The 72,089-nt window shown below is 33.5% G+C and overlaps 8 protein-coding genes across 8 annotated transcripts; all 8 read left to right on the forward strand.

Annotated features, from left to right (window-relative positions):
- Positions 1-13,818: 13,818 nt before the first annotated feature.
- Positions 13,819-14,598, forward strand: LOC112099151. The gene has a single exon (XM_024186261.1). The coding sequence runs from the start codon at positions 13,819-13,821 to the stop codon at positions 14,596-14,598; it is 780 nt and encodes a 259-aa protein (XP_024042029.1).
- A 4,148-nt stretch (positions 14,599-18,746) lies between these two features.
- Positions 18,747-19,745, forward strand: LOC112099152 (protein FAR-RED IMPAIRED RESPONSE 1-like). The gene has a single exon (XM_024186262.1). The coding sequence runs from the start codon at positions 18,747-18,749 to the stop codon at positions 19,743-19,745; it is 999 nt and encodes a 332-aa protein (XP_024042030.1).
- Positions 19,746-25,403: 5,658 nt separating this feature from the next.
- LOC112099296 (heavy metal-associated isoprenylated plant protein 39-like) lies at positions 25,404-25,928 on the forward strand. The gene has a single exon (XM_024186647.1). The coding sequence runs from the start codon at positions 25,442-25,444 to the stop codon at positions 25,838-25,840; it is 399 nt and encodes a 132-aa protein (XP_024042415.1). The 5' UTR covers positions 25,404-25,441; the 3' UTR covers positions 25,841-25,928.
- A 639-nt stretch (positions 25,929-26,567) lies between these two features.
- LOC112099153 lies at positions 26,568-27,833 on the forward strand. Its single transcript, XM_024186263.1, has 4 exons — positions 26,568-26,768; positions 27,050-27,572; positions 27,661-27,740; positions 27,822-27,833. Exons 1-4 carry the CDS (start codon positions 26,688-26,690, stop codon positions 27,831-27,833), a joined length of 696 nt encoding a protein of 231 aa, XP_024042031.1. The 5' UTR covers positions 26,568-26,687.
- Positions 27,834-38,991: 11,158 nt separating this feature from the next.
- Positions 38,992-40,359, forward strand: LOC18045560 (RING-H2 finger protein ATL52). Its single transcript, XM_006437313.2, has one exon. It carries the CDS (start codon positions 39,192-39,194, stop codon positions 40,248-40,250), a length of 1,059 nt encoding a protein of 352 aa, XP_006437376.1. The 5' UTR covers positions 38,992-39,191; the 3' UTR covers positions 40,251-40,359.
- A 4,094-nt stretch (positions 40,360-44,453) lies between these two features.
- Positions 44,454-47,767, forward strand: LOC18045561 (non-specific phospholipase C4). Its single transcript, XM_006437314.2, has 4 exons — positions 44,454-45,198; positions 46,325-46,734; positions 46,912-47,082; positions 47,287-47,767. Exons 1-4 carry the CDS (start codon positions 44,528-44,530, stop codon positions 47,625-47,627), a joined length of 1,593 nt encoding a protein of 530 aa, XP_006437377.1. The 5' UTR covers positions 44,454-44,527; the 3' UTR covers positions 47,628-47,767.
- An 11,004-nt stretch (positions 47,768-58,771) lies between these two features.
- On the forward strand, positions 58,772-63,442 carry LOC18045562 (non-specific phospholipase C3). The gene is made up of 4 exons (XM_006437315.2): positions 58,772-59,521; positions 61,828-62,237; positions 62,574-62,744; positions 62,875-63,442. The coding sequence occupies exons 1-4, from the start codon at positions 58,890-58,892 to the stop codon at positions 63,222-63,224; spliced, it is 1,563 nt and encodes a 520-aa protein (XP_006437378.1). The 5' UTR covers positions 58,772-58,889; the 3' UTR covers positions 63,225-63,442.
- Positions 63,443-66,613: 3,171 nt separating this feature from the next.
- Positions 66,614-67,915, forward strand: LOC112099154. Its single transcript, XM_024186264.1, has 3 exons — positions 66,614-66,812; positions 66,894-67,382; positions 67,518-67,915. Exons 1-3 carry the CDS (start codon positions 66,614-66,616, stop codon positions 67,913-67,915), a joined length of 1,086 nt encoding a protein of 361 aa, XP_024042032.1.
- The last annotated feature ends 4,174 nt before the right edge of the window (positions 67,916-72,089 follow it).

Raw genomic sequence — 72,089 nt, forward strand, 5'->3', positions numbered from 1 at the left:
TTGTTTTAAATTTCTGCACAGGGCTGGTTTCCATGTTTGTGTTCCATTTAAACCACTCCGACTTCACTATATTTTGGCATTCCTCATAGGAGCTCCGCATATCCTCATAGTGAACTCTACGAAAACTTTTCCTCTCATAAACAAGGCTTCTCTTCATTTCTCTGACTTCCAGCATAATCGGGCAGTGATCCGACTCCTAATGGACCAAGTTTGTAGCCCAATCATCATGGAATTCGGCCCTTCATTCCTGGTTACAAAAGAATCTGTCTAGTTTTTCCTCTATAAGATTTGGTCCGAATTGACGATTAGACCAGGTGAAGGGATGCCCTGTACTTCCTAGGTCACTAAATTTGCACTCTCTTACAGCATCTCTAAAGTCAGCAATTGCATTGGCCTTTCTATCTATACCACCCGATTTCTCATTCACATGTAAAATCTCGTTAAAATCACCAAAACAAAGCCATGGGAGGGAGAATAAACCTGATAATCTTCTCAATAAAGTCCACGTGTGCTTTCTTTCACTTGCTTTTGGGTGCCCGTATACTCCTGTGCACCTCCAGAGCTTGTCGTTAGCTTTCTGGACTTGCATGTCAATGTGGTGTCGGCTGTAGGATGTGATTTGGACAGTTATCTCTGAGCTCCACATTATGGCAAGGCCACCACTCTTTCCAATTCTATCCACTGCAAAGTAATTGTCAAACATCAATCTTCTACACATGGTTTTAACCTGCCCCGTAGTTAATTTAGTTTCGCAAAGAAACAATAGTTGAGCCTTGTGCAGGTGGAGAATTTTTTCCAAAGCTTGGGGCGTTCGGGGATTCCCCAAACCCCGAACGTTCCAGTTTATTATCCTCATGGCTGTCGGCGGGGCGGGTTCCCAGCTTCCGCTGTTATACTTTCTATGCTTGTAGTATGGTCATCTTCTCCACTCTCTGTTGCCTCCCCCGCCTTCTTAGTGAATGGAGATTGTGAGAGCCTTAGCTTTGCCACTGGAGCATCGGTATGGCCAAGCATTTTCTGTTTTTTAAAATCTGGGCTTAATCTCTCTTGTGTTTCAATGGGCCGTTTGAGTGAAAATGGCCCATTCTTCTTATTTTCTTTCGTGTCTTGACTTCTGGCTTGTGATTTCCATCTTTTGAATTTTCCAAGTTTACCCTTCCCAGCCATATCTACTTCATTGGTTTTTGGTGGATGGGCCATGTCCTTTTTCGAGCCATCTAAGCCCATTGTGCCCATATTCTCATTTTCAATTACCATCTCATTTTCCCGCCCATCTTGGCTGTATGTTCCCGCTACAGTGCTCATTTTCCTAGGTAGCAGCTCCCTGCCAGCTATCTCTGCACCTTTGCTGCAGTCTGTACCCTTTTACAAATCAGTTTCACCCATCTTCATTAATGAACCCAGAGCCGACCCCTCCACTTGGCTTATTTCCATTGGCATTGTACTATGACCCGTTTGAAGTTGGGTTAGCCCATTTCCTCCATCCGCGCTTGGTTTCCCCTGACCCGTTTCCATTTGTTTCTGCACTGGCTGTTCTTGGTTTTCCAGTGTTACCGATGATGATTTCTGCCTTCCGATCCCGTGCTCATGATTTATTTTTTACTTGGAAAAGCACAGATACTTCTATCTTAGGATAATATTCTAATTTGTTAATTTTTGGTCATAAATTTTTTGTTGTTTTCATAGTCTGATGAACTCCTTTGCAGACCTGGATATGCAGAACGAGATTGACGCATACATCTCCAGAGGTCATGCCACATTTAGAGTTCTATTGCTGTTAGGTTTTGTTTATTTAGTAGTTGTTCCAAATATATAATATACATATTTATTTTGTTTATCACCATATTTTGGAAGAGTGGAAAGTGGGAACTTTCTCCTGCTAGTAACTCCAAAATAATAGTTTGGGTAACCTTGATTGATGCATGGTGAATTTGAACAAGTTAATGTCTGAGATGGAACTATTTTAAAGTTGTTAGCAGGGAGAGATAAACTAATGTTGACAGAGATAAGAAACAGACAAAGAGAGGAAAAGATAATTTTCCTATACCTAGAACCACAAAAAACTACAAGGATTTTATGGTACACGGCTCACTCTCATAAAGGCTTACCTCACAATGCAGTCAGCTGTTGCTCAACCACAGTTTGAAAAGTCCTCAAATATTTGTAATACCAACACTATCAACTCCATAATGCAGTAAACTGCTTCTCAACCACAGTTTGTGAAGTCCTCATATATTTATAATACCAAAACTGTTGTAGGTAAGAGCATGCAAAATTATTGTAGCTCGTAGGTTAGAGGAGAGAGAATTCTTCAACTAAAAATTCTCAATTTCGCAAATTGTTGAACTTAAGGTCAAGGATTCCTGGCAATATAACAGTGAAAGGGAAAAAGAAAATGGAAAAGAATTGCAAGTCATCTGTTCTAATTTATCATGACTATGACATTGCCTAAAATTTTCTTGTTCTGAGAGGAACAATCCTGGATGGCTTATTTACTCTTCTTCCCCCACGGGTTTTTATTTGTTACTCTTCCCAGATTGTTTGTTTGTGGAAAATGCCTCTTGGCTTTTCCACTGTGCAATATATTTTTGATCACATATATGCTTGTTCTAATAGCCATTGACATTCAATGCTTGTTAAAATGCTGTAAGTGAGGACTTTATAGTCCTTGTCTCATTGTTTGGGAATTGTGATGAATGCATGCTACTAATCAAATGAAAAATATGTTGACATTTAGAGATCCCACCCATAAATTCACAAAATGTAATGCAAAAATGTCAAAGAGTATACTTGTTTCGTTATTCAAAGTTTTGCTTCAACTTTAACAGCTAGGTTCATCAGAGAATTAGGAGCCAACAACTCTTATCTTGAGACAGTTGATTTACCAAATAAAGATCAGTAGCACAGAAGCTGTAATTGAAGAGGAAATTTCAAAGGAGTTGTCGGTATGCTACTTAAATTTGATACAGTCTGTGAACAGCAAAAAAAATTATTTTCATTTTGAGTGCAATGTTTATATCATAACTCAAGTCAGACCACTTGTTGAACAAGAACTGCCTGACAAGCATATTGTAATCATTGCATTCAAAGAATTCATCATTAATGTGAAGTAATGAACTCAGTAAATTAGTTAATAACCTTTAATCAATAACTTTTCCGCATAGGAATCAGTACTGTATTGATATCATTGTCCAGTTTTTAAACACAAAAGATACTAGATATCGTTACTTGATGGTTGCTCTTTGACAAATTCTATACTGGCAACAGATCTTGAAAGATGTGCATGGTTTGAAGAAGATGATTAACCATGAGGTTCCGGAATAGACTTTTTTTTTCTCAGTTGGAAATATGTGGAAACCTGGGAGATTATTCAGTCAGGATTGTGAGCATATTATTAAGGATATGACAGCTGTAGATGTGATATGACAGATGTAGTGTACACTATAGAATAGGAAATTATAATATGTAATTATTTGGTTTACTTTTGTGTGTCTTGTATTTTACCTATTTATATAGGTATTATGTACACTAAGAAAAGTAGTATATAATGAATTTAATTCTTTAATTGCCTTTCCTCTGCTTTATGGTGTATATATATATATATATATATATATATATATATATATATATATATATATATATAGATGAAAGGGAATTATTATTGGTCCACCATGTCAGAAACTACATCTGCATCTACTTCTTTCAGAACTGCCCCATTGACGACTACAGAAACCCATGTCCCTACTTCTGATTCTCACTCTGTCCAAATCATTAATATCAAACTGAATGGTGATAATTTCCTACGTTGGTCCCAAATTGTCCGGATGTATATTCGGGGACGAGGAAAGATGGGATATTTGACTGGAGATAAGAAGAAACCAGTAAAAGAAGACCCATCTTATGCAACTTAGGATGCTGAAAACTCTATGGTGATGACATGGCTAGTAAATTCCATAGAGGAAGATATCAGCTCCAATTATATGTGTTACCTAACAGCCAAAGAACTCTGGGATAATGTAAACCAGATGTATTCAGATTTGGGAAATTAGTCCTAAAATGAATTGACAATAAAGCTTGGTGAACTTCGCCAAAGAGAGGACAATGTCACCAAGCATTTCAATTCTCTAAAGAGGTTATGGTAAGATTTAGATATGTTTAATGACTATGAATGGAAATCAACAGCGAACTACAATCACAACAAAATGATGGTAGAAGATTATCGTATTTACAAATTCTTAGCTGGATTAAATGTAGATTTTGATGAGGTTAGGGGGAGGATTCTTGGTCGCCAACCTTTACCCGCTATTGGTGAGGTCTTTATGGAAGTAAGAAGGGAGAAAAGTCGTATGAATGTGATGCTTGGAAAGAAATGGGTTGTTGCCCCTGTTGAAAATTTAGTCATGGTTGCATCAGATGCAACTACAAATAAGGTTTTTAATCAGCAAAGGCAGAATGAAAATCCTCGGATATGGTGTGCTTTTTGTAATAAACCACGCCATACTCGAGACAACAACTGGAAGATCTATGGGAAAACTACTAATTGGAAGAGCATCAAGCTGAGTGACAAACCAAATCAAGCAACCTCTTATGCAAATGAAGTTAAGAAGAGTCCATTCAGCAAGGAGCAAATGAACTATCTTCTTAAACTGCTAAAGTCCAACTCTTTATCTAGTACTCCTTGTAGTGCTTTTGCACAAACATATAGCAATCCTAATGCTCTATCTTGTAGTCTAAATCTTGCTCCTTGGATCATTGATTTAGGAGCATCTGATCACATGACTTCCTTTTCTAGTTTATTCAGTAATTATTCACATTATTATAAAAATGAAAGAGTAAGGATTCCTAATGGTAGTCCTTCACCTATTGTAGGAAAATGTCAGATAGAAATTTCTAATCAAATAACTCTTCAATCTATCCTCCATGTTCCAAAATTAGCTTGCAATTTGTTATTTGTCAATAAAATTTCTAAAGACTCTAACTGTTGTGTCGTCTTTCTTGACTCTCATTGTGAATTTCAGGACCGGAACTTAAGGAAGATGATTAGCAGTGCTAAAATGGTCCATAGTCTTTATTATTTTGTTAGCAATCCTTTCGAGAATAAAATTGCTCAAGGCTATGGTGGTAGTGTTAGTTTAATTTCTACTCGTGAAAAAATAATGCTTTGGCCTCTTAGACCAGGACATTCTAGTTTTCTTTATTTAAAACATTTATTTCCTGAACTGATTAAAAATTTGGATTGTTATTTTCTTAAGTGTGACAATTGCTATTTATCTAAAAGCCATAGAGCTACTTATTTGACAAAACCATATTGTGCCTCCAAACTATTCTATTTTATTCATAGCGATGTGTGGGGTCCCTCTAGGATCACTACTATGATTGCAAAAAAATAGTTCATTACTTTCATAAATGATCATCACACACGATTTTGTTGGGTGTATTCAATGAATGACAAATCTGAAGTAAAAAATATGCTTTAAGTTTTTTACAAAATGGTCGAAAACCAATTTTAATAAAAAATTTGTTTGTTTCATTCTAGTAACGGGAAAGAGTATTTTAATGAACATTAGGGAATTTTTTTTGAAGAAAAAAGCACTTTACATTAATCTACCTGTCATGATACTCCTCAACAAAATGGCATTGCCAAAAGAAAAAACAAGCATTTACTTGAAGTGGCTCGAGCCATAATGTTTTCAATGCATATTCCAAAATATATTATGGGGAGATGCAATTTTGACAGTATCTTATTTAATAAACAGAATGCCTACTTGCGTTTTACAATATGTTGCTCTATTAGATTATTTCAAAAAAAAAATCCTACATGCAGAATTAATTCAGATTTGCCATTAAAAATTTTTTGTTGCATTGTCTATGTTCATATACCTAGCAAATTTTGATCCAAGAGCTGAAAAATGTGTTTTTATTGGTTATGCACCAAACAAAAGGGGATACAAGTGTTATAATCCTCAAACACAAAAAAAGTTTGTAAGCACGGATGTCTTTTTTTTAGAAAATTAATCAACCTTATTTTTCCAAAAATTGTCTTCAGGGGGAGATAGAGAGAAATGAAGAAAATTTTTGGGAGACAACTTTGGATCCCCTACCAAAACCTATTCTCTTATCTCCTTTTGTAGATGTTGAAAAATAGACACAATAACATGATCAAAATGTGAGAACGAAAGAAATCCTAGCCAAACTTTACCAAACATAGTCAATTCACAAACAGGGGGAGACACACTACAGAAGAACAAAAATGCTCCTGCATCTAAGTATTTGGTTTATGCTCAAAAGAGGACTAGGTAGAAGAATAAAGACCAGCCAGCCATTTTACCACAAACTCAATCAGAATCTTTGGAAAAATGTCCAAGTGATTCAAGTAATTTTAATTTTAGTCATGTTCCTTCTAATCTTAATCTTATTTATGTTCTTCCTTCATCTTTATCCCCTTTAATTATTGAACCAAAAGATCATGATATCCCTATAGCCATTAGGAAAGGAGTTCAAAAGTGTACCCAATATCCCATTGCAAAATATTTATCCTATGATAGACTGTCTAATAGTTATAGAGCATTTACTTCTAATGTGTCTAACTTGTTTGTTCTAAGAACTATCAAGAAAGCCCTTGATGATCCGAGTTGGAAGTTAGCAGTTATGGAAGAAATAAATGCTTTGGAAAAGAATGGTACTTGGGAGTTGGTGAGCTAACCGAAGGACAAAAAAACTGTAGGGTGCAAATGCGTGTTTACTGTAAAATGTAAAGCTGATGGCAGTGTTAAGAGGAACAAGCCAATACTCGTAGCAAAAGGGTTTACACAAACCCTTGGGATTGACTATCAAGAAAAATTTGCTCTTGTTGCGAAGATGAATTCTATCCGAGTACTTTTATCATTAACTGTAAATTATGATTGGCCCTTACATCAATTAAATATAAAAAATGCTTTCTTGAATGGAGATCTTGAAGAAGTGTATATGAGCCTCCCTCTAGGATTTGAGAAGAAATTTGGTGAAGGAAAAGTCTGCAAACTAAAAAAAAGTCTTTGTACAGCCTTAAACAGTCGCCAAGGGCATGGTTTGAACGTTTTGGGAAAGTTGTACAAGGTCATGGCTATTGTCAAAGTCAAGCAAACCCTACTATGTTTTATAAACATTCGAGGGAATGAAAAGCAGTTATCTTGATTGTTTATGTGGATGACATAATTTTAATAGGTGATGATAAATGCGAGTTGGAGAAATTAAAGAAGGAACTTGCTAGGGATTTTGAGATAAAAGACCTTGAAGCTTTGAAATATTTTCTCGGCATGGAGATTGCAAGGTCCAAGGAGGGTATATTTGTTCCTCAACGCAAATACACTATTAACTTACTTAGTGAGAAAAGTTTGCTTGGATGTAGAGTAGCTAAAACCCCAACAGATCCCATTTTAAAACTCTAACATGCTAAAGTTAAGAAAGTGGGGAACATAGAATAGTTTCAAAGACTTGTTGGAAGGCTAATCTATTTATCCCATACGTGGCATGATATGGCATTTGCAATGAGTAGAGTGAGCCAATTCATGCATTCACCAGAACAAGAACATTTTGAAACTGCGTTCAGAATCCTAAGATATCTAAAAGGAAATCCTGGTAAAGGTCTATTGTTTAAAAAACAGGGATATCTTCAAGTGGAAGTCTACACGGATGCAAACTGGGCTGGGAGCATTACTGATTGAAAATCCACCTCTGGTTATTGTACGTTTGTTAGTGGGAACTTGGTTACTTGGAGTAGTATAAAACAGAATGTAGTGGCAAGAAGTAGTGCTAAGGCTGAATTCAAGTCAGTTGGTCATGGAATTTGTGAAGTGTTGTAGATTAAGAGGTTACTAGAAGACTTAAAAATTCAAAGTACTTTACCAATGAAAGTGCACTGTGACAACAAGGCAACAATTGCAATTGCTCATAATCCAATTCTTCACAATAGGACTAAACACGTGGAAGTTGACAAACACTTTATCAAAGAGAAGATTGAAAAAGGTGTGATATCCATGTCTTATATACCCACTGTAGAGCAAATTGCAGATGTTCTCACAAAGGGTCTGTACAAATGGCAGTTCGATTACTTAATTAGCAAGCTAACTATGGAAGATTTATTCTAGCTTGAAGGGGAGAGTTGGAAATCTGAGAGATTATTCAGTCAGGATTGTGAGCATATTATTAGGGATATGACAGCCGTAGATGTGATATGATAGATGTAGTGTACACCATAAAATAGGAAAGTACAATATGTAATTATTTAGTATCCTTTTGTGTGTCTTATATTTCACCTATTTATATAGGTATCATGTATATTAAGAAAATTAGTAGAGAATGAATTCAATTCTTTAATTCCATTTCCTCTTCTTTAAAATATGATATATTTTCATGAACTTGTAGAAGGATAACACAAAAAGAGGGGGGAAAAAAGGGTTTGATTTTTCTATACTATACAGTAAAAAGTTTCATCACTTACATGTAAACATTTCATATGATTTTTTTATCTTATTGATATTGCAGATCAAAGTTCCTTTTGGGCTCTCAACGCAATTTGTTTTAACATGCTCCGATGGTTCTTCACATCCTTTCAGTACATACGATGTTCGGTAATATACATTACTTTAAACAATTGAATTTTGAATTGACTTCGATACCCTTGATTTTTCCTTTCCCCGAATAAATCATCGTTGCTTTACTTCATCATCCATTGTTTTTATTCATGGTTTGCTTATCTAGGAAAAAGGTTACAAATAGTCAAAAGAAAACATACAGGACCTGTTGTCGATTGGCATTTGGCAGTAAACAAGCAGGGTTCAAACTCAAAGTATACTTACATACATTATATGATTTTCGAATTTGTTCCTGCTATTGATCAGATGCATAAATTCATTTTCTGTTTAGTTCTATTTTCTTTTGCCCTACCAAGCTTCAACTTTCTTTCCTCTTTCTCTACATCATTCTTCTATAAAATTTTCTTTGCAGAATTATGGGGATACAGTACTTTGGTGCATTGATTAATCTTCTAGTTTCTTACTTGAGGCACTTGATAGATATATTTTTTTCTTTTCAATTTTGTAGAATGCGTGATACTCTTGTGCTGACAATGAGAATGTTCCAAAGCCAGGTATAGTTTTGTTTCTTTTTTTCGCCCCTTATTTGTTGGTTGAATCGATATGCGTATGCTGTCTGTTTATTCTGACCACTATACCAAACTGGTATGTTTCTGAAGCAGGCGTTGGATGACAAAAGAAAAGAAGCATAGGGACGCTTTTCCTTCATTCAGAGTACAGATTTTAAGAGTCACTATTTTTTTTTTTTTTTGGGTACAATGGGGCTCTTTAGAGTCACTATTCATTCATGGTAGAATCTAAAAACTGAAGATAATAGAATAGCTTCAAGGCTTTGTACCATAGTTTAAATTTGATAAGGGCATATCCTATGACTTTCTACATTTCATTCATTCATTGTAATATTACTAAATCACAAATATTCTTAGTTAGTAGATAGCACATGAATGATCAAAACACTGTTGTTAAATTCTACGTGTATTGTCGCATGAAGAAATGATCAATAAATTTTACTTTTAGTATTGTATTTCACATTTATCACTTATACAGTTTTTTTTTAATAAGATTTACCGATAGATTATCAAATTATTTAAGACTCAAATACAGATATCACAGTTAGGAATGTCAAATAAATCCAGATCTGGAAGTAGAAGATGGGGATCTGCACGAATCCGGATCCGGATGCAAGTGCATCCAAAAAACCGGATATCCAGATCCAGATAAATTTTATTTTAAATTAAAAAATATATTAAAAATAAAATTTATTTTTGGATTTATTATGTTGTTGTACATTATTCATGTTGAATTATTAATGGTTGGATTATCATTGAATTTTATTTGATATTATTAGGTAAATTATTGAATTTTATTTTAAATAAAAAATTAAATTTTATTTGTGGATTTATGATGTTGTTGTAACTTATTCATGTTGAATTATTAATTGTTGGATTATGATTGAATTTTATTTGATATTATGAGGTAAATTATTGAATTTTATTTTAAATTAAAAATATACATAAAAATGAAAAATTAAATTTTATTTGTAGATTTATGAGATTATTTGTATGTTATTCATGTTGAATTATTCATTGTTAAATTATGATTGGATTTTATTTGATATTATTAGGTAGATTATTGAATTTTTAAATTATATATTAAATTATTAAATTTTAATTTTTGCGGATCCGGATATCTAGAATATCCGCCCACATCCGTTGCGGATATTACCCGCATCCAGATCCGTATTTTTTTTTACGGATCCATATGTGGATCCGAATTTTGCCAACCCTAATCACAGTCAAGATTCCTGACATTATTCTAAACTAAAACCATCAATAATATGAATTACTCAAAACTAATCATAATGATACCAAGATTTCAAGTATATAAAGGCCTTACAATAGGCATCTATGATTGACAATAATAATGAGTTGTATAAGCCAATTTCTCCAAAGGAGTCATCTAAAGTTGGGGTTTTTAATTAAATACCCTTTGATAGTTTCAAAATTATTTAAATACCCCCTCCCTTTTTTGTTTTCATGGATACCCTAACAAATGTAAGTAAAGTCAGAAATACCCTTAATGAATGCATCAAATTCACTCAATGAATTGTGTTCATATTTCTTTCCTCATTTCTTTCACCCAAATCTATTTTTGCTGCCGATTCTTTCAAAATCTCTTAGAATCTCTCAAAATCTCTCATGACTTCTTACACAAATACAGTTATGTATTCATTTCTTTAACACCCACTCTTTCTTTAAAGGTGCATTGCTTATTAAACAACCCAATAAGGTATGTTAATGTTGTTGGGTTTTAAATTTTTAAATTTTTAGGAAAATTTAGAAATTTTCCTCACATTACAATGTTTTATTTTTACCATTTTTTCTTATATGTAGAAATATATGCAATGTAGGTTGTTTAATTATTTTTTTCAGCAATATAACTTATTTATGGCGAAAATGTTTCGCGTCGTGCATTCTTTTGATACCATGTACGTCATATAGTTAGTCATGTAGGTCGTGTAAGTAATATAGTCGTGTAAGTAATATAGTCGTGTAAGTCGTGTAGGTCATGTAAGAAATATAGTCATGTAAGTCGTGTAAATCGTGTAAGTAATATAGTCGTGTAGGTCGTGTAATTACTTGTATATGAAATTTGATATTATTATTTTTATTGTATCATCAGATATGGTTTTGGTACGTGTGCCTATTCCCTTCAATGGTGAATGGATTGAGCAAAATGACGAGTATAAGTTCAAAGGTTCCAAGGCTAAAAGGATAATGATACCACGATCGACAATATATGCCGAATTGGTGGAGAAGATAACTGAAGTTATTGATATTGATACTTCAGAATTCAAAATCACAATGAAGTTCAAACTTAAGACATCTAATCCTATGCCACCAGCTACAATTCAAACCAATGATGATGTGGAATTTTTCTTAGAGGAAGTAGCTAGTGGAATGGAGTTTAGAAACCAGCTCTGCATTACTTTTGAACGTAGATCAATTTCGACAGTTCCGGTGGATAGACAACTTTCACCTCGTCTTTCATGGGAAGAGAGTCATGCTTTTTCCAGCTACGTGCCTCCATCATTTTCTATTCTCAGTTCGAACAATTTTACTGTTGGAGATGAATCACCAATTGAGTGTTTGCCTACTACACAACCGATTGACGAACAAGAAGCAGTTAATGAATTTGTAACTGAAGTTGTGTCGGTGTATAAATACTAATGCTATTGGTGTCAATGTGCAAATGTACACAACAAGTAATAAAGTGATGAGTATTCAAGATCGTCTCCACAAGGATTGATATTATTAGACTTGCTACAACAATCTTAACAGTGCAGATTTTGTGTTTAAATTAAGATAAACAATTGATGAAACTAATTTACTAATTAAAATAAAAACACAATAAATAAAATGCAACAAAGTAGATTATCACGCCAAGCTCAAGGATAAAACTAATGTGAATATATAGTAGTTGAGTGAATAAACTCTTCTAATGGTCTTGACTATTTTCTAATGGTTGGCTCGGTTGCTGCAGTATTTGCTACAGCACTGGGCAGAATCCTTATGTATCCTCAGCCGTCGCATGTTGGATATCTTATATCTATATGCAACCTAATAGTGATCAGTTGCTATGCCAACATAAGATATAGCATTACACGCTTAGGTTTTATTTACTCTATAAGGTGAATCCTTATGTCTAGTTCATCACTAATCTTAAATCAAGCATGGCCCTTTTGGGACTCAAGTAAAACTCAATCCGGGAAACTCAATTTAAGACCAAGTATTGCTCTGATATGTTCTACTAAGATAGGCCATTTTGCGGCTCTCTCCTAACTTGTATCATTAAATGGGTGATCAACCGAAATAATGAATAAAAATAAATACTATCAAAACAAACTGCTACAGCAAAACTGCAACAAATATATTCAGTCAATAAACCATCAAGATTGTTTATCACTCAACCACAAATAAATTTAGTTCATGATTTGCAAAAGAAAAATAAAGAACAAAGTTTCAGCCATGAAACAAATCCCCATAAATAAATAGAAACGAGAAAGCAAGAGAAGAATAAGAATGATTGAGCTCCCAATTGATTTCTGCAAATTCTCATCTTGTGCAACCCTTAATTTTTCTCTTGAATCTTGTTTTTCTTTTGTTTCTTTGTGTTTTTCTCCTTGGGTGACGGCCCTCCCCATTCCTTATGATGTGTGCTTATTTTATAGTTGAAAATTAGGGTATACGGAAGCTTAGGGCGCGCATAAGTCAGATTAGGAAACTGCAGATCGCAATTTTGCAAGTATCCTGCGTGAAATTTTCTCTGTCGTTACTCCAGGATTGCTACAGCAATGGTTGCTATAGCAACGGCTACAGCAACTGCACTGTTCCAGATTTGTTTTAATTCTTTTGTAGCTAAGTTCTTCCTCATTTTTGCAAGCCTATTGCATCAACATTCCTTCCATGAATTATAAGCTTCTGGAAATCTACAATTATGCACACAATTTGAGCACAAATTACTTTAAATCGAGCAAAAATTATTAAGACTGACTAAAATGATTATTTATGCAAAATGTAATAAAAATACAATAGAAATACATCATTTACTCTCTAAGTAATATTGATTTAAGTCTAAAAGTGCCATGATAACTCTCATTTCATAGAGTTATCAAGTTGATTGTTTGGATGAGCCACCATTAGCTGTTGATTTAGCATTAGAAGACAATACTCCAGCTACTATAAGTTCAAGAACCTCAAACAATGGACATGTGGCCAGAATAAATTTACTTGCTAGTAGCAGTAATTTATTATCAACAGAAGTTAGTGGTGATACTGATGTGTCGATGGTGAAAGAGGTGTTTGAGTCAAATGAGGCATTGCAAGAAAAGCTTAAAGCACTAGCTGTGAAAAAAATGTTCCAATTTAAAACCCCAAAGTCAGACAAGGACTTACTTGTGGTTGTTTGTGTGAATGACAACTGCAAATGGCGCCTTCGTGCAAGTAGGCTTAAAGGTTGCAACATGTTTGAAATTAGAAAGTATTACAATGTTCATACTTGCTCCCTTGATTCATAGGAAAAAGACAACCGTCAAGCTTCATCCAAGTTAGTTGGGCAAAATTTTCGGCACAAGTTTGATGGTGCTTCATCTACTTATAAGCTAGCTGATATTAGGCAAGATTTTCAAAATGAGTTTGGTTATTAAATAAGTTATCACAAGGCGTGGAGAGTAAGGGAGTTTGCAATGGAGATGGTTAGGGGCACTCCGGCAGATTCATACCATTTATTACCCTTGTACATGGCAATGGTTGAAAAAAAAAATCTTGGAAGTCGAACATTCATTGAAAAAGACAGTGCGAACAACTTCAAGTACTGTTTCATGGCCATTGGAAGTTCTTTGAGAGGATTCACTTCATGTATTAGGCATGTTATTGCAGTTGATGGTACATTCATGAAGGGCAAGTATAAAGGAACATTATTCATTGCAACATCTCTTGATGGCAACAATCAACTTTACCATGTTGCATTTGGTGTAGGTGGTAGTGAGAATGACGCTTCATGGGAATGGTTTTTTATGAAGTTAAAAGAGTCCATTGGTGATGTTCCTAATTTAGTATTCATTTCTGACTGTCATGGAAGTATTAAGAAAGCAGTTGATAAAGTATTTCCTAGTGCAGGGTATGACATATGTACGCATCATCTAAAACGAAATGTAAATGCTCATTTTAAAGAAGTCGATGTGGGTGCTTTATTTGAATTGGCTGCAAAAGCATATCGACCCATTAAATTTACTCAATATATGAATTTCATCCACAGTGTTAGTTTGAATGTTCACCAGTACCTGACTGATGCCGGATATGAGAAGTGGGCTCGTTCTCACTTCGAGGGGAGGCGTTATAGGATTATGACGACTAATATTGCAGAAAGTATGAATTCTGTCTTAAAAGAAGCACGAACCTTGCCTATTCATAAGTTAATGGATTGTATCATTGACAAATTACAAGAATGGTTTGCAAAAAGGTGAGAATTGGTAATGGATGCATGTACTCTAATGACTACTTGGGTTGAGAAACAGTTGGAAGGGAAATTGGAAAAATCACACGCATATCTAGTAATACAGATTAATTTCCATGAGTTTATAGTTAAGGATAGCGACCTTGATGGCCATGTTGACGTGCTACAAAAGACTTGCAAATGTAATGAGTTTCAAATTGACCAACTTCCTTGTGAACATGTGGTAGCTGTATGTAAGCATATGCGTAACTATTCTGTTTATGATTTATGTGGTCATTATTATTCTGTCAATGCATGGGTTACAGCATATGCAGAGAGCATTTATCTTGTGGGTCCACAAGAGGAATGGGATGTTTCAGAAGAGGTGCGTGCATATGTGCTCTCACCGCTAGTGAAAAAGTGAGAGGTAGGACGGTCGTGAACTATTAGAATACCTTCTCAAGGGGAAGACATCGTGCACCATAAGTATAGTAGGTGCGGATTGAGGGGGCATAATCGACTAACATGCACTGCAGCAACACCACTTTCAGAGCAAGAGCATGGCCCTACGGCTAACCAAACTTAGATAATTGGATTTACAAATTTTTTGTCTTGGACATGTTATGCTTGGAAACTATAATTTGTTGCATTATGAAATAACTAAATTTTTTTACATTCCAATTTAATTTAACTTCTTTGTCTTTATAATTTCAGTTGATATTTTCTACATAGCAGCAAATATAAATTCTTAGCACCAATTAAGTCTTTAAAGAACTAAATTACATTTTTGTCCTCAACAGAATTTGCATATTAATAATTCGTTTTGCATTTCATGGACATAACATGACACTTTGCACGTTTATTAGTCTCTTTAACTTCCATGGCCACATAATTTTTCTGCACAACACCGCTACTTTTCTGTTCTGAGACTGGAGTGGCTGATTTTTTACTCTTTGAGTCAACACGAAAATCATTTTTAAGTTTTTACAGCCAATTTGTTTGCCAAAACCATTGTCGATTAGGCTGTGATGCCTCTATTTCATCAGCGACATCCAACTTCTCCAGTACCTTAAGCTGTAATAATTAGGCCAATTAATAAATGTCAAAGATAAATTAAAAAGAAAAAAAGAAAGACATTGACGATCTAGATTGTTTGTTATTACCTTTTTCTTATCAAATATGGAATAGTCAAGTGAATTAGAGCTAACATGTTTAGTGATTGTCCAATTTAGGATTCTTGGATATTTGACATGCTTACATTTCGAGGCAAAAGTTTCACACACTTCACTGAAAATTTCAAGTGCCCATACCTGTGCAAGTAAAAGAACTAATTAATATTCCTAATCTTAACAATCTCTACGAAAACAATATTGACAATTTGTTACCTGAACTGCAAATGGACAGCCATGAAGGCTGTATGCCTCCTTTTCAGGGACATAGTCTGGATTTGCCATTTCTATATTCTGTCTAATTGCAATCACATTCTTCATACTTTCTAATGTGTTCTCAAAACAGACACGACCCCAAGGATATTTATTGAAATCTTCAAAGTTGTCAATGTGGAGAATGTGATCCCTAATTATAGATGATCTATATTCTTTTCCAAGTAATACAACCTCCAAAAAGTACAACATGGCAAATTTAACCATTTTCATATCATCCTTGGACTTAGTTGCTTCAAATATCTAACCTCTAGTTGTGTTAGTGAACTTTGTGCAACCGTCCAACAAAACATCACATACACGACCACCGTCATCAATAATGTCCAAGTTAGGTTCATAAATTTCTTCACAATTCAGTCCAGTAACTAATGCAAATTCAAACATTGAAAATCGGCAAACTTTTTTCCCTATCTTAAAATACATTGCCTTATCGGATGAATCCATATGCCTTAATACCAACTTGTGCAACAACTGGGCACAAAACTGAAACTCATTCAAGTCCAAAAAGTGCCCAAAACATGATTTGCGAAAAATCCACAGTTGTACATCACTAAGGTTATTTTTTATTATTCTTATTGGTTCTAACGATGACAAATTAGTAATTTTCACTTTCGGTTTGCCACATTTCATTTTTTCCTGAATACTTTTCGTTGACATTTTCTGCATAGCAATAAATATAAATTCTTAGCAAAAATTAAGTCTTTAAACAACTAAGTTATTATAATGAATTAACAACAGTGAAAAAAATCGTGTAATTTTGAAGTCGTGTAATACATGAAGGTTATGTAATACATGAAGTCGTGTAAGTGCAATACATGACGGTCGTGTAATCGTGCAATACATGAAGGTCGTGTAATCATGCAATACATGAAGGTCGTGTAATACACAACCTTGAATCCTACATAACCTTACACGACTAAATCGTGTGTTACATGACAAAATTATAATCGGCACAATCCATCAATTTTTCACAATTTGCATGTAGCAAAACAACTAGAAATTTATTTTTGAACATGTAATGAGAGACCCGCAACTAATTAATCTATTTTTTCTATATAAACCCTAACTTTTTGTTTTTTTTTTCCCTGAATATGAACAAGAAAACTAATTATAGGGAATTACTTACCTCAACTAGTTATATTATGACCATTTTGCAGTAAGGGATCAGCTCTCGCTGGCGATTATGTAGCGACGAACTAGGCTTCTCTTTCTTAGTTGTGGCAGCTTCCCCTTCTTAGGCTCAGTTTGTCCGTGTTGAAGTTCGATTTATCATGTCTGGAGAATGAATGTTTGTTTCGGTAGAGGTGATGCCAGTGAGGAAATTGCAGAGGTGATGCTAGTTGATATTCAATTTAGCATGTATGAGAATAGAGGATGAGTGTTTATTTGTTTGAGTAAAGGTAATGGAGGGAATTGCAGCAGATATGAGTGTTTGTTTGCTTGAGTAGAGGGGGGAGAGGTGTTGTCCGTTGAGTTGAAATGTTTTAAAATGAGGATAGCTTAGTAATTTCCTATCAGCTTTTAAAGGGTATTCATGAAAATTTTGGCAAAAATAAATTTTAGGGTATTGAGATAATTTTTGAAGTATGGAGGTGTACCTGCCGCAATTAACTCTCTGAAGTTCAATAAATATAAATACTAAGGGCCTGTTTGGTAGCGTTTTTGGGCCAGTGTTTTCATTTTCATTTTCGGAGTACTGATATAATATGTGTTTGGTTGATTGAATCCAAAAACAAATTACAAAATAAGAAATCAAAATTCACTTTTTATAACTAGTAAAGTAAAAACATGTTTAACATATGAGTTCTGCTATTTGAACGAAATGAAGACAAAGGGACGACAGAAAAAATTGCCACGTGAATCAATTGGGATTAATGGAAACCAAAAATTGGCACGTGAATCAAGCAGCTTTTGTCCCTTTGTCTATTACTTTTTGAATTTAAAAAATAAAATAATCAAAAGAAAGAAAGAAAAGTAACGAAAAAAAAGGAAAGGGAGATTACTTTTTGAGTTCTGTAGTCTCTCTCCATTTCTCTCATTTACGTGAGTTCTCTGTGTTCAGGAAGGCAAAATTCAAACGAGTTCCATCTCTGCAACTCACAAATTCCGTCTCTGCATCTCACAAATTTCGTCTCTGCATCTCAGTTATCACAAAGAATAAATTAGATCTAGATCTACAAACAGAGATGAGAGATGTTTAAATGGTTAGAATATTTAATTTAAATTGTAAAAATTCATAGATTTTTACTTTTTATATATTTAAATTGTTATGAATTGTTATGATTTTTTAAATTTAAATGACTGGAAATAATGGAATAGATTATAATAATTTCTGAATGTGTTTTATATATGTTAGGATTTTTTAAATTTAAATGGTTGGAAATAATGAAATAAATTATAACAATTTTTTAATGTGTTTTATATATGTTAGGATTTTTCTTAATTTAAATGACTGGAAATAATACAATAAATTATAACAATTTCTAAATGTGTTTTATATATGTCAGGATTTTTTTTTAATTTAAATTGCTGAAAATAATGAAATAAATTATAACAATTTCCGGATGTGTTTTATATATTTAAGTTGTTAGGATTTTATAATTTAAATTGTTGGAGATAATGGAATAAATTATAAAAATTTGTGGATGTGTTTTATATATTTAAATTGTTAGGAATTTTCGTTACTGGACAAATGTTATATAAGTTTCTTAATACAAATGTTAATTATTTTGTAGAAATGGAGTATTTGGAAAATGAGCATGCATTTGAAGAGTTGCAAGAAACAAGAGCTAATGATGTAAATGAAATTGTGGAACCGAACAAATGTGAGCCAGCTCTTGGAATGTTATTTGATAATCATGAAGAAATGTTTGCATTTTACAAAGCTTATGGTAAACAAGAGGGGTTTCCTGTGAAGGTTCGAAGTACTAAGAAGGGGGCCGATGGAATTGTAAAATATGCAACATTTGCATGTGGGCGTAGCGGCAAGTCAGAAAGTAAATCTGCTAATGCATTGAAGCTGAAACCGAATGTGAAAAATCGTTGTGATGCAAAAATTAGAGGTTGTCTAAATGAAGATGGAAAATGGGTTCTTCGAACTTTAAATCTTCAACACAACCATGGATTGAGTCCAGACAAAGCTAGGTATTTCCCATGCAATCGCAGAATTAGTGCAAGCGCTAAAAAGCGAATTGAAATGAATGATTGTGCAGGAATTAGAATTGCCCAAAATTTCAATTCTATTGTTGTTGGAGCTGGGGGGTATGAAAAAGTGCCATTCTTAGAAAACGATTGTAGAAATTTTGTTGACAAAACAAGGCGATTACAGCTTGAGGAAGGAGATGCTATGGCACTTTTAAAGTACTTCCAGAAAAAGCAAGCAGAATGTAATGGATTTTTTTTTAGCATTGATTTGGATGAAGAAGATCGATTAAAGAATGTGTTTTGGGCAGATTCGCGGAGTAGGGCAGCTTACAAATATTTTGGAGATGTCATCACATTTGACACTACATATCTGACCAACAAGTATGACATGCCATTTGCGCCCTTTGTTGGAGTTAATCACCATGGACAGTCTATTTTGTTGGGATGCGGATTGATTTCACGCGAGGATACGGAGACATTTACGTGGTTATCATGCATGTCTGATTCTCCTCCCCTTGGTATTATTACAGATCAAGACAGGACAATGCCAAAGGCAATTGAAAACGTTTTTCCTACTACTAGGCACCGATAGTGTTTATGGCACATAATGAAGAAGGTGCCTGAGAAGTTAGGGGCTTTCAAAGAACGTGAAGGTATTATATCTTCCCTGCTCTCTGCTGTTTATGATTCACTGAGTTCTAATGCGTTTGAGGAAGCTTGGCATTGCATGATTATAGAATATGATTTGTGGGATAATGATTGGTTAAATGGTTTGTACGAGGAGAGGCATCGTTGGGTCCCATGCTATTTAAAAGGCTATTTTTGGGCAGGAATATCAACAACTCAGCGAAGTGAAAGTATGAATGCATTTTTTGATGGATTTGTTAACTCAAAAACAAATCTGAAATAGTTTGTAAAGTAATATGAAAATGCATTGAGGAGGAAAGCTGAATTAGAATGGCAAGCAGAGGCCAAGTGTTTCAGTAAAAGGACACCATGCGTGTCAAGATATGAGATGGAGAGGCAAGTTGAAGAAGTGTACACCATTTCCAAGTTTAAATAATTTCAAGAAGAATTGACTGCTTTGATGTATTGTGATATCTTGGATTCTGTGGGATCAATATATCAAATAATTGAATCATTTGGGCAAGGTCGGAGAGGCTTCTTTGAGGTTGTTTTTGAAGAAGCTGAGTGTGAAGTTACTTGTATATGTTCAAAATTTCAGTTTAGGGGGATTCTTTCCAGACATGCCCTTGCAGTGCTGATACGTAACTCAGTTGAATTACTTCCAGAAAGATACATTTTATCAAGGTGGAGGAAAGATGTGAGGAGATGTTATAGTAAGCTGAAAGTTTGTTATGGTGTGCAGAATTTGACCATCCAGCAAGAAAGATATGAAAAAATGTGTAACGCTTTCAGTGAGGTTGCAGACATAGCCTCTGATGATGAAAATAGCTATAAAACGGTGTTGGATTGGATTGAGAAAGCAATGAAGGATCTGCCCAAGCAAATTCGTTGTGAAAGTGTGGGAAAAACTAATACTGGTGGAGCAAGTTGTAGCAGCAACAAACAAATTAACAGTGAGAGTGTGGAAAGAACTGTTATTGGCGAAGTAAGTTGTGGCAGCAACAATGTTCAACTTGCACTAAATGATCCAGTAGTGACACGTCGTAAAGGTCGTCTACCTTGCCTGAGGAAAGAATCTTCGATTCGAAAGAAATCCGTTCAAAAGAATAAGTCCGCACAAAAAAATAAGGTATGATTAAAAACAAAGATCTATTTTCTAATTAATTTGGTCTTAGTTTAATTGTCTTTAATAATCTTGTAGGATTTACAACAAACTGCCCCATCATCTTATCATGTGCCTAATGAAATCTCCACACAATGGAGCAATATAGCCATGGTAAATTTTGTGAATTTTTTCTTTTAAAATTTTCTTTTATTTCGAGGATATGTAATTAAGTATAAGATTGCGCATATGTAGACGTTACAAGAAGGAAGTACTATTTACGGAAATCTCAACCAATGCGGCACTATGAGCTATTATAATGTAAGAATTAAATTATTTAAAATTTAGTTTTAAGATTTTTATATGAATTTTACATATATTTTATTATTTGATTAGGTACCTATGTACCAATCCCAATTCGGTGGAAGCAACATTTATCAGCCATTTCCTTATAATTGGCACACAGTAAGTTGTTGTTTACAAATCGTTAATGAATACATATACTTTAATATTTCTATAATGTAATATGATGTTTATTTTTATGTATTATAGCAACCAGTCCCACCGTATACTCCACAGTTGCATTATTCTTCTCCTTCGATGACTTATCAAGGATCTCAAAGTGAGAATTTCCAACAGTTACTACAGCAGCAGCAGCGTAATGAAGATAACAATGATGATACTTGACTTGTATTTTGGCTTTAAATTGTAGTGATGAAATAATGCTGTGTTAAATTGAACTTTAAATTTTTAAAATTATGTTAGATTTGACTTTAAATCTTTGAAATTGTAGTGATGGAATAATGTTTTGTGTTAAATTGAACTTTTAATTTTTGAAATTACGTTAGATTTGTTCAAGGTAATAATTTTTCCTCTTAATAATACTATAGTTGCATGTGATTGTGATGTATATGCTCTTACCACTCTCTATTTTAATATATACCTTACTTAATAATTTTGAATTGATTGTTAGTACATGGTTCATGCACATATGCCAATTGGCAAAGTTACAATGAATCACACCATATAAATCTTGAAAAGGCACTTTAATTTATTAATTTCTCGAGAATTGAGTGATCATTTCGCTATTTCCTTTTCTCGAGAATTTATTAATTTCTCTAGCAAATAAGATTGTATTTCCAGAACATATATGAAACCAGCAAAATCTGATGATAGATCTAATTGTGTGTCTTTCTTTTTAATGAAGAAGATGTTTATTTGAAAGAATACAACCATTAGAAATGGTACTTCTTCGAAGACACTCTTTTGGTTTGAAATTGCATCGATTAACAATTGAAATTTTCAATCTTGCTAACCGTTTTTCCAAATTTTTGAAATTTTCAATCTTGCTAATCGTTTTTCCAAATTTACGCCTTTCTGGAAATAAACGGTTAGCCGTTTTCTCAATAAACGGTGAGCCGTTTTCTTCTAGAATATAAAACATGCTCTCTGGAGTTAAACGGTTAGCCGTTTTCTCAATAACGGTGAGCCGTTTTATTTCATAACAGAAACATGCTCTCTGGACTTAAACGGTTAGCCGTTTTCTCAATAACGGTGAGCCGTTTTATCCAGAACAGCAAACATGCTCTCTGGACTTAAACGGTTAGCCGTTTTCTCGATAACGGTGAGTCGTTTTATCCAAAACAGCAAACATGCTCTCTGGACTTAAACGGTTAGTCGTTTTCTCCATACACGGCAAACCGTTTGCGTCCAGAATATCAAACCAAAATACTTGAAAAATATTACAATCTATCTTACACAATATATAAGCTCTTTAAAGGTTAGGTTAATTAGATAATAATCTTTTCAATTCATACAGTTTCTTATCTTTCTTTATCTTTTGTTCTATTTAATTTTGCTATAGTTGTGGCCTCGCTGCTTTATTAGATAATTTAAAGAGATTAAAAGATTTGCTAGCCTAGATAGGTTTCATCCGCGCGCTTTCCTTTAAGCCAGGGTAATTAATTTGATTAAGTCAAAAAGTCAAAAAGTCACACTATATATTTTGCATGAAGCATCAATTCAAGCAAATGAGGAAAAACTTAGGAAATTTGAAACCGTGGGAACAATTCATACACAACAATCATTTTATTTAAATTATTTAAATTTATACATAACACGGGGTACAATTTCATTTATGCAAAATACATATAGCAACGATTATCCCTAAAATACAACATACAATGGATAATATATGCAGAATAATACGATCATTTCTGCCTTTATCAGTTTGCACAGCTTTGTCACATGTAGGCACTTCAGTTTGCACCTCCTTTTCGAGTGTTTCCACAATAAATTTTATAGTTTCTAACATATTGGATGTCTCTGGCAATTTTTCATGCCTTTTTATGTAATCATTGTAGGCGATTTCGGCATCCAACAAAGATGTATAAGATTTATAAGAATTCCCTTTGAATCCATTTACTTGCATCTGACATTCAGGCCAAGAATTGTATATGCCCTGCTTTTGTCCTTTGAAAACAACATAACAGCTTTGAGTAGGCATTTGAATTCTACATTGGAAAAATTTAGATCAATATTCTAGACTTTTATGCTAAGAATTTCAACTGCTAACAATAAGAGAGAATTTCAAAACCAGGAGGGAAAAAAAGAGTAACATTTTAACCTTCTGAAAAAGAATGGGAGCCTCACAGCAAAGCACAAAGGCCAGCATCAACCAAGAAACTAATTTCTACAACTATAAGTGAGACATATCACAGCAACTTGCACCAAAAGAAAACGAGAAAATGAATATCCAGCAAACATATCCAGCAAACAAATTCAGACCAAAAGAAAACGAGAAAATGAATATCCAGCAAACATATCCAGCGAACAAATTCAGACCAAAAGAAAACGAGAAAATGAATATCCAACAAACATTTTCTGAACAATTAATATTTCCCAACATAGTACCAAGTCAAAAGAAGGGCAAAAAGAAAATAAAAATTAAATTTTGATCTAAAGCAATGCGGAGCGGGATCCGATCTGAGTTAAAAACAAAAAAAATGAAATAACTTAAAAGCAAATCTGGTTACCCTTTTGAAAACCCAAGTGCATAGATCCAAAGTCGGAACTCAACGATCAATAATAACCAAATAAATGAATTTTCACAGAGTCGACACTCAAAAACAGAGCAGTGAGCAGTAATAAATGCCCTGTTAGTATCTATGAAGACGAGTGAGAAAATGAAAACCAGAGGCTGAGGCTCTGACGTTCAGTGTCTCTGAAGAAGAAGAAGAAGCACTGAAGCAACGAATTAAATGAACACGAGGCTGTACCATGTGAGCTACGATACACATTCACACACGCAAACAAAATCAAATCCAACACCACCAACAACAACTCACCCATGTTTCCAATTTTTTTAATACAATATTTTCAATTATTTATCTTTTTCTTATCATCTTTGTCCGATCGTGCAAGAAAAAAAGTTATAATTATAAAATTTTAAAAAAATGCTTACGGAAGAAATGTTAACACTGTCAATCTCAAAATTTCATCATCCACAACATAAAAAAAATAAAAAGAAATGCTTACGGATGCAAAAAGCAACAACTACAAGTCTCCAAAGCAGCGACGTCGTAGTAGATCTGGGCTGAGGCGATCGTGTCCGTTCTAGATCTGGGGCTGGGCGAGAAAAAAAAAAAGGCTGGTAACGAACGAAGCCTGCTCAATGGAGGGGAGTCTGGTAATGAAGCAAACTCAATGGAGGGGGAGTAAAATGAGTGGTTGGGGAGTGTGTGTAAAAGGGGGAGTAAAACGAAGCAAACTCATGTATGGTAATGAAGCAAACTCAATGGAGGGGGAGTAAAATGAGTGGTTAGGGAGTGTGCGTAAAAGGGGGAGTAAAACGAAGCAAACACATTTTTTTTTATTTCGTGTGGGTCCATGTAATATTAAAAGAAACAGAAATCAACACTTAAAACGAGTAAAACGATAATTCAAACTTGCGTTTCTATCGTCCCTTTGTCTCCATTGAGTTCGTTTATCATTTTCCTTAACATATTCTCTGCTTATTACAAAACCAAACTTAAAAACAAATTAAAAAATAAAAGCCAACAAAAAATCTCATTCACGAACTCACGGTGCTCTCTCTCCATCCTTTCCTGATCTACTCACAATGTCATCTCTCTCTCCTTATCTGCTCACAACGAAGCTCTCTCTCTCTCTCCTTATTTTTGTCGATCTACACACAACAGCAAGCTCTCTGTCATTTTCTCTCCAGATCTGGTCTTTTTCAGTTTGCCCATCTCGGTTGCTGCACTTCATCTCTGGCGTCGTTGCCGCTTCACTCGATCACCGTCGCTGCCACTTCATCTCTGACGCTGCTGGTGCGCCATCTCGCTGCAACCATTGCTGCTCCATCCAACTACCTTGACTGTTTTTGCTCTCTCAGCTCCATTTTTGTTATGTGAGTTGCTGATATTTTTCTTTTTTAAGGCTTGCGTACAATCGAATTTGGCATTCATTGGGTTTTAATTTGCTTGGTAAAATGGTGAATGTTGAGAATCCGTACTCAATAATTATTTTCTATTTTAAAAGGGATCGATTCCATTGCCATGGACATGAAGGAGAAGAAATTGACAGTGATAGGAACCGTTGATCCTGTAAACGTTATGAGCAAATTGAGAAAATATTGGCCGACAGATATAATATTAGTTGGGCCAGCAAAGGAGCCAGAGAAGCCAAAGGAGGGGCCAAAGAAGGAAGAATCGAAGAAGAAAGAGGAAGCTAAGAAAGAAGAGCCAAAGAAAGAAGAGCCCAAAAAAGAAGAACCCAAGAAAGAAGAAGAAAAGAAAGAGGAAGAGAAAAAGCAAGAAGCGGCACCGGCACTGGTACCACTACCGGATCCTGTTTTAAAGCTTGTTAAAGCTTACAGAGCTTATAATCGTTACTTGACCACTCATTACCATGTTCAAAGCATTGAAGAGAATCCAAACGCTTGTGTTATTTGTTAATTTTTCAACAGAAATTAAAGACATTTTGCTAAATTGGTGACTTGATTTGAATGTCATCAATTCTTATAGTAAGCAGGCAACATCAAGATATCAAACTTGTGTATATAAAAGGTGCTGCCTCCTCTGTTTCTTTCCATATATGAGTGAGTAATTGAACTGTAGAGAAAATAAATAAAACTTTTTGAATTTTGTTTTTGTTCATCATCAATTTTTTTCCTCTTCCCTTTTTTTTTTTTTTTTTGGTTAGTTATTTTCATTATGTACACCAGAGGATCAAAGTCGATAAAGATTTAGCCTCGGATTAGGGTTCATTTCTAGTGGCATTTTTCTTATTTTTGCTAAAGCTAAAACTGATTATAATGTGCTTAAATAATTAAGTTTAAAAAAAATTTATTCGACGAGAAAATATGAGTAATTACCAAACGGATTTTTTCTATTTTTATTATTTTTAATTGTGTCTACTAAACGCATATTATTATTTTTAATTTTAAAATATAAGATATAAAAAATAATATCAAATACATATTTAAATTTAAAATACAATAACTATAAAATATTATTTTTATTTTTATTTTTATTTTTATTCTCAAAAAATACAAATTCAGAAACAATATCAAACGGCCTAAGGGTCTGAGCAATAACATATCCCGAAACGTTTCGTGGGATTTTTTTCCCCCCTAAATTGTTCGCGGTTAAAGCTTGAGACTCATTGACTGAGTGGGGACTGAGGAAATTGCTCTGAACTTGCCAACGACTTGCTTTGAAACGACACGATGCAAGAAACCATTTTTCTTCTTATCATTTTCTCACATTCAATGTTTTTGAATCAAACACACAGTTGAAAGAAATGGACATTGAAGGAAAGAGATTACCTCTCTGCTCTAGGAAAATCAATTATTTGAGTCACTTATCTTCAATCTTCAGCAAGGTGACTTCATTTATTCACCCTTTTTTATTTTAAATTTCGTAATCTTGATAATAAATTTAATCACCCAACTCGCTTTTTGTTTATGTCCATGAGCTTGTTTAGATACATGATGTGATTCCTTGAATTTGATTTGAATACTTTTACTGCTGCAGAGAAGGGGATTTAGTGGTTGTTTTGTAGGCTTTCTTAGGTGTTTTTTGTTACTCTAATTGTTTTGTAGGCTTTCTCATGTGCTTTTTGTTACTCTATATATAGTATATAACTTGAGAGTCTAAGTACAGGCTTGTGCATTGCTTGGTAAAGATGGGAAACTTGGGCCTGCAATTTTGTTTCTTTTCCTGGAGGCTGCATCAGTTGTGCTGGATTTTTTTGAGAGAAGCAAGTGGGCTTCTCTTGCTGCATTTCTGTTGTCAGCATTTGGTTTTGCTATAAACATTTATGTTTGTTATCTGGAAAAAACCAGCACAGAAATCAAACCACCAGCTGAGAGGCAACTTGGGATAGTGGAGATTGTCTTCTCTGTACTCCAGTTGATTGCTACATTGATTCACTTTATTCTATTGGCGTCAGATGTGAAGTACAATTATAGTGCATCTGTTGTTTTTCTGCTGGCCTTTTCTGTAATTGCTATTGTGTTCGTTTTTAAAGAGGAAGAAAAACTTACTAATTCATCTATTGCAAAAGATTCATCGGACGATGATTCTGTACTCGGAACTCCCATTGAACTGGATATGCGAGGGACTGTTATGAATCATGGTAACCCCAAGAATAAATTACGCTTTAGATCCAGACTATTCAAAGAAGGTAGATTCTTTTTTTTCTTCTTTTTTTATATATGAAACAAATTTATGACTTTTGCTGGAATCTAATAATAAGACTTGTTGCAATGCAGAGGGCGGCCCAGGTATTGAGCAGTCTCAGATTGACGGTGAAGCTACACCTGGAAAGAAACTTCTTGGATGTGGACATCCTGTAGGTAGTGTTAGTCTTTGTATGTTTCAGGTGATTTCTTTTTTCTTTGAGCTTATACAAACCGTGAAATATGTTTGGCAGTTATTTGCATAATGTATTAACATTTAATATCTTAACAAGTTGTGTTTTAGTGGGTTCGTCATCTGCAGGATGGCACCAAACATTATATTAAGGGTGAGCATCGAAATAAGTTTTGACCTTTTTGTGCTTGTTAAAATGTTATGACTAACATGTTCAAAATTTTTTGTTCAGGAGCCATAGAGCCAGAATATGTTGTCACAGCTGATGATGTTGGTAAACTGATATCTGTCGAGTGCATACCAATGGATGATCAAGGCCATATGGTATATATACAGAATAATGATTCTGTTATGTCATTCCTAGGTCCTTTTTGTCCTATTCTTTTCACGACTGAAAAGTTTAAAACTGGTAGGTAATGGACCAATGATTATGCCCTCTCATCTATGAGGCACGTGAGCCAAACACCACAACACAGACTTAAAAACAGACACAAAAGCAACTTATCATAGTTGAAATACTACATGAGGAGATTCTAAATGCTAAGTTATCCCTTTAACTAAAAATTTAAGCTGTTATAATGGCTTAACAGTAGTATTAAAGCTCTAACACATTAAAATTCAAACATAATGTTTTCAGCTGATATTGAACTTTGTTATCTCAAGTGATATTGGAATATTCTCCATATGCTACTGATATGTAAAGTTAGTATTCCATTATCATCGAAATCAAATCCTGAACTGCTTTTAGGTGATTATATCTACACTGAATTTGGAATTTCAGTACCCCGTTGCATGATGTATTACCATTTTTCCAGAAGATTAGTTAAATTGGTCTCAGGTTGTATTATTTTCTCCCTTTGTTTTGTTATTATATCCCTAGTTAAATATGAAGCTTATGTTTCCCAACATTCATGGAATTTAACTCTTTATTTATTTACTTGTGCATTTGTTATAACTTGCCCCATTACAATCTTTGAAGTTAAAAAGAAAAAAAAGTTGCTACTGTTGAATTTAATGCCTGAAAATGTTGCCATCCTGACTATTTCTATCATACTTTTTGATGTTATTAGGGGGAAATGGTGGAGGCTTTTGCTAATGGACATTCCAAAATCAAGTGTGGTAGGTTTATATGATTGGAATTGATAGTTATCAGGCCTAAATATCATTAAAATTCTCAAAATGAAATTTATTAGTGATGTAATTAAGTTCTCCATATGTGCACTGATTTTTTTTTTTTCCCAAATCTTCCATCAAGACCAAAGATATTGGAATTTTGAATCTTTTTCATCACATATTGGATCTTACCAAGAATTAAAATAATTTTTTGTACCGTCTTCATGAAGTCTCTAGTTTGTACAAGTTATTGATCTTTTCAATGGTCAAATCTTTTTCATCAGAAGTTCTTTGAGCCTCCACTGATGTAGGTTTGAGTTGCATTCTTTTGTGGTTAGTAATTATGTCATAAATTCTCCCATTAATGAGACATTATTTTTGTACAACTTAATATTGTAGCCATGCCGGCGAAATTGTTAACATCACGATTGCAGCTCTTATATGTCTTCTTGAATAAATCAACAAAAGATGGTGTTGGGATAATCATAATGGCCATTTGTTTGTAGCTTTCAGTTGAAAATGTGAGACTGATGTCCATTCAACCTAAATTTGTCACCTGTAGCCTCTTGCATTGATTTATTATTAAAACGAGAAAAGTAATTGCTTGAATTTACTTCAAAACCCAATACTTGTTTTGATAACTGATATGCTGTCAGCTGTCACTCATACTTTTGCTTGTTAAAACACTTAGTTTACATTTTAGGATAGAAAAGATGTGTATTCAATTTTTTTGAGCTTTTCCCTGAATTATTTGCATAACGTTCTGATGAGAAACTTTACAGATCCGGAAATGCGGAGCGAGATTGACATGCATATGTCCAAAGGCGAAGCATCATTCAGTGTTCTATTACTGGTAAATTTCTTTTATTCACTAAATGTTACACAGAAATGTCCAGAGTATTGGAATTGTGTCGTAACATAAATTTTTGCTACAACTTCAACAGGTTCCTTCTTCTGAGAATCAGGGGCCGGTAACTCTACCAGCAACTCTAATCTTGAGACGGTCAAGTTTCCAAATCAAGATCAATAGTACAGAATATGTGGTGATTGAAGAGAAATTTACAATTAGATTATCGGTATGCTACTTACAATTGATGCACTGTCTGATTGATTAGATTATTAATTTTCAATTTGAATTAATTAATTACACTACATAATGTCATTTTGTTGAACAAGGTCCAAGAAAGAAAGAATATCCTATTAATGATTCAACAATTCATTGTCAGCTTTGATGGACTCTTTAAATCAATCAGTTATTTCTTTATATATTAGAAAACAAATTTATCTTTCAGAGGCAAGTGCATTATTGATTAGTCACTCGTTTTTTCACATGCAAGATACTAGATATCATTACTTTATTGTTTTTTAAACAGTGCAACATGGACGACTTATAAGATATGGTTGAAAGATGATTAAGCACGAGATTTTTTAACACACCTTTCTGCTTCAGGTTAAAATGCATATATATTTTTGTTCTGAAACTTGTAGTATCCTAAAAAAAGCTGCAGAAAAATTTTCTATTATTTATATGCAATGCTTTCATTATCTTTTCCCATCCTATTGATATTGCAGATCAAGATTCCTTCCGGGCTCCCAACAGAATTAATTTTAACATGCTCTGATGGTGCTTTGCATTGTTTCAGCACATCTGATTTTCGGTAAGATAATACACATTAATTATGCTTGGAAGTTATTTTGTTCCCAAATAAATTAGCGTTACATGTTCTTACAACAAAGTTTGTAATTGAGGCCATCCTTCATTGACCATTGTTTACATCCATAGTTTCCAACTCCTAGCTGCGAGTTAAAATCATTCAAAAGAAATTGTAAGGGACCCCTTGTCACCAAGTCCACTATAACTTGTATCTGTAATGATGTTTATCTTATTAATTTGGGCTATTGATACATTCATGATTGATGGAATATTTTCTGGGTAAGGGACTAAGTGGAGAAAAACAGAAGTAAGAGGCTTGTGTTTTACTTGGACCATTTACCATTAACGTACAGTAGTATGTAGCATAGCCAGAAATTTTCATTTAGATTTGTGGGGGTAGAGTGTCTAAGTGTAAGAAGGATATGTGGATGGTTAAGTCTAATATAATTTTAATTTTCTCGTTAAGGTCTTATGCACCTGTGGATCCCAATTGCCTCTGCCACCAAACATGAAAGTCTTATGACTAATTTTACAAATGTTTCCTTCCAGCTGTCATGGTCTCTGGGATTCAAAACTCTTGTTAAACAAACCCAGTTGAGTAAACCACCATCTTTTCCATTTGAATTTCCCATCAGTTGGGCTGAAGAAATGTCTGCAAGAATAAAAATCCTTCAGTTGGGTTTATATATAGACACTACGTCTTTCCTAGTAGGGACTAAGTTTTGAAAGGTGTCGAATGTAAATCTTAATGTCAGATACTCTCTTCTCAAAAAAAAAAAAATGTCAGATACTCATGATAATTTATTTCTTATACCCTATCGAGATTTGTTTTTCTTTCCATCACTATACATAAATTATACAGAGAAATTTCATTGCTTGTAAACTTCCATCATGGATCATTTTGCAGAATTGTTTATGTGGTACTATCTGGTGCATACAACAGAAACTAGAATTGCATAACAGTGATTTCAGTTTGTTTATTAATGTAATGCGCTCTAACATGATGCATTTGATTTTTTTCTTTTTCCTTGGTAGAACGCTTGATGCTCTTGTGCTGACCATGAGAATGTTCCAAACCCAGGTATATTTCCTCACTAGAACTGCACCAAAGTGATTTCTGCATACATGTGAGTTGTCGTTTTTTTACCCCCAACAAATCTTGATGTTCTTACATACAATCTATGCTAGCGTAAGAAATTTTCTATCATCATTTGATGTTTATTCTCCAAGAAGTTTGCTTTGACCTGAAAAATAAGAAACATTATTATGAAATCTCCATGATTTTCCTTTCTTTTTCATTCTTTTTATGCTTTTTTAAATGCAAGATTGGTTTTAAGAAGCATCATCTCCATCCAGTATCTAGTTATAGTAGATGGTTATGTTATGTTCCATTGAGGATGGTATCTAGATATTTATATGGATGTTCTAATTTCTGGTAGAGATCAATTAGTACGGATCTATGAAGATCTTTTCTACATGATTAATATCCAAAACTAATTAGTCGGACAAAATTTCCATGGTTGAATTGCGAACTTGGACACCATGCTTCCTTAGATCACCTTTTGATTTTATTTGATCATTTTTCCTTTTCTTTTTCTTTTTTTTCCTTGAAAAAGGCAAAACAGGTGACTAGAGCTAAAAGAATTAAGCCAGATGAATAAACTGGGATTTTTTCTCTTGGTAATTGGGTCATTGAAGCTATCAGAATCAGCGGCATTTTGTACGATAGGGCTGAAAAGGTATCATACTATCATTTACTATTAGTTTTGCCTTTGTTCTTTTTATCTTCTCTAAAGGCAAAGCTAACAGTAAATGATAGTATGATACCCTATAATTTTGATGGAGTATTCTTTGTGGTCAAAATTATAGGGTATCATACTATCAGTTACCGTTAGCTTTGCCTTTGTTCTTTTCCATCTTCTCCATATTATTTCTATATAACACATTATTCACTCATGAATGCCCATTGGTCTGAATTTAAAGTGATCTAATTTGTTAACCCATTTGTTTATTCTGACATCTCTATTTGGAATTTTACATTATGACAAGAGAAACATAAGAGCATAGGCCTTTCTTCTTTCGAGTGTACATCTAGGCGTCTTAATCCATTCTTGGTTAAATATGGATAATTATAAATTCGCATCAAGCTGTTTCTCTAGTTTTTATTTAGTGAAAAATAAATATTTCCTAAAATTTTCTCACTGTTTGGGGTGGGAATTTCACCATGCTACTTGTCACAATATTTACTCTTTCTTGATTGAGACAAGACTGTACCTGATTGGAAATTGGGATTTAATGGTCTACGATCCCCTTGATTCTGCTGTTTAGTTTAGAGAGTAAGGCTCAAAAGTATGTTCAGGCATTAGTATGGCCTAAATAAGCTCTTATTGCAACTTTGACAATGGTTGTTTACTTGAGCAGCAGACTTGGGCCTAAATAATAATGGCACCTGTTACAAATAGTAATGTGAGAGTAGAATATATAAGTGGATAATGGAGAACCAATAATATTAATGTTCTAGGGTTGTTATAGGCTAGAAAATGTAATTAGGGAAATGTTTCTTGAAAAATCTAGATATTTTTTTTTTGTTGGTTTTCCTCCTAAAAGAATTGTGAAGTCTGCTGTTAATAGAAATTCATTTCTCCCTCTATATTTATTACCACTTATGCTTGCATACCTTTGCATTTATTTGCACCCATGCTTACACGGCCTTGTATGTACCTTTACATTTATATTTCATGCATGCTTAGTTATTTTTGTAAAAATTTATGAACATGTATTAATTGTTAGCCTTGCCTATTGGCTTTAAACAATATTAACCTTTACCACAAGTTTTCACCGATCAAATTAACATTGTTAATATTTAATATCTGCATGCTTTGTCCATGCATTTAATTCAAAGATGGCGCATGCATTTCACAAGTATTTATTCTAATGCATGCTTTTTATTGAATATTATGTGCGTTTTGTCTAAGCGTTAAATTTGCTTATGCATGCTTGCTCTATGCACTCAATTGTGATGCATCCTCTTGCTAATTCAAAGATGACTTTAAACATGTTTAACCTTTGCCACAACCTTCCACAGGTCAATTCAACATTGTTAATGTTTAATGTCATACATACTTTGTCCATGCATTTAATTCAAAGATGGCGCATACATTACATGCATTTATTCCAATGCGTGATTTGTATTAAATGTTATGCATGCCTTTGTCAAATCATTAAATTTGCTTATCCATGCTTTGTCTATACATTCAATTGTGATGGATGCGCTCTAAAGTTAGTCTTTTTAGTTTCTAATTATTTATTTATGGCTACTAACTCTTTGACTTTTAATTCAAAAATAAATAAAATAAACAGTTGATGTATATGAATCAGCAATGTGTGCATATAATTTAAGATTTAGTATTTTAAATTAGATTTTTTTTAATAGAATGATTGGTTTTTTTTATTAGCTCATTTCACAAGAAATTCCCTTACGTACTAAGGTCTTTCAATTAGATTTAATCCAAAATTCAATGTGAGTTGAGCTTTACTTTAATTTAACCGTTGTTTTAAACCACAGCTTATAGTGGTTGCCCCAACTTGGGTCTATCATAAATTACGTACCTTATCGGTTGGAATGAATCTTTGGGCTTAACATCGATTTTTCAATCCACTTGGCAAGGCGATGGAAGCATTAATACGGCCATTCATTTCAAGAAGTCTTTTAAATGTATTAGGGACATTTTCATTTTCGTTTATAGGTGTAGCTTCCACAACGAACCAAATAAATGCAAAGTTGTCGTTTCTAACCATTGAACATATCTTACAGCATTTACAAAATTAAGCATATTTCTCGAATCATTTCTACAAAATACACAAATATTTTTAAACTGTCGAGTTGGAAATTCTGTCATTATGACTTTTGAATAAAATGTGGAGGTTTTAGGTGTTTAAACCAAACTCTTTGAAAGGTTTGTATTGATAAATCTAGCAACTCACTCCTTATATATATACAAATTGTTGATTATATTTTTACACTCTTTCTTCTGACATTTGAAAAAAAAAAGCAAGATTGTGCATTTGACTTTTGGTACTTAGAAGCTATAAAGGTTGTCTGGAAAACAAATTTCCTTGTCTAGTAATCATTAAAAAAAAAAATTCCACAAAGTCTTCTTTACATCGACTGTCAATGTGCTCAAAGTGCTTGTAAGGCTTCCCCAGTGTTAAATAGATTGAATAAGATTTTGGCATTATATTGAGTTCAAGGGAGCTGCAAAAGTTTTTAATTGCATTCATCAAGAATGGTAAAAATAATAATACAACGCGACGGCTACTACAAGCCAAAGGAGGTGTTGAACTGATTTGAATCTTGGACTTGGACTAGATCTTGTTTTGTCAAAGCGATTGGGTTTGTTGGCTAACCCCAAAGGAATGATTGGTGCCATATCTCAATTTAGTATTAATCTGGCCTTTTTTTTTTTTTTTTAGGGTTTCTATGGGATTTGATTTTAAGGCAGGAAATTTGATTATGCGATCCGTTTCTCTACGACCGCACATCTTAAATAATCAAAGGGACTAAAAATTCTACCTAAGAATCAATCTTAGACCTAAAGGCCTAGTCTTATCCATAAGGTACATATTTCTTAGTAGACCTAAGCTATTGTACAAGGGCAATCGCAGTAGGTTGTGGTTTGAAAGGTATGAAAACATTAGAGTGAGGCTTTGGCTAATTCACATTGAAGCTTTGGCTAAACCTACTTGGAGGACTTTAGTCCATAAGGGAATGTCTTGTGAAACGAGCTAGTCAAGAATTAATCATTTAAAAAAAAAATAGTGTAAAACACTAAATTCTAATTCATATACATATTATTGATTCACATACATAGACTATGTATTTTATTTACTTTTAAATTAAAGGTCAAAAGGTTGGTATCTACAAATAAGTAAAGTAGTAGCTAAAGAGGCTCACTTTGGCAAACATACATCATAATTGAATATATAGATAAAGTATTCATAAGTTAATTTAATGCATATATAACATTTAATGCAAAGCATGCATTAAAATAAATGTATGTGATAACTTGTAAGATGCATGCATCACCTTAGGATTAAACACATGGACAAAGTGTGCATGACATTAAGTGTTGGCAAAATCAATTTGATTGGTGGAAACTTGTGTTAAAAGTTAAACATGTTAAAAGTTGATAAGCATGACTAACAACTAATATAATACTTATAAAATTATCAACAAAAATGACTGAATATGCATGAAATTTTATGTAAGAATGTATGCCAATAAATGTAAAGGTGCATGCAACGTTGTTCATGTAAGAATAGGAGTAAATAAATGCAAAGGGAGAAATGAAGCCTATAAAAAATAGGCTTCATAATTCTTTTAAGAGGGAAAAAAATTATAGATTTTTCATGAAACATTTTCTAAACGGTTTTCAAAATACATTTCTGTCAATTATCTCACATTTTTTTCTAATTAATAACAACCCTAAAATATCTTAATATTAAATTATTAGTTCTTCTCCATTGGTGTAATCTACTCTCACATCATTATTCACAGTAGGTGTCATTGTTGTTTAGGTTTGAATCCATTATTCAAGTTTAATGAAACAACAACCATGGACAAAATCATAGCACCAACTTATTTTGTGTGAATATACTTTGGACTTTACTCTCAAGACCGCATAACAGAATTAGGTGGATTATGTGCCATTCAACTGAACTTTTCAATTAGGCCCAATTTTATTTCAATTAAGAAAGTCTCATCTTTGTAACACATGGCCCAGTAAAATTTCTGCCCGAATTATTCTATAAATATAAGCAATTTCTTAAACATCTCAATTGAATAATCAAAATGCCACAATTACTGTTCACAATTTGAGTACTGATTATGTTTTGTTATTTGAGATCATCAACCAAGCAGTCGGAGCCGCCGCTTGCAGCGAAGTTATTTGATGGACCCAATTGCAGTTCTGGAAAATAAATAAATACATAAAATTCTTTCCCTTATTGTCTTCAGCTTCATACGTCTTCGATGATCAAACTTTTTCTCTCTGTTTCTTCCTTTTAAACTATCAATTTTTCTCTTGAAATTTTTTAACAGCAACTTATTCAGTTCTTCCATTTGTTATCAAACTTTTGGCAACCACTTTCAAATAAGGCATTTGATTGCTTTTATATTGTTTTTCTTAAAATAAAATAAAATAAAATAAAATTCCTCTGCACGTATCTATGACAAAGGGGCTTCTCATTCCAAGAAGTCAGGTTGGATTTATATTTTGGAGGAACCATAAATTAGGCTTTATTTGTATTGTCGTTTGAGATTTAGTTTCCAATTTTGCCATGCCGGATTTTCTTTTTTGGGGGGAAAAAAAAAAGGAATGAGTACTACTATTACACGGTATCTTCATTGACATGCCATTACGTGTGACAATTGATGATAAGTGACGCATCATTTAGATACAAATTACCAACTTATATTTCCAAACTACGTAAGCACTAAGCTATTTGAAACTATTTGGCCAGAAAAATTCAGGAGATTCCCATTGAAAATTAATTCATTTTAAGTAAAATTTCTGCTTGACTCCCTCAAATTTGCAGGGTCTATGTTATCACCTCCTAAAGTTATTTTTCCTCATTATTGCCCTCGTCGGACCAATCCTAATTTCACCAGAGTGTGCAAGGATATATGTGTATATCAGTGGAGCTATGATAAATTTTAAATTTGGACGTTCATTGATCTGGATGAAACTATGGTGCAACGGTTGCACCGTACCACTCAATTTTGTCTTTTTCAATTAATTACATCTCAATACCTATATTTAAAAAAAAAATGAATAGACACTAGAAGTTACAAATTTTTATATATGAGTCCTCTTTTGGGATAAAAATGGATTTTAAAAATATTTAACTGTTACTATTATTAATATTTTTAATGTCATTATTATTATATTAATATTATTGTTATTATTATTAAAATTTATTATTTTAAATATTGTCATGTATTATTATTACTACCATTAAGGATTCTCATTGAAAATTAATTCATTTTAAGTAAAATTTATATTCAACAAAAAAATTCATTGTTGCAAACTCGTTCATTCTTTAATTTCTACTATCGAATTGTATGGAATTAATGAATAAGAATTTTTTTTCACAATTTTAAAAATTAAGATAAAAATTCCGTTTTAATTATAGATGTGTAGGGCACACAAATGTTGAGTTTCTTTTTTTTTTTGGTCCCCTATTAATTATCTTTCTTATGACATTATTACTTTTTATGGGGAGTGAGGTTACTTACGCTCTAAAAAATAAATAGTATAAATATACCCACAATGTCATTTATTATTAAGGACATTTTAATATAAATAACTAATAATTTAGTATAGACACACTTATAATGCACAGGTGCACCCATGAAATGTATAGTGTGATTATAATATTTTAAACCCTATTTTTTATTCTCAACAAACCCATTGCATCACATAAATTTGTTAGTTTTAACTAATATTAACTCTTAAAACTCAATCAAATTACTGACCACTCTTATCAAGGAAATCATAACTCTCAAGTTCTCCGCTTATTATGATGTAGAAATCATACTAATCAAATTCTCTCTCACACTCAATAAAATTCTGCCATTTAATTTTCATATCAGTGGGGCGTAGCAGTTGTTGATTATTGTTTGCTAAAGGCTTGACATAAATTGCTTATTTATTGTTTTGATTCTGAAAAGATAAAATGGCTTATTTGTTTTTCAATATCTAAAATAATAATACATATAATTTGCAGTGTGGACAAGAATTATTTATAATGGGAAGAGCTTTTATGGAATCTTAGTTAAACTAATATTTGAAAGCATATAAGAACTCTTGGTGTCATGAATGTATGAAGAAGAAACAAAGAGGAAGCCTTAAGTGTATGTTTACAATTTTAAGAGTGTACAAAGTAAAACTTAACTTTTCAAAATACAATGAATGAGTATCCTGAATAAATAAATGGGTGTTTGGATCGTTCTTTTATAATGCAAATAACTCCATCCTTTCTAATTTCTATGGTAGTGTAATTAGCTAACTTAATCTAACAAGAAAGTCAACATCCCATTTTTCCTAACATTATGGGTCACTGCCTCTATGATACTCCACGCACACGTTATCTCCTCATCCAATAAATTTTTGCCACGATGCTTTTCACGTGACTATTTCCACTGCATCTATTTCATAGACGTGGCAACACACTATTTGTCAATTCACCAAAGAGTGTGGTTAGCTAACTTAAGCTTCCACACAGAAATGAGAAATGCCAAGAGAGTCTACTCACCTACACTTCACCAACCAATTAAAGCTTTGGACATTTTGATTAAATTCAAGCAACTTCCTAATTCACCACAAAAGAAACTCCAAAATTAGTCAACAAATTATCAACCCTGGTTGAGAAAAAAGCCCAAAAAAAAAAAAAGGTGGGCAAAAGCACTTGAGGAAAAAGAATAAAGTAGAAGATAAGATAGAGACACATCAACTCCCCATCTACTCTACTTTTGCTTTCCTTCCCCTCTAAGCCCCAACTCTTTTTCCTGCCAACCTTTATCTTCTTTCCACGAAGACACTGCCCTTAAACAAACTGCTTTTCAAAATTCGGTACACTGAATTTCTCATTTTAGATTGAAACATGAGTGCTTCAGTTGGGAATAATCAAAATCCATGGGCACCATATGCTACCTACAAAGATTGTTCGCAAGCGATATGTAGCATATATTGTCCTCAAGGGTGCTACACAATTTTCCCACCGCCCCCTCCATTTAACCTGGAAGATGAAGATGATGATTCAGGCACTGATTTTTCTCCTTTGATCATCGCGGTCATCGGCATCCTGGCAAGTGCTTTTATCCTTGTCACTTATTATACTATCATCTCTAAGTATTGTAAAAGAAGGAGCGATGAAACTGGCCTAGAGTTCAGTGAAAATCGAGATCAAATGAGTGCTGATGATCAGGCATGGCAGCTGGGTAACAATGTTGGTTTAGATGAAGCACTTATTAAATCTATAACTGTTTGTAAGTACAAGAAAGGTGATGGATTGGTTGAAGGCACAGATTGTTCAGTCTGTTTAAGTGAGTTTCAAGAACATGAAAGCTTAAGGTTATTGCCAAAATGTAACCATGCATTTCATCTTCCTTGTATTGACACTTGGTTAAAATCTCACTCGAGTTGCCCCCTTTGCCGGGCCACTATTATTTCATTTCCCGCTGCTCAAGCTTCAGCTCCAGGGGAAGTAAGTGAATCTGATGCTAATGTTTCTGCGCATCAATATCAGCACACAAATGACGCTGCTGTTTTGGTGATACATGACATCGAAGACGGGGTGAATAATGAAGCTGTTGTTAGCATTGTTGTTAATGATGAGGCTCCAAAGACACCAAATGTTCAAGATGATAGCATAATTGAAGTTGGGGTTGATGCATTGCCAATTAGAAGATCAGTTTCATTGAACTCTTCTTCGTGTCAAGGTCCATTCTTGGTTGCTGATATTTTAAGCACAAATGAAGAAGATGATGATGATGCAGAAATTCAATTGGAGAGCACTGAAAAGATTAACAGTAGTAGAAGCAAAGTGATGAATCTTGTTAGAAATTCTTCTCTTGGTTTGAAAAGATCAATTTCAACAGGGAGATTCAAGTTCACAAGGTATGGATCAAAAGATGGAAATTCTGTTATTATTCCAAATTAATTTTCCAGGAATGTTCTAATCCCCCCCCCCCCCTATTTTAATTTTATTTTCTTCTGTATCATATAGAACATACCCACATAGAGTTTTAATTGGATTTCACAAATTTTTATTTGACTGTGAAGATGAACTTAGATTGCTATTGATCAGTCTAATGAAGTGTTCCAACTTGACAATTTCCGCATTTGAGTTACATAATGGATTACAACCTTAATCCTGGATACTCATTGATTATGATACAGAAGTGTTAGTGTTACTTTATTAGTTCTTTAGTAATTATTATAAACTTAGTTGGTACTATTAATAAGTTAAATAAATTTTTGATCCAATTGATGGAGAGTTATTAATGATGTTGAAAAACTAATGAGAGCTTTTGGTGGGTGGTAGAGAATTTGTATGATTGCTCACATTCGTTTTTTATTTTTTGGGCCAATATTTTTAAAGTTAGTGTAATCTTGAGCTGGCGTATCATAACCTCTGCCAGCTAATTAAAGAAATTAAAGGGTAATTAAGGTCTATTATGAGAGTGCTGACATATTCGTCTTCCTTGGACTTAAATATTTTTCAAACATTTCATGTCCAAAGAGGAAAATTTTGAGAAGAGTAAAAAATACTAAGAAAAAAATTGAAGCTTGAATTGGTTGAAGTTAAGAAATGAAAACTGTTGAATTCATTCATCTCAAAAGCCCTTATTCTACAATTTTAGTTGTAAGGGGAACTTTTTCTCCTAGATTCATTTAAGGAAAAAAAATGAATACATATAAACTTGCCCCCCAAAAAAAAAAAAGATTTCCCACAATTTTATAATTGAATTCATAACTGTTTTTGTACATATTTTGTTCTGTTTAGTTTATTCAAATTAAACTTCAAACTAGCCCTGTTTCAGGTTCTGCTTGATGCCTTTTTTTTGGTCATCATACCCAAGGATCGTTTTTTTTTTCTTTCTAATCTAGTCATAATTTTTTTCAATTTCCAGGAGATAAAAAGAAAAAAAGAAAAGGCAATAATTAATTGGATTTGACCCATAATTGACGCTGGTTTCATGTGGGATTTTGATAATTCTTGGTTTTATTTATTCCCGAGGGATCAAAAACAGTTAAAATTGCTTCTAGGGTTTATCATTCTCCTTCAAGTTTAACTCTTAATGGAGTCTTTGTTATTGAATAAAGAGTTCAATGTACCTTGAAGTAAACTTTGCTTTGCAAAAGAGGAAACACTAATTGCCCTGCATCTACGACTCCGTGCCTTTGCCCTGTGCTCACGCTTTGATTCAATGCTTCAAATTCAAGGCATTGAAAGAGTAAGTGGGCACATAATCGATGGGGAATCCAATCAACACAACACATCATGTCTCAACTCTCAATTGTCACTTTAATGTGAAAAATAATGCACCGTTTTTCCTTCTAAGATTTTTCGTCGTGACCGCAAAATTTCATCCATCAAATTTGGTATAATATATCATACTATTGTAAAATCTCTATATAGCTATATTGTTGGGACTTGAGACTGGAGAAATTTATTTTTATAAAGAAGTTATAACACAATAGGGTATAGTACAAAAATTATTGTCTTGGTTTAATTATCCTTAATGCAAGTGATATGAGCTAAATTATATCATGTATTAATAAATTAATAAGTGAGTCAAATTCAATAGATAGATATCAATAAAAATGATATATAGTTTAAAAAAACTAATACAAAAAGTTTCATACCAGAAAGTTACAAACATACTTGATAAGTTAGAAATATTTTAGCTTAAAAAAGAAGATAACTATACTGACCAATTACTACATACTAGCAAGTTGAAAGGTGTGGTTGCAACTTTAAAGAATAAATCATTGTCACAAGCAATTTTAGAAAGATATTTTGTTCCATCTTAATTATTTAATGTAACATAACATATATTTTTGAAATATTTATTAATATGTGGAGGTAAGTTTATTAAGACAAGACCTATAAAAAAAATATAACTTATTATAATGTGGAGTTTATTCCTAATTATAACTGATCCCAAATTGAGATCATAAATTTTTATTACTATGAAGAAGTTATTCTTATATAGAGTATTTTTATTTGAAAGTTCTACTATATATTGAGATTTTATTAGAGCTTATCTAAGTAAAGATGAAGTTAAGAAAATTGTCGCGATTAAATAATTAATAACCCGATATGGGATGATATAAACTCATGACCGTATCAATAAGAAGAGGAAATGCGAACGAATTGAATTAAAGAATTATTGACAAGAAGAATATAACATGCTAAAAATTTATTCTTTCCCTTCCCATAACTTTTGACTAACCATTTGAATCTTTAGCATCATTTTCAGTAATTATAATTTTTTTAAGAAGGAATGTGTACCACTAGGCCAAGACCCAAGATGCCATTTACATTTGAGTATCTGACAAAATTGTCCAACTTATTTCTTTTATCTCTTAATCTAGAAAATGCTGAGATACCAAAATTGCTTTATGAAAGATTGTCTGTTACCCATCAATCTACAATTGAATATTTGACGACACATAAGATTTGCTTTATGATAAGATGGGTACGAGTATTATAATAATGTGTGATCCCTTCTGGCCTTTTTTCTATCTTCAGTAAAAGCGATTGCTAAGAACAGTTGTACATGTGTGCCAAGCAATTTAGGCTGTCCACATACATATTAACAACTTTTCAACCACCTTTGCCGTCGCCTATCAGCATCATATTGTGTGCCTGTTCTTTATTTTGTGAGGATCATAATTAAAAATGAATAAATCTCTTCATTTCTTGGGATCAGGCTACGGTGCAACTGTGGCACCGTGCCACAGTTGCACCTAAGGTTCCCCCATTTCTTGTCCCAAGTTACTAGGGTTAAGGTGACAAGTGACAGCGTAGAAGAATCTTCTTAGCACCTATGCTGGCTATGGTTTGGGTTGTGTTTGGTTTTGGGCCGACCCGGATGACATAAAGTCCAAACCAAATGGGTCGGATACAGTTGAGTTTTGACATAAAGTACATTTATATATCCGTACATTTCGTTTCAGGCAAGTCTCATCCTATTATTAAAAAAAAAATGAAAGAAAATCCATTTCATTCATTTACAGGCACACAATTTTTTTTTATTCACAAGAGTAGCAGGTAGGTCAAGTCTCATCTTATATTCTTGTTGTTGAAAAATTAAAGAAAATTCATTGGTTAAAGCTTGACATGCATGTACAATTTCTGAATTCACAAGTTTTTAGAGCTTTCCCCGAAATTTGTGATCACTTGAGGATGTTGGATTTCTTGTAGACAATTAGTTAGCATCTTATATGTGTCAAACTAATTAAAAATAATTAAACACGCATGGCATATGCTTTTATTCCTTAGAAAATTAGCATAACCTCTCTTTCATCAATTAAAGTATTTTAAATCTACAATCAGACACTCAAAATGGTGTTAGTTTATTTTTAATCAATTTAAATACACACACACACACACACACACACAACACATTGTAGAGACTACACAACATGATCACTGCCTAGTTAATTCTTGTTTTTTAATTACTCGACAGTTTCTTATGCATTAGAACAGCACCAATATTAATTAGACATATAGACTGAAGTACAGTAATTTTAAAAGAAAAAAAAATTCCTATTTATTACTCAAATCTTCTTAGTTAATTTGTTTAATTATATCATGTTACGTCAGTTATATATATCTTTGTATATATTTGTTTACCCATCCGGATTCACATTTCATATCTTATGGATTGCTTTGAATGAAAATTAATAATTTTTTTTAATACAAAACTAGAAAAGATATTAATTAAACTAACCCGAATACAGTAAAATAATACACACAATTTCAAAAGTATATATTGAATATCGTTTCTATAAATATACAAAACTTTTTATTCCCCCATATAAATAAAATAACATAAAAGGCATTTCAAACATATTGAATCCAATTCAACCTATCTTCCCAAATATGTCTTACTTGCTCATAAAAGAAGAAAGAAAAATAAATTGCAAATGCCCATACATACATAACTTTTGTTACATCACCTAACAGCCCATGCATTAGCTTCGTAGCAAAACAAACCTTATTCTGTCGTCATTCATTGATTCCCACACGAATCTCATTTCAACTTCTCCTTAATATCTTTTTGCGTATCTTTCTGTTTCATCATCTGCACATTCATATAATAAGTTCACCTTCAAAATCAAAACCCCATTATCAAAACAAATAAAAATACACAAGAGCAAAACTGCAAAACCCAACCCAAAAAGTAAAAAAAAAAAAAAAAAAAAATGGTGGCAGAAATCACTTCCTCTTCTCAATATCCTTACCCCATCAAAACCATAGTGGTTTTGGTTCAAGAAAACCGCTCGTTCGATCACATGATTGGTTGGATGAAATCACTAAATCCCGAACTCGACGGGGTCACAGGATCCGAATCCAACCCCATTTCAACGTCCGACCCGAACTCCCCCCTCATCTACTTCGGGGACAAGTCGGTCTACGTCGACCCGGACCCCGGCCACTCCATCCAGGCCATCTTCGAGCAAGTCTTTGGCCTGACGTGGGCCCAGTACACGTCATTATCGTCGTCGTCATCTTCTAACAACGAGGAGCTTCACGTTCTTCGTCCTAACATGCAAGGGTTTGCTCAGAACGCTGAGAGTACTCAAAAGGGAATGGCGGCGAGCGTCATGAACGGTTTTAAACCGGATATGGTGCCGGTCTACAAGGAGCTGGTGGCTGAGTTTGGTGTCTGCGACCGGTGGTTCGCGTCGGTGCCGGCCTCGACGCAGCCGAATAGACTGTACGTGCATTCCGCGACGTCGCATGGGGCCACTAGTAATGATACCGAGAAGCTCATTGAAGGGTTTCCGCAAAAGACCATTTTCGAGTCTTTGGATGAGAGCGGACTCAGCTTTGGCATTTATTATCAGTACCCTCCTGCAACCCTTTTCTACAGGTAAATTAATTAAATAATTAATTAATGATTGCACTTATTAGATATCCGGTAATCAGATGAATTTGTGCTGGCACAGGATTAACGGCTAGGATTTTGCGACTGATTTTCTGCTGAGTGTTAAACTCAAATCCCATCCAGTGCTCAACACATAAATTTTGTCTGTCTATTAATATTACTTTTGTTGTTGTTGTTTTTTTTTTTTTTTTTTTTTTGATTAATTTTAATTTTTAATGTTGAACCGGTCGAAAAGGAAAGCGAGTTTATTGATATGAGTAGTTTGCTGACATACGGTTCTAAGGCTCAGGACTCAGGAGCGTAATTTTGCTTCGACAAGAAAGAATTCATGTTGCGTGTCTTGTTTGGTTGATATAATAAGGCTTAAGCTTTACTCGCTTCAAGACGGTCGCTGTAGTTGTTTTCCGAAGGATTGAGATGTTTAATAATAAATAAATAAAATTATAATTTTATTGTATATATATATATATATATAAGATTTCAACCATAATTACATGTGGATAATTTAATTAGAAAGAAAGTCAATCGAATAAAACATTAACATTTAATATTATATATATGAAGAGAAGTAAACACTTAAGAGTTTGGTAGCATTCGTTTTTTTTTTTTTTGGGTCTAATATGTGAATACGTCTGGAATTATTTAGATGTTTAATGTTAAATTACAATAGCGTAGTATATCAATTGCTAATTGCTATGAGGGACTGTTTGTCAATTCCGTGTGCGTAGTTGTTTGCCAATTTTGTGTTGTGAAAAATTGTCAATTCGACGTAGGCAGATAATGAATTTCTAGAATACCTTAGAATAAGAGTTGGATATTTTTCAAATTTAAAAAAATGTAGTTTTTTTTTTTGGAAAAATAACTATAAAATTATCTAAACAATTAACAAGACTTGAAAGGAAAATTTATCAATTTTATATTCTACACATAATTTGTAATAACATATATATTGATTCCTGCATATGAAGATGAGATATCACAAGGTTTTTTGACTGTTGAGCTACACCATAACAAAGTTTTTTAATTGTAACATAATATTAAAAAAAAACTCTATAATTTGTGCGGACACGGCTTAATTTTTGACTTGATAGGATAATTTATTTGTTCCCAGAAACCTAAGAAAACTGAAGTACTTGAAGCACTTCCACCAATTTGATTTGCATTTCAAGAAGGATTGCGAAGAAGGGAAGCTACCAAACTACGTGGTGGTGGAGCAAAGATACTTCGATCTCCTATCTGTGCCGGCAAATGATGATCACCCATCGCACGATGTCTCCGAAGGACAAAAATTTGTCAAGGAAGTTTACGAAGCACTGAGGTCTAGTCCCCAGTGGAATGAAATTTTGTTCATTATAACATACGATGAGCACGGTGGATTCTATGATCACGTTCAGACGCCCGTCACCGGAGTCCCCAGTCCCGACGATATCGTCGGCCCGGAGCCCTATAATTTTAAGTTCGACCGCCTCGGCGTTAGGGTTCTGACCATCTTCATTTCTCCTTGGATTCAACGTGGAACACGTAAGTCTGACTCTTAACCCATTAATTAATTTCTTTCTGCATGCAATACATTCCACTGAAATTCTGTTAATTTTCGACTTTTGCGTATTGTAATTTTTATCAAATCAAGAGTAAAATATTGAAAGAGATAATCAAAGCTTCTTCTTCTTTTTTTTTTTTCCTGTGAAAATTATACAGTGCTGCATGGGCCTTCAGGGCCAGCTCCTACATCAGAGTTCGAGCATTCCTCCATCCCAGCAACAGTCAAAAAGATTTTCAATCTAAAAGAGTTTCTCACGAAACGAGATGCCTGGGCTGGCACTTTCGAATCCGTTCTCAATAGAACAAGTCCGAGAACTGATTGTCCTGGTAATTAATTACAACACTTTCTTTAATTCATCACTTATGTTCATGACATGAATATTACAAAATTATAAGGGGACAGGAGCACCTTGATTCATCTCAATACTTATTTTTACCATTGGATTCCTGATACAGTTTTTAAAGAGGGACCTTCCAAATTATTATTATGACATTAATCTCTTATGGAAATGTATGTATTGGCTGTTGCAGTTACGTTGCCTGAGCCGACGTTGAAACTGCGGGACGGCGAAGCGAAAGAAGATGCAAAACTCACCGATTTTCAGCAAGAATTAGTGCAAATGGCAGCGACATTGAACGGTGATTACAAAAAGGATATTTATCCGCACAAACTCGTCGAAGAGATGACGGTTGCCGAAGGCGCTAAGTACGTTGAAGATGCATTCAAGAAATTCCGTGGTCAGTGCGAGAAAGCCGAGGCAGAGGGCGTCGATGAGTCCCAGATTGTTGTTGTGCCAACCCCTACTACAAAGCAACGAAAGTCAAAATCTTTTGGTCGCAAATTGTTGTCGTGTTTGGCATGCAACAATTAATTGTGACTCGTTCCAAAATGAAAATTTAAATTTTTCTACGCACAGTGGGGATTTGAAGATGTTGATGGAGATTGTTAATTTACTGAGCATTTACGTTATTATTTGTATAGTGTCATTGACTTAACTTTTATTAAGAAGTACGGCGGTGCCTAGATTCTAATAAATTTTATTATTATTATTATTATTATTATAGTTTATTGAATAAGAATATATGTGTAATTAAGTATTGATAATATAGGATGGATCAGCTGCCCTTTACAAATTACAAATACCCCCTTATTTTTACATTTGATAATATTCCTTGAACTGAAGATGAATAATATTAAATTTGTCAATGTTAAATGCTCAAAAATTTCTTTTAGTTTTCTCTCTTCATCTGAATCCCACCTAAATCACTCTCTCTTCTCTCTAGTTTGCACGTTCTCTCTATCTTTCTCCTTTATTTTAATCTCTCTTACAATCACACAACGATAATTTGACTCGTATGTATATGCATAAATCACAATATAATTAAAATACTTTTTTTAGCCTAATATAAGGCGGTCACAAAGTAACTCCAAAACGACAAAATAAGAAAAAATCATATGCAAGGATTTGGACCAGAGTTAATGGTTGCTTCAATGACATCAATCTTACGGCATCCTTTCTGTGATTACATCAATAAATTAACTTGTTTCTTGATTCTGTGATATTATGGCAACTATTAAAAAAAACTTTTTAGAGAGATCCTTAATATAGAAAGATATTTATCACAAAATTGATTTGCAGGTGTACGTGGAAACCAAAGAAAACATAAGAGAGACAGGGACTGAAGTGATTGAGGTGAGGTTCGCTAAAAGAAATTGTTTTTTCTTTTTATAAGAACTAAAAGAAGTTGTTGAATATTTGCCATAATAGATTGATGCTGACAAATCTAATCCGTTAATTCATTTTTCAATCAAACAACTATATATATATATATATATATATTTATTACATTAGACTATTGCTCAGATTACAACTCATATTACATGAGACTATAACTGATATTTACAAATCAGACTATTATTGAGATCAACTTACATCAATGCTAATGGAACTCTGCTCAGATTTTTAACCCTCACAGATATTCGAGGGATGTCTACTCCTCACTCATGGGTAAGGGAAAAGACTAACCAACTTACATCAATGCTAATGGAACTCTGCTCAGATTTTTAACCCTCACAGATATTCGAGGGATGTCTACTCCTCACTCATGGGTAAGGGAAAAGACTATCTTCACTCAATTAATTGAGAAAAAAATACTCCATAATACTTTTGTGGGGGTTCGAACTGCTGGCCTCCAACTTGGAGGGCTGGTTGGAGGCCAGCAGCCCTGGCCACTCGGGAGCCGAGTGGTTAATCAAATAAATATTATAGAATATAAAAATAAGGATATTTTGAGGGGATGCTGATATGCCCCTATTAATAATATTGTTAAATTTACTTCTTTAAAATATTACCGCAGCTCATATTAGAACCAAATCCAAATTCAAAATAAGTAACCGAATTGCTATATTTTTTTATAATAATATTGGGGCGGAAAAATAAGGCCCATGAGAGGCTGTGGGTCGGCACGACAAGGCTCACTATTTGTTTCATGTTGTGTCATATTGCGTCTTTTTTATTGCTTAGGTTCGGTCCTACACACTTGCCAAGTCTACGCTTGCTGTGTCATGAGGTCATGCTTAAGAAAAAAGCACGATAAACTTTTTTCTTTTTTTATTTTCACTTTTTTAAGAGGACAAGCCAAGTTGTTGGTGCATTTTTTCGAGCTCATAAGTCCACATGCCTTTAGTCAAATTCAATAAAATCAAAAATTTAAAATTTAAGTTCATATTCAATAATAACAAACTAATAATATTAAGAGAATGTAACATGAATTCTTTTTTAACACTTAGTAGTTATAACAACAATAATAAATTTTTCTTAAAAGTTAACTTAATTATTAATTTGGACTTAACATAGAATTATAGATCATACTTCATAATAATATTAATACATATATTTTATAAAATCTTGATGTTTTTAATTTTATTTATCAAAATCATGGTATCATCTATTCATTTAATAAAGTATAACATAAAACAATTAAAGTTTTTACTTTTAAACTATAATTAAACGAAGCCCCCGAGGGCGTGGTCGGGTTGATAACAGCATCAAGCTTGTAGTAGGTAATGCCAGGGTTTAAGTCTTGGGGATAGTAAGGGGGAAAAATAATATTTGGGCTTTGCCCACCCCCCCCCCCCTTTTTATTTTAAAAAAACTAGAATTAAATGAATTTAAAAAGAAATCTAAGCTAATAAATTACATTAAAAGATTTCAATTGTAAGTTATATGTAAAATAATAAAATTTTAAGTTTAGTTCCATTAAAAAGTGAAACATGCTTGTTATAGGCCTTTTTCACATGCCGTGTTTTATCTCATCTCTAATCGTACTGTACTTTTAGGGCGCACATGCATAAAATTCTCAGTCTAGTCCACGCGCATGCCGTGCCATTTGCAAACTGGCCCATTGACCATCTCTAATTGTGTTGGAATATTTATGAATGGAAATGGAGATTTGGTTCGGGGATCATGATCCCTATCCTTATCCCCAAACTTTGTGGCAACCCCAATCCTGTTCATACCCGAAATGTGTTATTTGTGCTAAATAAGGGATATTTTTGATTATCTTCTAATGGGGTGAGAAACAAAATGGGGGTCGGTCCCTAAATATTTTTATTTTAATTTTGAAAAATGCAACAAAAAAAGGAAAAAAATTATTTAATAGTGGCTAGGGGTGTTCATAATCCAATATGATTCGCTCAATTTATCTGATCCGTAGAAATTCAATTCATAAAAATATGATCCGTGGATTGCTGGATTGGATTTGATTGAAAATTTGATAATCCACAATTGGTGGATTAGATATGGATCTACTTCTGTAAATCTTCAAAAATTCGCGAATCTGCAAAAAAATAAAAAGTATTTATTTAATTAAAAAATAAAAATTGTATATATGACATTAGTACTTACTAGTAAATAAATAAGTTAAAATATAGTTATATTAACATTATATTATATTTTATCCGATAATAATATAAAATATAAAATAATTAAATAAACAAATATAGCTTCCTAAATAGTTAATTTCCATGTACTGATCTAAACGAATGAGATTTTTTTCGTTTTGGTATGTTATATTTTGAAACTTTAAATGTATTCTCTAGCTTTATTTAAATAATTTATTTATTTAAATCTTATTTAATTTTAAATTTGATCAATAATAAAATTATTTTTATATTAAATTTTTTTATTTAGTTAGTTTGTGGATTGGACAGAATTAAAAATTTTCAGTCCACAAACCAATTCGCAAAATGGTGGATTGGACATGGATTGGGTCAAATCTGCATATGATCCGTAGATGTATGGATTGAATTTAAATTGAATTTCATCAATCTGTGGATTGGATTGGATTGAAACTTTATAATCTACAAAATCGTAAATCGAATATAAATTGATGTCCAATCCGTAAAATCCAATCTGCGAACACCCCTAATAGTGGCAATCCTGCAACTCTTACTCGAAGACATGGAATCAACCTCTTGTTAGATTTGGACGGGAAAAGTTACTTGCAAAAGAGCTTAATAGCCTATTCTTTTTTTTTTTTTTGCAAATTAGTTATTACTTATTAGCACCAAACCTCTCAAAAGAAGCCTTTGTCCAAACTCTTTTTGTACTCGCATATCTCCCTTTTCTCACTTCCTTTGCCCATGAGGTAGTGATTTTTAATAACTTTTATAAAATATTGAAAGAAATGGACTCAACTCAAAAAGAAGAACAACCATATAACAATGAACCCTATAAAGATTAAACTTTACGAAGTCTAAAGAAGAAGAAGAAGAAGACAAGCAAGTGCAAGTGGGTGATGAGAAAAAGAATATGAGTGGTGCTCAAATTGGAACAAATGAGCAGATAGTAGAAAGAATTGGGCTCGACTCATTCGGGTCATATATAGGCCTCCAGAATCATTAGATTCTGAAGGCCTATATATGACCCGAATGAGTCGAGCCCCATAGATACGGGCTCGCAAAGATTTTTACATCCTTAGGAATATTTCATCGGTTAAACGTCTAAGGGACCATTGTCACCCAAATTTAGAAAATGAGACTCTTCCCACAATAAGTACCGAACGATGCGTTTTGGGTGCAATATAAAAGGACCCATCTCACGTGACACACATATATACACCACAACACACGCGTAACAGATCTCATGTTAGACTCACCGTTTCTCCAATTGCTCTCACGGAAATCTCACCTCCATCTGCTCATCCTCTCGCTTTCTCTCACAGTGGGTTTCTCCACATGGTCTTTCGGCGTGGGTTTCTCCATCTGCTCTCTCTCTCACTCTCTCTCTCTCTCTCTCTCTCTCTCTCTTCTTTATCCTCTCTGTTATCTTGCTGTCGATTCCCCCTCCGTTCTCACCGTGGATTGCATCTCTCGGCTTGCTTTAACTTGACTCTCTCAGCTTTAGTTGTTGTTAACTGTCGTAGTCGATTTATAGAGGTAATGCCAAAATTCCGTGAGTTGATTAAGAATTTTTGAAAATTCAGCTGATATTGTGAGCAAGTGAGGTAGTTTATATTGATTTTTAATTGCACTTGGATTGATGGGCAAATTAGTTTAGATAGGTTTGATTTGTAATTGCATTTTCGATAGTCTTAGGAGCTGATTGAAATGACTTTGTGCTGGAGATGACACCATGATCACTATAATTGGAGCTTGTTTTATGCCATTATAGTTTTGGTAAAATACCAATCTAAATGAAATTGTTTGCAGTGTGTTCTATAATGTATGTTGTGAATATGAACAAGCAAAATTTGGAAAAATCTTATGCTTAGTTTGGCTAGATTGCAATGCGCAACTCTCTAATTGTATACTGGTAATACTTTTGTTTGCCAGGCTTGAGCTTTGATTTGAGAATCATTATTTTGTGCCGTTTATATGCTATATGTGATGTTTATATTAGATAATCATCATTCTGTCTATGCTATTTATATGCATTATGGGTTGTTGTTTATATTTGAACAAAATTTGTTCAATTCAAACACAACTGAAAGCTTGTGATAAATGTTGCAAAAGCAATAAGGTTTTACGAACTTCACGTACAAAAGAAAATCTGAATCATAAATTTTGGAAGTGTAAAGGATGTGGGGCTTTTGAATGAGATGATGATTGGAAGAGCAGTGAATGTAATGACTTTGGAGGGATGACAGATCAAAATATAAACCAGAATAAAATTGACATGTTGTTAGGAGAAGTCCGCAAGTTAGGGCATCAAATCGAATGCTTATCTTTTCAATTTTAATTGTTTGAGCAAGAACTTCAACAAAGACGACAACGTCAATTGTCGGAGGACGAACTACAAAAAAAAGAACCAAATGTTATTGTAACATACGTCCCATAAATAATTATAACTATTTTAATATGTATTATATTTAAGTTGTATAATTAACTAATGTACCATTATCTTTCTTTTTTTTGTGAATTGTATCATGAATGCTTCAGTGGATGTAAATTATTGTTCGCAACAATAATGTTAACATATTAGCTTATCTTATTAATATATTTGCTTCTTTTGTTCTGTCAGCTGACTTATATATTATATTTGAAGTTACTGATAATTGTTGCACATTAAAAAACATTTAAGCTTGAGATTAACACATATACCTAGATGCATTCATTTAGGAGACAATTAATTCATAAAACCAACATCCTGCATACCCTTCAACCATTCCAGTAGCACACGACTAAAGAATGAAATCCATGCAGTAAATGATAAATCTATTAAAGGACCATGCCTAGAACCAACTAGTGTACACCAATATTCCAATACCACATAACTAAAGCTACCGATATGCCATTAAAGGAAAAATATACCATTACAAAAATAAATCCATATATGAAATCCACAAGCTCACATATCATAGCCAAAGGCTTGTATCCGAATATTAATGAGAATAAAATAAAAACAATGCTATTCTACGACATCACTTCGAAACTCCCTATCAACTACATATTCATTATCTTGCTGAAAGAGTAGCTGGTGAAAATGTCCATACGGCTGGAATTGTAGTTCCTATTAGGGGTGGACAAAATCAGGTTCGGTTCAACCAGATTGGATTTTGGGTTGTTCGGGTTTGACAAAAATTAATCCGAATTTACAACCCGACCTGATAATTCGGATCGAATCGGGTCGGGTTGTAAATTCGGGTTGAATTCGGGTATATCAGTTTCGAGTTGGCCAATTTTCTTGATTTTGTTACTAACTATTTAAAAACACATAATTACAACAATTAAATACTAAATATTAATTGTTTAATTTAACCATATATACTATCAATTCAAAGCTTAAAAAAAGCTTCAAAAGTGAAAACTCAAGATTTAAAGGGGAGAAACTCGGGTCGAATAGCTCGGGTTGAAGGCTTGGAGCAGTAGAATGTAGATCGGTAGCACCTTGCAGCAGATCAGCGGCACTTGCGGCAAATTGGCAGCACTTGCGGCAGATCGGTGGCACTTACAGCAGATCGTGTTAGCCTATATGGCTATAAATATTGATTTTGATGATAACAAACCACATGTATTTATTAAGTAAAGATTTATGAATTGTGCTTTTATAATAAGAAAATGATGTTATGGAATTAAAGCATTTTGGACTAAAATAAAAGTAATTTTAAAATCTTTGATAGTATTTTAAATTTCGGATTTGGACCTATTTGAAACTATTTAAATGTTTTTGGGTCATTCTATAACTTCACAAAATTTGGCTGAAATCATAATTTCAGAAAGTTTTGGGATTAACGAAGCATTACTTAGAAATTCTGAAATTGGACCTATTTGTAAAGTTTCATAACGTTTTGGGCTATACTACAGTTTTATAAAGTTTTGGGGTCAAACTAAAAATTTAGGAAAAATTTAACTGTAGCAGGTTACTGTAGCAAGCGGCTTACCGGATATAAAAACTAAAAAATCGGATACGGGACAGTAAGCATCTAGAACGCAAACGGCTTACCGAATTTCGTAACCGGCAAGTCGGATAGGCAAAATTCAAATTTTTGCCTTAACGGTAACATAAATTCGGCTTACCAGATTCCATAAACGGCAAACCGGATACGCCCAGAATGTGAGTAACGGCTAGTTTTTGAGCTCAAACTATAAGAACTCAAATCCAACTCATTTTAAGACTCTCCAACAAGCAAAAACAAAAAGCACACGTGATATCTTGAGCCTTCAAACTTGCGAAATACAAATATTGAATCATTTCTTGTTCTTCATTTTTGAATATCTACTCATTGAGTGAGTTTCATTGTAACCTTCATTTATTCATCTCAATTGTAAGAGTTGAGTGTGTGAGACACTTGAGTGAAGAGATTAGGAGATAATCTCTTTGTTGTAAAGGTTTATTGACACCTCAAAGTCAATTGTAATTGTTGAAGCCTTGGAAAGGCTTGGATAGTGAAATCATCAAGCTTGGATCGCTTGGAGGTGTGGACGTAGGCGGGGATTGCCGAACCACGTAAAAATTCATGTGTTTGTTTCTCTTCTCCCTTACTCTTTAATTATTGTGTTTTTCTTGAACTTATTGCTTTCAATTTTTATTAAGACATTAGATTGCTTGTTGTGTGGATTTGCTAGGATAATTTTTAAATTTCCAATTCACCCCCCTCTTGGGTTGCACACTTATATTTCAGATCGGTGGCCACTGACACGTAGCAGCAAACTGACGGACGCGTAGCAGCAGATCGACGGAGGCGTAGCAAATCAGGTATGAAGACGCGCAACAAATATGGCATGAAGATGCTGGTGAGGCTGTGACTTGTGTGGTGGCCTTTGTTGGCCGCTTGGCATTGGCCCAACGCCGTTGGCGGTGATTGTGTATGTGTTTTGTGTAGTGAGATTGAGGATTGTGTAATGAGATTAGGGGTTGAGGAGGGTTGTGAGTGCTTGTGTTAGTAACTATGTATTTTGAAAATGGGAATTGTGATTTGTGTGTGTGGCTGTCAGGTTATGTGCTTTAGGTTAAGGTTTTTTTTTTTTTTTTTTTTATAGCAACCTGATTAGGTTTTCGGATAGAATCAAACTCGATTCGATCACAACCTGATCGGGTTTCATTGTTTTCATTCGATCGGGTTTTTTTTATAACCAGATCCGATCCGAACCCGAAATTTTTTCGAGTTGGATCGGGTCGGGTCGGGTAATTCCCTAGTTCATATTAAAAGAGAAATTAAATATTTTGTTATAATAAAAGAAAGTAAAGTAGATTAGATGAAAATGTCCATGCGGCTGGAATTGTGGTTCCTAGTAAAAGAAAAATTAAATATTTTGCAGCCTGTTTTTGCATTAAGTTGGGACTTTAAAATATTCGTAGATTTGCTTCTTGTCTCACCACTTCTCCCACAAGCAAAAGTCACATTTCTAAGTATCCCATCACCATCCTTTCTACTAGTTCTCCGCATAACCGGAAATCATTTTCTTTTGTCGTACTCTTTGAAGTAAATAAACAGATCGGTATTACTATTGAATGACATCCCAATTATTAAATCATCGTCCTCCTCAATTTTCTCCAACTCTTCAACTTCGATGTCCTTTTCCATATTCTTTATTTCTAAAAAATTAAAATAATTCATATTGACAAAGTGCAAGCAACAAAATGAAAATAATTCATTTTAACAAAATTAATTTAAAAAAAAAACAAAATAATTCATATTAACAAAAGTAGCAAAAACAAAATTAAATTTCAGTTCAACCTCAGAAAACTAATTCATATCCTATGCAAGCTTCCCTTGTTTAAGCTTCCATGAAAAAATCAGCACAACCTCACAAAACTAAACTAACTGATGATAGAAATTGTGAAAACAGATTACCATAATAACAGCTGAATCTAAAGCTAAGTGTTATTGTTTTCAACATAAAACTAAACTACCTTACTTACTCAGTAGTCTCAACACAAAATAACATAATTTGTGTCTTTGATTGCAGCGTATTTATTTATTTCGTGCTTAACTTTGTAATACACTTGAATGTTTGCTCCATCCTGCTTGAGGCTAGACTTGCAAATCAAAGTTATAAAATTCTATGGCTGCCGAACATGCTCCAAATCATGTTTTCTTGCATAATCATTAGTAATTATTAAACAATTAAACAACATTCTATAATTCCTAACCGCAAGTTTTAACAATTAGTTAATATAAATTAACATAATAGCAGCTAAGATGTCACAAATTAATAATTAGCACAAAAAAATTTCTAGTTAATGAAGCAAACTACCTGCAGAAATTGATTGTCGCAACCGACGATAAGTGAAGTCAGTCACCAAGATGCAACTCAATTTCTCACACAGCCAAGACAATGAGACACTGTGAGAGAGACTCGATGGATTTCACACTGTGAGGGAGAGTGGAACAGAAAACATCATGGGAGAATTAGTTGCTGAGATTTCTAGCTTGAGTGAGGAGTGTATTTGGTGTGAATGAGAGGGAGAGTGACAGCATTGTGTGAGATCTATTGCGCGCGTATTGTGTTTGTGTGTTCAAACATTAACCTTTTATATTGCACCCAAAACGCACCGTTCAGTACTTATTGTGGTGCTTGCTGTGTGCTGAATATTGGTGTTGCCCAAATTTTTATCATGGGTTGGAAAAAATTTCAGATAAAATAAGGGTTAAAATGAAATTTACCAACTTCTAGGTATAAGTTACAGTTGGCCCCCTTAAGTTTATTTTTAATGCCTAAAGTGCACCTAGTTATATGATTTCTCCATTTTAGTACTCATATTTGGCCCTCTCAATATTATCGATTTTATGTTTTAGCCCACTCAAATTTATGATTTCTATATTATGACTTCCCTTGAACTAAAATCTCGATTCCGCCACCGCTGGCCATTGCCAATTTCCAGTTGTTGCCAGCCACTAGCAATATGTCAATCTTGGATTTGATTGGAGATTTTTTTTTAAACAATTTTTTTTATTACTATATCTAATATATTTAAATAAGACTCTTCCGTACGTCACTCAATTATGCAACACTAGATATAATTTAAAATTTGAGCTATATAGCTGGCTTTAATTTTTAAAACCTGTAACGACTGGTCCTTATCCTCACATCAAATTACACTCATGACATTATATAAGGGTCATTTTTCTACTGTCTATAAAATATCTACCCGATGCTTGTTATTTTATGTCCACTAGAAATTGATATTTATATATGTATATAACATTATTGATTGCATTTTGAACATGTTTTTGCGAAAAATCACGTGGTGGAATCTATGCGCGATAGATCGGTCCATTCAATAATTTTCTTAATTTTCCTTTTTTTGTCTATTTCATGATCTGTCTCATCTGTCTCACATACTGATATTTAAGCACTACACGACAGCGCTGTTTCATAATGATTAATGTAATTGGAGAGTACTCGATCACCACACATTATTTAACTAATAAATTCGATATCTTTATTGGAACTGATTGGTTTGAACTTTCAACTTTATCATGTAGGCTCTTTCTCAAAGTAAAGAGCCAGGCTGTCACCTTTAATCATTAATCGAAGAATTAATTAACGATAAATATTCAACATTGTGATCATTTCATACCCCGAATTCGCTCATGCAACTCTCTCTCTCTCTCTTTTTAGGTCTTTTTCTATTGTTTTTGGGTTGATTAACTAAGAATGATTCTTATTTGTCTTGGACACGCTTATTTAGTCTACTTATTATTATTATTATTATTATTATTATTTTCAATAAAAATATTAAATGAGGTCATTTTCATCACCTTACCTGATCCTCACGGTCAGAGATACATATAATTTCAATAGAAAAAAAAGTTTCAAAATTATCATAGCACGTTGTGTGTTGGAGTCATTCAATGTGTACACTCTGATGCATCAATTGGATTCGTGTTACACGCATTTCTTATTTATCTTTACTTAACACGTTTTAAAACATATATTAATTACTAAAGTAAACGTTTTTTTGTGAATAATCTTTTCCTGATTTCCTCTCACTATCCCAGGCCCTACCAAATTAATAAATTTAAATAAATTTTTTTTATTTCTTACATAACCCGGCATCTTTCTCACGCTTTCCTCTCCTCTCTCTCTCTCTCTCTATCTCATTGTCTTTCTATAAATATCTTCGGACACAAATAATCGTCAAAACACCGTTATTATCACATTGAAAAAAAAAATATTCACAAAAATGGTAGCCGAAGAAAGCAGCAGCAGCCCCATCAAAACGGTGGTTGTTTTGGTGCAAGAGAACCGCTCATTCGACCACATGCTCGGCTGGTTCAAGTCACTCAACCCAGAGATCGACGGCGTCACCGGTTCAGAATCCAACCCAGTCTCCGCCTCCGACCCGAACTCCACCCACCTACAGTTCAAGAATACGGCAGCTCACATCGACCCAGATCCCGGACACTCATTCCAGGCCATATACGAGCAAGTTTTCGGCAAGCCATGGGACTGGAACAACCCGGACCCGAATCCCGAGACGGGTCCGAAGATGAATGGATTCGTGCAGAATGCTGAGAGCATACAGAAAGGGATGTCGGAGATTGTTATGAACGGATTTAAGCCTGAAACTTTGCCCGTCTATAAAGAGTTGGCGACTGAGTTTGCTGTCTGTGATCGGTGGTTTTCCTCGATACCGAGTTCGACTCAGTCGAATAGGCTGTATTTGCATTCAGCGACGTCGCATGGAGCTACAAGTAACGATAGGAATAAACTTATTGCGGGGTATCCTCAGAAGACTGTTTTTGAGTCCTTGGAAGAAAATGGGCACAGCTTTGGGATTTATTATCAGTCTTTTTCGGCCTGCTTTTTCTACAAGTAAGCCTATTCAGCCTTTTTTAATTAGTTTCTTTTTCGGTTTTAATTAACAAAAAAGAAAAAAAAAACTAACGATGATTATGCTCAGTTCTTTAAAGCTGTTACAAGTGGGTACGCAATAATTTGTAGGGTACAGTTAGTAGTTTCATAAACTTCTATCAACACAATAACTAAGGGTAAATGCTGTGAGCTAATTTTTCCAATTATTTTGGATTATTTTAAATATTATATAAAAGATTTTTGTTATAGACGTATTTAAGTATTTTGGTTGAAATCTATATAATAATTATTTTTTTATATGTTGTAGGTTAGTTTTTTTAATTTTAAATTATACAGTAGACATGACATTTATTTTTATTACCATAAATTTATAATTTTTAAGTAATTTTATTTAACTAATCGTAAGTTTGAATCCCGAATAAACAAATGATTAAACAATTAATCTGGCCTTATTATGGCACCGGCTTAAAAGTTGAAGCTGCAAACAACAAAGGTTTCGTTTGCTATAACTATTTAAATAAAGCTGATTTAAATAAAATTTTTATTAGTAAAATTTTTATAAGTAAAGTTGCTATTAAAAAAAAAATTAGTTGTTTGATTTTTAAGGAGGATTTATATTAAAATTATTTTAATGGATAAATTTTTTAAAGTTATGTTATGAAAGAAATGAAATAAAATTATTAAATAAATAAAAAAATAAATATTTTAATATTTAAGAGAAATTTTTTTAATTTCTACTCTTAAAATTTTAATATAAACTGTTATTAATAAAGACAAAATAACTTCTTATAAAAAAATGACGAAATTAAATAAACATGGTGAATATTAAATAAGTAATAGCAAATAGTAGTAAGCCAATCGATCTCGAAAGTGCTTGCTATGAACTTAGATTCAACGACTCTGGCCCCACGTCCGCACCAAAACAAAATATTTAAAAGACTTTGTGGAGTGATCAGTTGGGCCACCATGGATTAAATTAAAAGGACAATGACATAACGATAAATTTTTTTTTCAATTAATTGATGTAGTGTTACACGAGTAATTAAATGAAAATATTATTTAATTTATATAAATAATTTTTATTATTTTATTTTTTATTCAACTAGTTATATAATATCACATTCAATTTATAAAAAAAATAATTTGTAGAAAGACATCACTCAAATTGAAATAATGGCCGACTAACTTATATTTTTGTTCTATGATTAACATTTAAAGGTCAAATTTTTAATAGATTTTTTTCCCTTTGTTTTTTTAAAAGAACCAAAGAACCGTTGACGAATAAATGATAGTTGTTTATTTCGACAGGAGAGTTTGACTCCTCCTCTAGTTAAACTTCATAACATTTTTTTGACTTGTTCATGAGTTTATCAACACGACCGAAAAAGCGGGGTCCAGCTACATCAAAATGTCAGCTTTTTCTTTTTCTTTTTTAATTATTAAATGGTTTTTCTGTCCTAATCTTGATTGTATTTTTTTTTTAATTTTTTAAACTTTATTTCTATTGTGATTTTAATGTTCATTGACCTCATCCACTGGATATGATCTCATGAACATGTTTTAAATGAATTAAATCCTCTGCAAAATTTAACTACTATTACCGACCAGTCAGTCAGCAAATTTTGTTTAAGACAAGTTTAGGTTACGAGATAATCTTGATTCGTTTTAAATTATAATTTTAATATCTCAAAGATAATATTTTTAAGGTTAATAGTTAATTCGTCAGGAACTAAAAAAAAAAAAATAAAAAAAAAGAAACAGATTTACAGTTCAACATGCATTGTGAATACAGATCGGATCAAGGTTACCTAGTAGCTGGCGCATCGGATGCTTATTCCTTGGTTTTAATTTCAATCTATAAGTCAAAAACAATTGAAGCCCAATACTTTAATCAAATGCTATGACAATTAAGTGGGACAAGAAACTATTTTACATTGAATAAAAGAACATTTAGCAAGAAAGCAGCTCGATATTTATCTTAATTTTACGAAGTCAACAAAGCAATTCCATCGATTAGCTGAACTTTTTGTAGCATAAAATATAGTTTCTTTTTTTTGTTGGGGGGGGGGGGGGGGGGGGGGGGGGTTTGAGGGGCTAATATTTCTTGTTGAATTTTGATGTGCTTTCATTTGGGGTTAAAATAAAACATAGATTAGATGTACCCAAAAAAAAAAACTTTAATTTGATCTTCCTAAACACATTCATACATTTAATGTAGCAGTAGCAGATCGATTTGATCATGGCTATATAACTAATAGATCCCTATATTTTTATCGTTTCATATATATATAAATATATTTTATCAGGAATCTTAGGAAATTGAAGTACATAGACAATTTCCATCAATTTGATGTAAGCTTCAAGAGGCATTGCAAAGAAGGGAAGCTGCCTAACTATGTGGTGATAGAGCCAAGATATTTTGACTTGTTATCACTGGCCGCGAATGATGATCACCCGAAGCACGATATAGCACAAGGCCAACAACTTGTCAAGGAAATTTATGAAGCCCTGAGAGCAAGCCCCCAGTGGAATGAGACCTTATTCCTCATTATTTACGATGAGCATGGTGGCTTTTACGACCATGTTCCTACACCGGTAACCGGAGTCCCGAGTCCCGATGACATCGTTGGCCCGGAGCCGTTCTTTTTCAAGTTTGATCGCCTTGGTGTTAGGGTTCCGGCCATCTTGGTTTCTCCTTGGATTAAACCTGGCACAGGTCAGTCAAATATGAAATATTCTTCAACTCCTATCTCTTATAAATTTTAATGTCCCATTTTGCCCTTTTTGTTAGTTTTTCGTTAGCTGTTTTCTTTTAATAAAATGATATATTTTTAAAAAAGTAAAGGGAGTGGGTAAAGTTTAAATCTTATTTTCTTCATAATTTAAACTTGAACAACTAATAAATTAAAATTATTTAAAAGCCATTCAATCACACTGGAAATTTAATATTAATTAGTTTAATTTTCACAAAAGAAGAATCGATCCATCTTTCTTCTTAATTATGTATTTTTTTTTTAAATTATAACCAAAGGTTTTGTTCATTATAATGCAGTGTTGCATGGGCCCTCAGGGCCACATCCTACTTCACAGTTCGAGCATTCCTCAATTGCAGCAACCCTTAAAAAGATTTTCAATCTCAAAGAATTTCTCACCAAACGAGATGCATGGGCTGGAACTTTTGAAGGAGTCCTCAATAGAAGCACTGCAAGAGCGGATTGTCCTGGTAATTAATTAATTAATTAATTAATTAAACATTAATTATTCACGTCGATTTTATTTAATTAACGAAAGCACTAGCGATCAAGTGAAGGCGCAGACTAATTAATTTTGTAACGCACGTATTACTTGCGCAGTTAAATTGTCAGAACCGGTGAGAACGCGTGACTTTGATGCACGAGAAGACGATGAACTCAGCGAATTCCAGCAAGAATTGGTGCAGCTTGCGGCCGCGGTCAAGGGGGACCTTAACAGTGATTTTCTCCCGGACGATCTTCTAAAGACAATGAATGTTGGCGGGGGGCTGAGCTACGTTGAAGATGCTTTCAAGAAATTCTTTGATGAAGGCAAGAAAGCTAGGGAAAATGGTGCCGATGAATCCGAGGTGGTGCTGATGCCAAACAGCACAACTCAGTCTGGGTCTCAAAGGGCTGCACCAAAAACCTATCTCCAACAAGTATTTTCTTGTTTAATTTGTGATAATTGAGCTTATCAATAAGTCACTCTGAAACATTCCTTGTGATTTTGAAATGTTTGATGTAACGTAGTGGGTTTGGTCCTCAGTGTGTTTGTGTGTGTGATATCTCCTCATAAATTTTGTTTTTTTTTTTAAGCAAGTAATTCAGCTAGTTGTTTCTTTCTTGTACAATGCTTGAGTTGGCTCACGTTTCACAATTTGCTAGATATAAATGAATTGGTTTATCACAAGTATTTATTTATTTATTATATTTTTTCTAATCTTTGATAAGAATGACTTTCATTGAAAGGACCAGAAGACTAACAATACAAACGCCGCTGGGGCGTGAAACCAAGGAGGCAAAGAATACAATTTGTTATGGAGGCGCGAATGCAAGGTTACGTTCGACTTAAGTACCATAACAAGTTAAAAGACCTATGACTCTAGTCTAAATTAATGCAGCCTCAAACAAATAAAACACTAATCTTAAAATATTCAGACACTAAGAATTTATAATAAAGGAGAGGAAAGATTTTACACATAAAATCTCTAAAAACACAAGGAAATTTATCGGTTTGTTATTTAAATATCCTCAATTTACCCTTAAATGCCAAATTTATACCCTATTATATCCTCAATTTAATTATATCCTCAATTTACCCTTAAATGCCAAATTTATACCCTATTACATACATATACCTCATGAAAATAGGAAAAGTAAAAAATAACCTTAAAAAAAACTAAGAATTCACATCTTTCTTCCCCCCCCTGGCTTCTTTTTTTCCGGCTTCTCTCACCATTCTCTATTTTTCTTCTCAACATTTCCCTCTTTATTTTCTTCTCTTCTCACCATTTTCCCTCTTTGACAGTTTCCTTCTATCTCTCCATTTCATTATTTGACAGTTTCCTTACTTGACTTTAGCTCCAATACAAAGGTTTTTGATAAAAATAAACAGTTAATAAGGTATATTTGAAATACATTCTATTTATATGGTTAGGTTTTGATTTCATTTCATTATAAGTGTACTTGCTAATGATTTATGAATTTTAGTAGTACATTATTCATTTTTTGTGCTTGCACACACACACTATTTCATAGAATGTAGGGATTTAAGACTACATTTAAGTTATGAGTGATTGAAGAATCAGTGCAGGAAGAAGTCGGGTACGAAGTCGGGTAAATCGAGAATTTAGTCGAGTAAGAATTGGAGATAAGTAAGTTGAGTATGGTCGGGTAAGAAGTCGAGTAAGAATATTAAATGAGTTGAGTAAGCATATTAAATGAGTCGAGTAAGCATATTAAATAAGTCGAGTATATGGTCGGGTAAGAAGTCGAGTAAGCATATTAAATAAGTCGAGTAAGCATATTAAATAAGTTAAGTATTAAGGGTCAAGTAATAAGTAAAAGTCAAGTAAATTTTTTGAACAAGTCGAGTAAGATTTATGTAATTTTTAAAGAGGTCGAGTATTAAGTCGGGTAAGTTAATTGAGTCGAGTATTAATATTTTTAAAGAAATCGAGTATGGAGTCTGGTAAGTTGAGCATTCAGTCGAGCAAGAAGTGAAGATAATTGAATAAGTCGAGTATTTAGTCGAGTATAAAGTCGGGTATGAAGTCTGATAAGTTGAGCATTTAGTCGAGTAAGAAGTGAAAGCAATTGAATAAGTCGAGTATCTAGTCGAGTACAAAGTCGGGTATGAAGTCTGGTAAGTTGAGCATTCAGTCGAGTAAAAAGTAAATGCATTGAATAAGTCGAGTATTAAGTTGAGTAATGTTTTAAATAAGTCAGGTAAATGTCAAGTAAGTTTTTGAACACGTCGGGTAAGAGCACTTAATAACGTTGAGTAAAAATTCACGTAATAAAGTCAAGTAAGTGTATTGAATAAGTCAAGTATTAAGTCGAGTAAATGTCAAGTAAGTTATTTAACACATTGGGTAAGAGATGAGTAATAATGTTCAACAAAAAGTCACTTGATCAAGTTGAATATGTCAAGTATTAACTCGAGTAATATTTATAACAAATCAAGTAAAAGTTGAGTAATTTATTACAATTAAAGTAAAAGTTATGTAAATTTTTAAAGAAGTCGAGTTAGAAGTTGGGTAAGTCGAGTATTTTGATGAGTAAAAAATGAGTTGAGTAAGTCAAGTAAGAAGTCGAGTTAGTGTGTTGAATGTCGAGTATTAAGTCGAGTAATAAGGTCGAGTAAGTCACTTAATCCATATTTTTTTTACTAAATTTTTTCTAATGATGGCAGTGTCTTCACTCGTTAATGGCAACTGTACGTGTTCCTATATTGTATAATGGTGAATGGACTCAGGAAAATGGTGAATATAGATTTATCGGTACTCAGATACGGGGTATTAAAGTGCCACATTCAACTACACTTGAGCAACTTGTTGAAAAAGTGGCAGAAGTGATTTCTATTGACCTTTCTGAATTTGTTATTAGCATGAAGTTCAAGTTCAAAACATCGTAAGAGCCTTTGCCACCTATAGAAATTTTGAATGATTGTGATGTAGAATTGTTTTTGGAAGAAGCTAATAGTGGTTTCAGAAATCCTCTCTGCATCACTTATGAACATAGGGTAAATATTATCGAGCCTAATGACGATATAAGGACAGAGAATAGTCCACCTACAAGACACCTTTCTTGGGAGGAGAGTCACTATTATCCAACCGTTGATTTATCAGCTTCCCAACCTGAAGTTGACAGAGTTAGAATAAAAGATGATAGTTTTATTCCTCATCCAACCGAGGTCCATCTTGATGTCGAAGACAGAATAGTACCAGATATTGAAGCACGAACTGTCCATCTTGATGCCGAAGACATGACACTACCGAATATTGAAGTAAGAACTGATAGTCCACCGGTGTTGACCATAATTCAGCCACAGTATAGTAACAACTATTTGCCGAGACTTGGTTTGCTAGCTAATAGTAATTCAATAAGCACAAATGATTCATTCCTTAGTGTTGATAATTTAGTATCAAATGAATTTGGTGATGATAGCGATGGATATATGGAAAGACAACAATTTTTCTCTAAAGAGGTCTTGCAAGGCAAGCTCAGTGCATATGCTATAACAAGAAATTTTGAATATAAAACATTTACGTCTGGTAAGAATCTACTTGTTGTCACTTGCATGGATAAAAACTGTAAATGGCATCTTCGTGTTGTTAAGGTCAATAATTGTGGTATGTTCGAAATTAGGAAGTATTGCCATGTACATTCTTGCTCCCATGAAGTCTCAAAGAAAAATCATCGCCAAGCTTCTACAAAACTAATTGCCCAAAATATTCAGTTTAAGTATGATGGTTCATCTTCTTCATATAGGGCTGAAGACATTAGACATTATTTTCAGCAACAATATGGTTACGATATAAGTTATCACAAAGCATAGAGAGCAAGAGAATGTGCAATGCAAATTATTCAAGGTTCACCTGAAGAGTCTTACAAATTGCTTCCACAATATATGGCAATGCTTGAGAAAAAGAATCTTGGGACTCGAACTTTTCTTGAGGTTGATGACACAAATCACTTCAAGTACATTTTCATGGCAATAGGTAGTTCTTTAAGGGGATTTTCTTCTTCCATTAGGCCAATTATTGCAGTTGATGGTACATTTTTCAAAGGAAAATATAAAGAAACTATGTTCATTGCCACATGCAAGGATGGTAACAATTAGATTTATCCATTAGCTTTCGGTGTCGGTGATAGTGAGAACAATGCATCTTGGTTGTGGTTTTTCACAAAGTTAAGGGAATCAATTGGGGAAGTTGAAAATTTAGTTTTCATTTCTGATCGCCATCCAAGTATTAAGAAATTTGTATCTACTATGTTCCCGAATGCAACCTATGAATTTTGTACATATCACTTAAAGCAAAACCTTAGGGCTCACTTTAAAGATGTTGATGTTGGTGGTATATTTGAAGCGGCTTCAAAAGCTTATCGACTAACACACTTCACATATTATATGAATGAGATATACAAGGTCAGCGAAGCAGTTGGAAAGTATCTTGAGGAGGCAGGGATTGATAAGTGGGCACGTTCGCACTTCGATGGACGACGTTACAGTATTATGAATACCAACATTGCTGAATGCATGAATGAGATTTTAAAATCTGATCGATTGTTACTTATTCATAAACTAATGGATGAGATAATTGACAAACTACGAGAGTGGTTTTGTAAGCGTCGTGAAGAGGCTGCGGCTACAAATAGTCGACTGACAAAATAAACAGATAAGGTAGTGAGAAGTAGACAAATTGTTTCTCAAAATTTTCGAGTGATCAACTTAAATCTATATGAATTTATTGTCAAAGATGGTGATCTTGATGGGCATGTGAATATGTTAGAAAAAACTTGCACTTGTCGGGAATTCCAACTTGAACAATTACCATGTGTACACGTTGTGGCGGTGTGTAGGCATCGGGATTTTTCAATCTATGATTACTGCTCTTATTACTATTCAAGTGATGCATGGGTGTTAGCATATCCTGAGACTATTTATCCTGTTGGTCCTCAAGAGGGGTGGGATGTTTCTGGTGATGTAGGTGCCCACGAAGTACATCCTCCTCTAGAAAAGCGGTCAAGTGGGCGTCCAAAAAATAATAGAATACCATCTAGGGGTGAGGAAAAGGTGCCTCGTAAATGCAGTCGGTGTGGTGGTTGTGGACACAATCGACTCAAATGCATGACGCCAATGCCGTTACATGAGTGATACTTTGTTTTAAATTATATGCAATGTAAGTATCTCAATTCTTAGTATTCATTTATGTTTTATTTATTTCGTTAATGCTGTTTAAATATGTACTAAATTTAACATTATGTGTACAGGGCTTGACAGAGGATTTAGCTTGTATGTTGTGTTTAAATGGTGGCATCGTAGATTTTTGGGTTATGGCTTGAGTTCTTGGAGCAATTAAAGGATTATGCTAAGTCATTGTATAAGGATTTTCGTATTGAAATTGCATAATGATGAATTTACTAGTTGCTATTTAATGTTTCCTGGATAAGGATCAATTTACTAGTTGAAATTGTATAAGGATGAAATAGAATTGTATTTAATGTTTCCTGGATAATTTAAAGTTGTTGCAGAAAAAAGTCGAGTGTTTCCTGTTATTTACCCGACTGCACTGAAAAAAGTCAAGTACTTCCCGTTATTTACTCGACTTCAATGAAAATAATCTACATTTACCCAACTTCGAGGAGATGAGAATTTTTGTTCAATATTTTGCAAGGTCACATCAAAGTCGAGTATTCTCGACCTCATACCCGACTTGGATGAGTAGAGAATTTTCATTTAATCTGACGCAATGTTACATTAAAGTCGAGTATTCTCGACCTCATACCCGATTTTGGTGAGAGGAGAATTTTTGTTCAATGTTAGAGAAGATTGCAATATAAGTCGAGTATTCTCGACTGTTTACCTGACTTCGATGTGGAGAAATTTTATTTAATGTTAGACAATATTACATTAAAAGTCGAGTTTTTCCTACTGTTGACCCGACTTCGATGAGGAGAAATTTGTTTAATGTTAGGCAATATTACATTAAAAGTCGAGTTTTCTCGACTGTTTACCCGACTTCGATAAAGAGAAATTTTGTTCAATGTTAGGCAAGATTACATTAAGAGTCGAGTATTCCCGACTATTTTCCTAACTTTGCTGAAGGAAGTGGAGAGTTAAGTCAATCAGAAGAGAATTTTTTAAGCAAGCGTACATTGAAGTATGGAAATCAAAATACCAGACTTTGATGAAATAAGTTGAGTATACTCGACTCTTTACCCGACATACATAAAAAAGTACAAAATTTCTTAGGAGACTTAATGCTGACTAAATAATAACAAAAACCAAAATATTTAACTTACTCACACATTTACAACAATACAAGTCAGTTCATAAGGTTTTGATTAACATTATCTCAAAAGATAAACTACAAACTAACACAAAGTCGAGTATTCTTGATTATCCAAAACAATGAACTTCTTGTCATCATCAATCGCACTCCTCTATCAACTTCTTGTCAGAAAACAACCTTATTGCCACTTGTTTTCGGTATGAGTCAATGCCTGCTTGTGTACGAACGTCATATGGAATGTCTAAACCATATACAAGTGCCTCCAAATAAAACATAACAAAAACCCCACAATCATTGCTGCAAGAGATAAATAGAAAGTGATAGTTATTTGATATTACATAACTCAAGGGATAATATAAGAGAGGCGACAATATTTCTTACTTGTTTTTTGTTGTGGGATGTCTGAAACTCTCATGGCCTTCCACTTACGAGTTAGAGAATTATCATCAAAATGTGAAGTATACCATAATATCCTATCTAGAATCAATGGCATCATAACTACAAACGGCAACAATTCCTTCTCAAATGCACTGTCATTGATATCATTCATATAATCTAACATGGAGTCATACACAAAAATTATCTCCTTTTGAAGGTCAAACTGTGCTAGTGCCCAATGATCTTGCTTAGGATAAAGCGGAATATATACCTACAGAAAAAACCATGTAAACCACTAAATGGAGAAAAAAAAAACTATAGTCAACATGTCAAATAAATATAAGCAACTTACTTTGGAAACATCTTTCCAATGAACAACACATTTAAGTTTTTCACCCTTGGCATAATCAACGACATAATTAGTAGCATTATTTGTCTATACTTTTTCAGGGTTGATCACGTAAACTGAATACAGATGCTCTAACTTTCGCTATCATTACAGAAAACAAAAGTGTAAGTGTCTTATATATTTTATATTTTCCTATATGTTTTATAAATGTAATAACAAACTTACTTAATATATAGTGTCCATTATGGCACATCATTGCATACTACAAGATGGGGAGTTGACCAAGCTGTGTCGTACAGCATAAAAAAAATAGTCCAACTGCTGTAGATAATAAACAATAGTTATTATATGCATTGTTTAACATATTCATTAAAGTACCTAACGAAAATTATTACTGCGCTAGATATCCATGATCTTGGTTTGCATAATAGACGGAAGAAGTCTTTATCTGCGTCGTGGACAGGCCACCTTATTGTCAAACTACCGTAAAAAATGAGAAATATTATTATATAGCAACTTGAATAAATATAATTAACCCTAAAACAAGAATAAAAGAAGAAATAAATATAATTAACCCTAAAACAAAAAAAAAGAATAAAAGAAACTTACGGCTCCATATTGGCATCACGCATCCAATCATCAAAGTTTATTGGACCTTTTGATTTAGTTACTGCATCCTTTCGTGACTTCTTATAAGGGTCAGTGTAAGGTGTGGTGTGCTAACATATACTGATTTTTTTCTCTTTTTTCTCAGATAATATTGATCCAATGGAACACAATCTTGTTCTTTGCATCCTTTTTTGTCGTGAAATTTGTTAGAAATTTCATCAGTAATGTTAATTACACCATGTACATGTGGCTGTATTACAGGTAAATAAAACAAAATTTAGAATTTTGTATATAATTGCTAGTAACTAATTTCAACATGAACTAAATTTAAATTTACGAACCTCAACATCAATTTTATCGGCATCTACATGAGCAGCCCCTGTGTTTTGATGATTATGTGCAGATGGCTGTATTACCGATAAATACAATTAAATTTAGAATTTTGTACATAATTGCTAGTAACTAAATTCAACACGAACTAAATTTAAATTTACCAACCTCAACATCAATTTTATCGGCATCTACATGAGCAGTCTCTGCGGTTTGATGATCATGTGCAAGTGGCTGTATTGCGGATAAATACAATCAAATTTCAAATTTTGTACATAATTGCTGGCAAGTAAATTCAACACAAACTGAATTTAATATTACCAACCTCAACATCAATTTTATCGACATCTACATAAGCAGTCCCTGCGGTTTGATGATCATGTGCAAGTGTCTGTATTACAGATAAATACAATCAAATTTCAAATTTTGTACATAATTGCCGGCAAGTAAATTCCACACAAACTGAATTTAATATTACCAACCTGATCATCTATTTTATCATGGTCTACATGAGAAGCCATTGAGATATGAGGATCATGTATAGGTAGCTGTATTACAGATAAATACAACATAATTTAGAATTCTTTACATAATTATAACCAACTGAATTTAACTTCAACTAGATTTAATATTACAAACCTGAACATCCATTTTATCTATGACTACATCAGAAGCCACTGAGGTAGGAGGATCATGTGCAGGTGGCTGTATTATGAATAAATATAACAAAATTTAGAATTCACTCGTAATTATTGTCAACTGAATTTAATTTCAATTTTGTCTAAGCCACTGAAGTAAATGTAAAAATATATAAAAAAATAAAAATCACTTCTAAAAGTGTTTAAAGTATTGCAAACCTGATCAGTGAGACTATCTTTGCCTACATTAAAAGATGCTAGAAACTCCTCGAGTAACTTCGTCGTTCTCCATAAGTCTTTTGTAATGTTGTCAAGCTTTGCTTCCAACACATCAATCTTTTGCACCTTTTCCTCGATTTTGCTTAATCTGTCATAAATTTTCTGAAATGTTGGAGCAACATGATCGCCTATGGAGACACGACAAGACGGAGTGACCTACGAACATGTTTTAAGATATACTGCTAAGTTAATTTTATAAATAAAAATCTCAAAATGTCTTTAAACAAATCAACTAACTTACATTTTTGCTTATTTTTTCGTGGAACGGTGTTGTAACACCCTAGGCGAATCCCACATCGGCAAAGCACGGGAGAGATGCTGTGTTTATAAGGGGTGATCCACACCTTAATTGGCAAGACGCGTTTTGGGGTGTATGGGCACCCCAAGAACAAATCCGTGCGGGCCTTGTTAAGGCCCAAAGCGGACAATATCTTGCCAGGTCTGGGTTGGGTC

Source organism: Citrus clementina, unplaced genomic scaffold (assembly GCF_000493195.1).
Source record: "Citrus clementina cultivar Clemenules unplaced genomic scaffold, Citrus_clementina_v1.0 scaffold_4, whole genome shotgun sequence".
NCBI classification, from domain to species: Eukaryota; Viridiplantae; Streptophyta; class Magnoliopsida; order Sapindales; family Rutaceae; genus Citrus; species Citrus x clementina.

What these genes read in the sequence shown, in the direction of transcription:
- LOC112099151 (XM_024186261.1), top strand. Translation starts at nt 13,819, where the DNA reads ATGGAGATGGTTAGGGGCACTCCGGCAGATTCATACCATTTATTACCC.
- LOC112099152 (XM_024186262.1), top strand. Translation starts at nt 18,747, where the DNA reads ATGGAGTATTTGGAAAATGAGCATGCATTTGAAGAGTTGCAAGAAACA.
- LOC112099296 (XM_024186647.1), top strand. Translation starts at nt 25,442, where the DNA reads ATGGACATGAAGGAGAAGAAATTGACAGTGATAGGAACCGTTGATCCT.
- LOC112099153 (XM_024186263.1), top strand. Translation starts at nt 26,688, where the DNA reads ATGGACATTGAAGGAAAGAGATTACCTCTCTGCTCTAGGAAAATCAAT. An exon ending in TATCTTCAATCTTCAGCAAG is followed by an intron (nt 26,769 to 27,049) that starts GTGACTTCATTT and finishes GTCTAAGTACAG; the next exon opens with GCTTGTGCATTGCTTGGTAA. An exon ending in ATCCAGACTATTCAAAGAAG is followed by an intron (nt 27,573 to 27,660) that starts GTAGATTCTTTT and finishes GTTGCAATGCAG; the next exon opens with AGGGCGGCCCAGGTATTGAG.
- LOC18045560 (XM_006437313.2), top strand. Translation starts at nt 39,192, where the DNA reads ATGAGTGCTTCAGTTGGGAATAATCAAAATCCATGGGCACCATATGCT.
- LOC18045561 (XM_006437314.2), top strand. Translation starts at nt 44,528, where the DNA reads ATGGTGGCAGAAATCACTTCCTCTTCTCAATATCCTTACCCCATCAAA. An exon ending in CCTGCAACCCTTTTCTACAG is followed by an intron (nt 45,199 to 46,324) that starts GTAAATTAATTA and finishes ATTTGTTCCCAG; the next exon opens with AAACCTAAGAAAACTGAAGT. An exon ending in TCCGAGAACTGATTGTCCTG is followed by an intron (nt 47,083 to 47,286) that starts GTAATTAATTAC and finishes TGGCTGTTGCAG; the next exon opens with TTACGTTGCCTGAGCCGACG.
- LOC18045562 (XM_006437315.2), top strand. Translation starts at nt 58,890, where the DNA reads ATGGTAGCCGAAGAAAGCAGCAGCAGCCCCATCAAAACGGTGGTTGTT. An exon ending in TCGGCCTGCTTTTTCTACAA is followed by an intron (nt 59,522 to 61,827) that starts GTAAGCCTATTC and finishes ATATTTTATCAG; the next exon opens with GAATCTTAGGAAATTGAAGT. An exon ending in TTGGATTAAACCTGGCACAG is followed by an intron (nt 62,238 to 62,573) that starts GTCAGTCAAATA and finishes ATTATAATGCAG; the next exon opens with TGTTGCATGGGCCCTCAGGG.
- LOC112099154 (XM_024186264.1), top strand. Translation starts at nt 66,614, where the DNA reads ATGCAAATTATTCAAGGTTCACCTGAAGAGTCTTACAAATTGCTTCCA. An exon ending in GCCAATTATTGCAGTTGATG is followed by an intron (nt 66,813 to 66,893) that starts GTACATTTTTCA and finishes TTTATCCATTAG; the next exon opens with CTTTCGGTGTCGGTGATAGT. An exon ending in CAAACTACGAGAGTGGTTTT is followed by an intron (nt 67,383 to 67,517) that starts GTAAGCGTCGTG and finishes TTATTGTCAAAG; the next exon opens with ATGGTGATCTTGATGGGCAT.